We start from the raw sequence: 69,008 nt of genomic DNA on the forward strand, positions 1-69,008 counted from the left end.
ATAAACCATTCCATAAGAAAGTATTTGACTAAATTAAATCCAGCTGCTGACTCACAGTTACCCAAATTCCACTGATTTTATTAAAAATAATAGTAACTCTCTGTTGTAAGTATGTACTTCTTTCTTTGAATTTGGAAAACTTATAAATTTAGGGTTTAAGCCTAACCCTTTATCTGGTACAATGAAAAAATAGTCATAATCAGATATAATAAAGAGTTTGTGGGTTTCCCTGGGCTAATTATGCCATTATGTGACCAGGTGCTGAAAAATATCCCCCCTGAGGAAGTGTATTATCATTATGGAACAGGAGGCTTGGTCTGCATTAAAGTGTAACAATGACAGACTGGTGATCATCACACTAGACAGAATCCTACCAGGTGATGTTGATAACGTACTACCATCAAGGTAAAGAAGAACCCAAGTGAATGCATGCTTCACATATGAGACCAACACCTACGATTGAGCAAGTTTTAATTATTAAGGATAATTAAGACATTTTAAGGATAAAATATTTAGATAGTTACTTATAATAACATGAAAGCTGAAGAGAAATATTTAATAGACAGGATAGATAAGTTGCTTTGTTAATGTCTTCGTATATTATCTTGACCATTATAATTTTGATATTTATTCTAGTTAATATTACTTGTGCATGAAACTTAGAGTATTCACCTTTTAGTTTTGAAATTGTGTCGCTTAACTTCAAGGAATTTTAAATTAATTATCAGTTGTCTTGAATATGGGTTGAGCACTTCAAGAATCCTCTATTTTTGTCATAGTACATCAGATCCACGAATTTTATCATTTAAATGTAGAATAAACAGAAAATTTAAAGTGTCATAAAGTGATCAATATTACCAAAAAAAGCAATCTTAAAAAATAATCTTCAATGTTATTGAATATACTGATGGGAAAGAATTTACACAATCAAGTTTAATACAATTATATTCAAACTGACAATTCCTGAGCAATGACACAAAATCCAATTTCTTTCTGTCTTATATAGCCATAGGGGGCCCATTTAACCATACTGAAATAGATGTGCAAATGAGGAAGAAACATTCCTACCCAAATATTACGAGTTAGTTACTTTGGAAGTCCCCAAATATATCATTACATAAAAATGAACCTACAGCGTTTAGGACTTAGCAATCCCCAGTTTCCATACTTTAGATTTATATGATTATTAAATTATGGGGCACCTGGGTGGTTCAGTTGGTTGAGCATTGGCTCAGGTCATGATCTCAGTTTGTGAGTTCCAGCCCTGTGTCAGGCTCTGTGCTGACAGCTCAGACCTGGAGCCTGTTTCAGATTCTGTGTCTCCCTCTCTCTCTGCTCCTTCCCCACTCGTGATCTCTCTCTCTCTCTCTCTCTCTCTCTCTGTCTCAAATAAATAAACATTAAAAAATTTATATGATTATTAAATGAATACCTTCAAATATTACTAGTGAAAATGTGGATTAATTCAATTCTATTTCTATGCCTTAGGTTTTACCATTATAAAAAGTTCTTATGTGAAGATTAAAATGGTGCCATTATGAAACTAAAAGAGATTTATTAAATACTATATTTATAAGTAAATATAAAATTGACCAAATTGCAAACCTTATTTGTATAAAAATGATGAAATGCTGAAGAACATATTTAGTGCTTTGGGACAATTGCAGAAACATGTAATTAAGATGCATACAAGATGAAATAAAAACCTAATGCAGGATACAGCAATAGAGAAAATGGAGAATGGAGTTGGGAAAGAATTTGGAACTGGCCATCCAGAAATGAAATCCTGCTTCAAAAAAATAGCTAAGGAATTTTCATAAGCCTTCACTTGTATAACTGAACAACTAGTTATTCAATAACTGCAGTATATACTTAGTACTGAACTACAAGATTTTACCTACTTAGGAAAACCAGATGTTTGGCATGATACTACCTCTGGATTGATAAATAGTGTTGTAAAAAGAGTAATCATATTATAGAAAAAGGTGAAATTTGGCGACTAAAGATTGAAACTCCTGAAAACCAAACTAATAAAATTAATTTTACAAAGAAACATAAATTTCTTCTATATGTATGTGAATCTGATATGCTAGATGGGTGCCTAAACTTCAAATGAAGCAATGAAACATTGAAATCAACTTATTTGGCTGAAACAGTCTACGTGCTTATAACTGGGTAATGATTTATTTAAATTACCAATAATTCCAGAGATGCCTTGGTGGCTGAGTATGTTAAGCTTCCGACTTCAGCTCAGGTCATGATCTCCCAGTCCGTGTATTCAAGCCTCACATCAGGCTCTGTGCTGACAGCTCAGAGCCTGCAGCCTACTTCAGATTGTGTGTCTCCCTCTCTTTCTGTCCCTCCCCAACTCATATTCTGTCTGTCTCTCTCTCTCTAAAAAATAAACATCAAAAAACTAAATATATAAATATATATTTATATAAATATTATATAAATATATAAATATAATTCCTAATAGTTTCACACATTTGGGTTCCATGCTTGGCTTTTTTGGTGTCTTATAGCAAGATATACTTCTAAGAGTTAGATCTTTGTATTATAAGAGGTGAATGGCATACTTTGGTGACCGATTAATTCCACATAAGTCACTGGACTAGTAAAGATTCATCCTCAAGCAGGGTTTATTCATTAGTCAATCTGGATATTGGGGTGTTCTTATTGAATTACTGGTCTACTTAATGTAATCCTATGACAAAGTTTTTACTTATTACCTGAATTTGATGTGATTAATAGTGAAGAAAATTTTGACTCATTGGTATCCAGATCTATATTTGATACTTACCTGGGTGTCTATGTGACTAAAGCAATATATTTTTAAGCTTAAATGATATTCTAATAGTGGCATGCTGTTTTAAAGTCACTGACGAACTTTTAATAAAGGATCCTGTCAACAATGATAACGATGTGAAATTAAGTAATTTTCTATTTGTATTAAACCTAAAATTGATTCTACTAATGAGAAACATAGATGAATTTCAGCTCTTAAATATTATGTTAATGTCATATTTTCAGTATAGTAAGTTGTATGCTATGAATTATGGAAACTTCTTGGAAATGAGTACTATTCCCAGTGACCTAATACTTTTTTGTAAATACTGTTTCATGTGGCTTCAAGTGTGTCATTTTAGAAGAGTTCATGTGCAATGGACCATGCCAAATGATATTGTTATAACATCCTTTGAATTTATATATGTATATATATTAAATTACATATATATGTATATATATGTAATGATAAGTGGAATGCTGTGTTTTTCTGACACTATCTGAGTGGCTTTCCAAAAAAACCTGTATTGTGTAATTCATGTGTAAGGTGATCAGTAGTCTACAACCTCTGTAATAGGTCATTATTTTGAGTACTGACCAAATTGTATCATTAAGGAAAAGCTTTCAAGAACCATACTCCAAGAGAGACTTAGGTTTATGTGTTGATACCTGTCCTGTTCCTGTACACCTAAAATCATCATTGCAGAGAAAGAGCACAGTTTGGCCTTAAACTTGGGGGAATTAATATAAGTCAGGTGCCTAGCACTGAATATATCAAAACTCCTGTCTGAATCAGTACCACAATTGTCTGGTAAACATCTTCAGGTATGAGTGTATGTATGCATTTGGAATGTCATAGCTAGGGTCAAAAGTGAGAACTTATTGTCTTCAAGAGTGATGATGACTGAAAGTCATAATCAAGAGGATTATGATAAGGACAAACTCATCATAGGTGAAGGTGAAATTCTGGGATAGGATTGTTGGAACATGTTGGAACTCATTACTTTTCTCTAGGCATTTTATTTGGGGCTTGAGACAAGGAATTCTTGAAAGAAACTCATGTTACCCAATCCTGTCTATGCGCTCAAAAGTGAAAAATAAATGTTCCTTCTATAAACTTTGTTTCAGGGATTTATAATTCTTAAGAGCTGGGAACATTCAAGATTCAGTCCTTCCCTGTTTTTCTCTTAATGTGTCTTTGAGTAAGACATCTTACCAAGGGTTGAAACACTGCATTGATAGTATATTTCTGGTTTTCTTTGGTCACAGATATATGTCAAAAAGCAATTGACTGGAGAAGATGCTCTTCTAGGGCATACAAGTTTACACATTAGGTAACTTGGATAGAGATATGGATTTTTTCTGAATAAGTGACTGATAAATGCAATGTGATTTTATTACAAAATCTTTTGTTTGAACTTGAAATTTATATTGAAATTGAGAAAAAAATAGATCCACTGGTTCTCAGTACAATGTTTAATATTCTCATTCTACATACAAGATAAAATCAATCTCTGTAATTTTATGGGATTTTAACTGCTTTGGGTTACTTTGGAGTCATTGAAAATTTTTCTATATCTAAACTACTATTAAGTAGTTCTACTGGTTATAGGACTAAAATATGAAACTTAAAATTGTGTGTATTCATGAAGAAACACATATAAGAATTCCATATCCTGATATGATTCCATTATTACATACAATAAGGATATGCAACAAATGATGCTCAAAGTTCTAATTTACACTCTGAATTGGCTAGTGTCACCAAACCAGCATTATGAATTATTATTCTCAATTTAATGACTATATTACTTGAAGCACTCTCAGGAAGAAAACTACTTTTTTACTGAAAATTTATTGAAAGGATATGAGACTTTTTTGTGCTCTGGTTCTCACTCCATTTTGCAATTTTCTGTGGCCTAAATATACAAGTAAACATATGTACACTAATTATTGTATTTTCCTTGTTCTGCTTTTGTCAAAATTGTGACATTTAAGAGAACTAACAACATAATACAATGGCTTATTGGTCATGATCTGAAAACTCACTTATATAGTTCCAAAGAATTCATAAAATGGTCACAATTTCAATCATCCTGACCTTTTATTAAGTTTTCATGTGGCTGAAAGAGTATGATTTTATGTGAATTTATATGCAATGAACCATGGCAAATACTCTGACATGAACTCTTGACTAGATAGAATATTATTGGCCAATGGATATCTCCCATGTTCACAACCACCACATGAAAGTTTATCCCAAATTAAGAAACCTGTATATGTTGTCTTTTTTATGCTTGGTAAATGAAAGATGCATGAAATCTGTAAGAGGTCATTTTTGCAGATACGGTCATAAGACTTCCTTAACATAGAGCATGGATAAATCACAAGCCCGGGACAGATGTAACAATATGTTTTGCAATCTATCTTACAACTAACTACACAGATAATGACTTTGAAAAAGAGCACTGTTTGCTGCCACAGAATGAAGCTATGTGAGTCAGGTGTCCATGATGGTATATGACAAAAGTCATATCTATTTTGGCATCACAAATTACAAAATCTATATCTGATAAACATATACAGGTCAAAGCATATACATGGGTAGGTAATGCCATAGCTAGATCAAAGTTGAGAATTAATATTGTCTTGAAGAGAAATTATGACCTAAAAATCATGCTCAATAAAATTACAATGAAGCCCAATGTAGTCAATAATGCCAAAGCAAAACGTTGAAGTTCCATATTTCCCTTGTAGAGTAATGCGATTTGGTTCTTCAGGCAACCAGTCCCTTCAGGGAATCTCTTATATAGATTTCATGTCAACAACACATCCTCAAGTTTAAGCTATATTTGGTGAACTATATTTCATCACAAAAAACTGTTCTTCAGAGCATCCCTTAGTTATATTTTTATCATTGTGTTATTCAGTTAGAAATTTTGGAAAGAATTGTGCTGTTTCATTAAAATCTGAAGTGATTGAATATGTTTGGTCATAGATATAGGTGACACAGAAAATTGGATGATACAAAAAGCCTGACTTAAGGAGATAAATAAGTGACTCTTTTCAAAAATGTAAATACTGTAGAGGGTTGATTTATGCCTGGAAATCAGCCCATTGGAATAGTACCCCTGCAAACCTTTTAGTTATACCTAAAATGGATAAGATTCCAAATGGATGAAATATTTCCTCCACTACCCCTCCACCACAGAAACATTACCATCTGTCTGTGCACAGATTGAAAACTAACCGTAATACATTGATACACTGAAGAGATAATAACTTTTGGGATCTTCACTGCATACTCAAAAGAAAGTCCTAAAAGGAAGGATCATGGCCATGACATCCAAAGAGTGAAATGCAAGAATTAATCTGCCAATTGGTATTGGCTAAAAAAAAACTGTTAAGTATTCAGATAACTACATCGTGACCCCTGAGTATTATTAGGGCTTTAAAATTTCAATTTAAGGAATTGTGGGTTATTGGTGATGACAGTTTTTCCTAATTGGCCCTTTAATCCGTTTGATTTTGCCAAATGAAACACAAGCTTCACATTTGACATTCTTCTCAAGACACAAATCCTTTAGAAGCTGGCACCATAAAGGAAAAAGATTAAAAAAAATTAGGAAGAAAAATTTATCATATATATATATGATATTGAGATCTTTGAAGCTTTGTTCAAAGAAGAGAAATAAAGATATATATTACAAAGAAAAGCTTTTGCATTACTGATTGGAAGATCTTGATAACAACATGAAAGAGGAGTCTGAACAAAAAGAATATGTTATTCAGATCATGGCCTAAAAAGCCTTATGCAAGGGTTTGTCTCAGTGATGGGTATTGAGGACATTTTCAAGCCACTGGCTATCTGTCTCAATAAAACTAATTCTACATGATTTTACAGGGTCATTTTATGGGTGTTCATGGCCAATAGTCACGCCCAATTATCCACATACGAGTACTGCTGTCTAGACAAAAAAAGAGCTATAAACTTGATTTTATCAGACATGTCCTGAACTCTTTTCCAATCTAGAAACTTATTTACAAGGACTTCTCTTCGATGTTGAATCAATGGTGCTTAGCATTTTCATAAGCTAAATTTAAATGTATTTCTTAGAAATTAATTAATTAATTAATTAACAACTTTATTTTGTATTGATTCATTCATTATTTTATCCATTAATACTAGGTGAATCATGGAATTTCAGACTTAAGATAACAATCCCCTCAAGGCAATCCCTTGTGGTGTACAATGTCTATAAGATTCCATGTACCTCACACTTGCTCATATTTTAGGCTTTGTTTCATGATCCATGATCCATGATACAAAGGAGCCTTTATTTGGGATAATTCTATAGCTTTTTCCCTCCTTGCGTCTTCAGGTGAACGTTTTGTCAATGGTTAACTTAATTATATGAGGTGAGATGATGCCTTTGATGATAGATACAGGCCACAAAGAATATGGACAAAAGGAGAGGCTCACCTAAAGGCAATAAATGTTTGACTCATTTTGGAAAACTAAATAGTAGAGAGTTGATTTTCTTCCTGAGTGAAACCCTACAGGATAGAATCTCTAGAAAGCATAACTTTGTCATTTTCAAAGAAATAGGTAACGTGGCAGTGGAGGATATCATTCTTTCATGGCCACTGGGAAACATGGCACAAGTAAGTAGGTGTTCAGGTTGAAGAAAATATCTCAAATACACTTCAAAGATGATAACAGTTGGAGTATGCATTTGAATCTCAGAACACTTCCCCTAGAAAAGGTTCCAACCATGGTGTTCAGAGGGTAAGATGCAAAACTTTACCACACCCATGGATCTTGGTTGCAGGATACTGAAGAGGATTCAGATAGCTAACTTGTGACTCCATAGATTGATAAAACTTCCAATGACAATTTAACAAATTGTGGGTTATTGTTATTGCTAGCTGTTCATGATGAGAACTCTGACCAGCTAAGTTTCACCCAAGAGGGCACTAGTTTTCATACCATTTGAAGAATTTATTTGGGGAAAAGTTATGTCTTAAAGAATGGACAATCAAGAATACAAAAACTCTGTCAAAAATACTTTCATAGATATAAGTTAGAAAAATTCTTCAGAATCATTAAATCAACTCCTTCATGAGATCATGTTTCTTTTATAAAATAACTGGAACCGTACACCTGGATTATGAAGTGTAAGCATCACACTTTAAACAGTGTTAGCAGGGTATGGAAGACAATATAAACAAAACATACATGGCTTTTGAAACATGAACTGGAAGTTCTAGTGCAGGGATCTCCCTAGATGATAGGGAGCAAGTATCTTTTAAAGACTTCAGATGTAGGTTTTCCAGAAAACCAATTCCATATCAATTAATATCATCATTTCAAGAGTGTTCCTGAACAATATTAAATTACTGCTCCAAGAAAATCAAATATAAGCAAGAAAAATTAATGAGCCATAAAAGTAAAATTATGAAAAACATAGAGAGTTTACAAATAAAGAATTCAAAGTCTGGGCCTTTGAATGAGTGTAAATCTATATATATAAATGAAGACTATTTTCATATTTAACATTTATTTATTAATGAAGATACATATGGATTTGCTAAAGCATTATAATTATACATGAATTTATTGATTTAGTCTAAATACATTCATTTATTATGTAATTAATGAAAGTGTAAGAAATATAAAACAAAAATGGCACATATGGGAAGGTGGCTTTGACAACTGTTCTACTTCTTTCTACACAGAACACATCCTCAGATGAAGATTCCCCGCCCCCACATGCACATATGTCAGCTTGGCTCCAGGAATAGGCACAAACTCATGTGGCACCCGGGTTTCCTGCTTTCCAGAAACCGTCTCTGGTAAGCATGTTCAGGTGGGAGCACATGGACATGTGGGGAGTGCCTTGGTCAGGTCGATGATAAGAACTTATATTGTCTTTAAGACAGATGATGACCTAAAAATCATATGCAATAAAATCACACTGAGGCTCAGTAGAGAGCACAATCATGGGTAAGAATCCCAGGATGCCATGTAGCACTCAGAGAGTGATAGAATTTGAGGCTTGAGATTACCAATGCCCAGAGGTATCCCCCTGTGTCCATCCACTGTCAGTGGGATTCCACATTCCCAAGATATGCTCATGCTGTAGGCTTTGTATGCAAACACATAGTTCCTCCCAAGACACCTCATTTGGAGCTATTCCTTAGCACCATTGGTCTTCTTGTGTCTTTCAGCGGGATTTCATGACCAGGATCTCATCGTTGACTCCACCATGTGAGGTGAGTGAATGCATCTGACCAGAGACAGAGGCTGCAGAGGATATAGGGTGCATGGGGAGGCTCTCTTCAAGGCAATGCTTGACTTTTAGTCAGGATGGAGACATTCATAGCCATCACATTCTTTGTGACCATCAGCCCTACACAGTAGGAGGTCAAGAAAGTGAAACATTATCATTGCACCTGAAAGGGATCTTGATGTCCAGGGAGGACAATTCTCCTCCATTGGAACACAGGCCACATTAATTTGTATCAGTTTGTACTCAGCGTGAGGCCAATATTGCTAATGCACTTCAGGGACACTAAGTACTAGGTGGGCATTGAAGCCTCATGAAGCATCCAGCAGGGCAAGGGACCAGCCCAGGGCATTCAGAGACAGTGGTGCAGGAATATAACTGGGGGGGGGGGTCTCCTTAACTGGACATTAGATAGAATTCTAATAGCAGAAAGATGGCACCTGAGAAGTGCTTAATTCTTCCCCAGGTCTAGAGACATAGCTGTATAGACTAGGTCCTGTGTGGTGTTCCCCATCTGCTCACTGGTGGTGGCTTCTGGGCATAATGGGTCCACTGGTCTCTTACCAATTAATGTGGAGCAGTTCCTGCAGATGCCATCTATGTGGGTAGCCAGGACCCTGGGAAGCAAAACCACTCTAGCATGTATGTTACTACAAGTGAGGTTGAGAATTTTGAATAGGATGGTCATGACTCCCCCATGAGATCCCTTTCTATATGCACCCTTCCACCAAAGAGGAAGGGTGTGATTACAAACCATACCAGCATCTCTCCCTGAATCACATTCACCACCAAATCATGAAGAGAGAAGTTGGACTCAGCAGGGACATATAGACATTGCTCTTTGAAGACGTGGATTGTGATAGGATGCACAGCAGGGCACTCTATACCTCAGAAAGACATCTGTCAGGCAGGGTCTAGGGCAACACTTTGCCTGAATGGAGGACAGTGGGCAGCTTTTCAGAACTCCATGTACATGAATTCCTAAGAAAGCATTTCATGGTGCTTTATATCCTGGCTCCCTGTGTCCCCAGAAGCCCTGTGCCCAGGTCAGGCTTCAACATAGAGCTCATTCCTAGCAATAATTAATGCTGTGCTCTACATACCATGGCCCTCAAATTTGCATGCCACATTCAGGAAAGCAGTGTGCTGGGACTGCTCCTCAGTTGTACATAAATGATGTTCACCCCCCTGTGTGAAAACTCAGAATTTCATTTCTGTGGGTTCAGCTATATGGGTAGATATCCTTCTGCACTGTGCTGGATACTTCCTGTCTTCAATCATTGCATAATGGATTCATGTGTTGAGACATAGCATTCTGCAACTGGAACTAGCAGATGTGGACCAGAAGGGCAGAAGGAATGCATAAGGTGTTTTAAAAGCTGAAGTGTCTTTTGAACACAAACCACATACCTATATGAAGATGTCACAGCAAAATATATATGAGTTTGTCCCAGCTTCAAGAATAATCCTAAACTCAAGACATGCCACACATCCCACCCTCCAGAAACTATCTCTTGTAAGCATGTTCAGAATGGGGGACCCAGACAAGTGGTGACTGCCTCAGTTGTGTCAATTATGAGAACTCATAATGCCTAGAAAAGACATTATAACATAAAAGTCATCCTAAATAAGATTATGCTGAGGCCAAATGGAATGGAAAATCCTGTGGCAGGATCCAGGGGATTCATGTGGCCAATGGAGAGTGATGGATTTATGACTTGAGGTGACTGATCATTTGACTCCTGGGTTTGGCTCTTCAATGTCCTTAGGCAACCAAACGTCCAGACATGCTCATGATGTGGGGCTTTGTATGCTGAACCATAACTCCTTGGCCTTTTCATGCAATAGACAATTTAGATGGTGCCTTGCCCAAAGAAGATCAGAACTCCTCTTCCATACACACTCTTGCCAATAAAGTTCACATCTTTGGAAACCAGGAAGCATCTCTCCATAAGGCCCCACTGGACTGATGGTCAGGAAGAAATGAGTGGACACTGCAGAGGACATCTATATATCCTTGTTAGGAGATGGTGATGTTGATGCAATGCACACCAGGCCATTGAACATGCCAGGTATTTTCTGTGGGTCTCCATATGGAAGCATCTGGGGAGGAGTTTTGCCTGCCAGGTAACTGTTAGTCAGCTCCCCAGAGGTCCACTAAAATTCTTGCTGAGGAGGAATTATATTCCATGGTTCAATGGGCTTTGATTACCATGTCTTATACAGACCTGGCCAATCCCAGGATGCCAAGCCCACCCGTTCCTCAAAAGCCAAAGGCCAAGCCTACCAGCCATTGCTTATGATGCTGTATGCAACATGATCGAAAAAAACTGACCCATTCATTTGGAGAGAATGTGTAGCAAGAATGCTGCCTAGTGGTGCATGTGCAATGCTCAGACACATGTTGGGGCCTGTTTTCCCAAGATAACATATACACATACAGGCTGAGGGCTTTGGGTGCCAGGCTGCAGCACTCCCGCCACCCCTCAATCCTTGCTGGAATCATGAGTCAGGCCCCATGAATTCGAGTATCATGCACATGGCCCACCAGGTAAGGGCCAAAGGGGAAGGGTATTGTCATAGCTTCCCTACCTTTCTCGATACAGACCCCATGCCCAAAGATTCCACCTGGCATATGGTGGGAAATTGGCCCAATATGGGAATAGGCCCTGAGCCAGGTGCCCAAATGGCCGACCTGTGCTTCATAAACGATCTCTTGTAAGCAAGTTGAGCTGGCGGAAAGAAGACAGAGGCTCGTGGGGACTGCCTTGGTTGGGTCAATGATGAGAACTCATATGGTCTTGAACAGAGATGATGACATAAAAATCATGCTCAATAAGATTACACTGAGGCCCAATCGAAGAGACAATCATGGGGTGGGATCCAGGAGACCATGGGGCACTTGGAAATTGCAGGCAAATTGGGCTTGAGGTGACCAATCCCTCAAGGCTCCCAGTGTGGCTCTCACCAGGCTTGGGGGCTTGAATGTGACCAAATTGGGCTCGTGCAATCGTGATTTGTGTGCTCGTAACTAGTTACTCTGGATACACCTCATTTGCAGCCTTGGATTAGCTCCCTTGATGTCCGTGTGTCTTTCAGTGGAACATCATCGTGACATGGTCTCGAGGCAGCACCAATAAGAAGAGGTGAGTGCATCCCTGTGCTCATACACTGAGGCAAGGGATTGCGTGGTCCTCCAAGGGATCCTCTTTCCTGCCAGCCTGTAAGCTGTGTTCTCCACTGTAGGAAGGCTGTCAGGTTGATGTCAGAATCACTGAGGCCCTTGGAGGAATGCGAGGTGCGGCAGTGGGCATTGGAGCCCCCCACCCATGACCTCCTACAGGGAAAAGTTCCCACCAAAATTTCACGCAATGGGCGATGGAGGAAGATGCTGGGACTGGGGCTACCTGGCTGGACACTAGATAGCTTTGGCATAGTGCGTAGATGGTGTCCAAAAATTGCTGGAAACATGGACTGGACCTCGGGTGGCATTCGGGCTCCTGACTCCTAGATCTTCACCATTGGCCATGACTTATGGATTCATGTCCTTATGGGGCCTGTGGGAATTCCCCAAACTGGATGGCGCTTGGCCTGATGATAGCCTTTTGGTTGGTGCCATGAGCCAGGGCATGCTGGGGTTCTTGACTTGTGGCCAAATTCCCAATGAGGTTGAAGTCGCTGGGGAACCATGGTAGCCCCTCTCCTAGCAATAACCTTAAGTGCAAAGACAGGAAGGGATGAGGTGTCCAAATGGGAGACATGGAGGAGCGCTGGTTGGGGATGGTGATGGACACTGGCGGGATGCATGCCATGCCCCAGGACACCCAACTAATTTTTGTGTTGGGTCCCCCGGGCAGCATCTGTGACCTGTTCCAGGACACCATGCCTGCCCATCCGTGGCAAAGCCCAAGGCTGGCCCTGCCAGTGATGTCCCAGGATTCTGCATGCCCCAGGCCCACAAAGGGGTGTCCCAATTGCACTGTGAGGGGTCATGTGTGGCTGCCCATGTGCCTGATGCTGCAGCCTCCATGATCAGTTTCCTGTGGGGCTCTGATTTCCCTGGTGTCCAGTGGAGCCACTGGACTGAGGCTGAGGGACTTGGCGCCACACTGGAGCCTTCCTTCCTGCCATCCCAGGATTTTTGCTGGTGTCATGAATGCAGTCCACCACCACCCATTCTGAGCTCTCTCCCAATGGTAAAAGGTGAAGTACGATGGGGAAGTGCATTCTCATGGCTGAATTGCATCTTTCTGCACAGAGCCCATGACAGGACATAGAACCCACCTGGTTCAGGGAGGGTAGATTGGCCCAGCTTCAGGAATAGGTCGCAAGCCAGAAGAAAAATTGCCAACCTGCACTTCACAAACAATCTGTGTTAACCATGTTGAGCCGGAGGGCTGAAGACAGAGGCATGTAGGACTGCCTTAGTTGGGTCAATAATGAGAATTCATATGGTCATGAACAGAGATGATGACTTAAAAATTATGCTCAATAGGATTCTGCAGAAGCCCAATGGAGGCCATTGCACTGAGGTACGATCCTGGAGAATCCTGTGGCCCTGGATTACCACTGGACCCAGGGGCTCGAGGTGACAAATCCCTCCAGGTTACCGAGGGGGTTCTCCTTGGCCTATGGACCTCCACATGCCTAAGACCTGTTCTGGCCCTGGGGTGTTGTGTGTCCATCACTAGTGCTTCTCGACTCATCCCTGGGAACCCAACTAAGCTCCCTCAGCGTCCTTGTGTCTTTCAGTGGGACATCGCTTTGTGACCACTTTCTCGCCATTGACCTCACCATGGGAGGAGAGTGGATGCCTGTGTGAGTACCCGGAGACCCAGTGCACATGGGCATTTGGTGAAGCTGACCTCAGGGCAAGGCGAGCCATCTTGTGGGACTGGGGCTCAAACATCGCCCCAGAGAGGTGGCGTGTCCTTGAAACTCTACCCTGGACAGTAGGCTGTCTGGAAAAAACTGGTCACCTGCAATACCTGAAAGGGATGCCACAGTCCCCCGTGGGATCCTCTTAATTGACAGACCATAGGCTATGTTTTCCAGTGTGGGATGGCTCTCAGGTTAATGTCAGAATCACTGTCTCCCTGGGAGGCACCAGAGTTGCTGTGGTGGGCATTGCAGACAGCCAAGGCAACCGACTGTGGGGATTCTGCCGATTTTCCTCACAATGGGCATTGGAGGAAGGGGCCGGGCCCAGGGCTTCATGGCTGGACACTAGAACTTTTGGAATAAGGGGTAGAATGTATCTGGAAAATGCTGACAGCTTGCCCGGACCCAGAGTGTCACATAGGCTTCTGGCTCCAGGTTCTTCACCATTGGCCCAGTCCAATGGTCATGTGTCCTTAAGGGGCCCATGGGTCATCTCGCAGCTGGATGGGGCTTTGCCTGACAATGGCCCTTGGGTCGGTACCACGAGTCAGGGCAGGCTGAATATCTGGACTGGTGCCCCCGAGTCCCAGTGAGGTTGAAGTCGCTGGGGAAACGTGCTGGCCCCTCACCCTTCCCTCACTGTAATCTCAAAGACAGGAAGGGATGGGGTTTCCACATAGAAGTCATGGAGCAGCGCTGATGGAGACAGTGTTGGACGCTAGTGGGATGCCCATCAGGCCCTGATGCCCCAAGGGATGTTGCACTGTGTTTGCGTGGTAGCGTTGGTGGGCCCTTCTGGGGCCCCATGCCTGCCCATTCCTGGCAAAACTCAGGGCCACTCCATGAAAGGAAGGCCCAGGTTTCTGCCTGCCACCTACTCGCCAAGGTCTGTCCCAACCACGTTGCAGGAGGACCTGTGCCTGCTGTAGCAGCCTCCATGCTCAGATCCCTGTGGGGTTCTGAATTACCTTTTTTCCAGTGGAGCCACAGAGTCTGAGGGCCTTGTGGACACATTGCAGCCTTCTTTCCTGCCAGGCCAGGATTGCAGAATTGTGTCATGAATGCAATTCCAGCCCCGCACATTCTGAGATCCCTCCCATTGCCACAGGTGAGGTCTGAGGGGGAAGGCGTTTTGTCATTGCTGACCTGCCTCTCTCTGCACAGATCCCACACCCCAACCGAGATCCCACCTGGCACATGGAGGGGAATTTCGCCAATCATCTGGAACAGACCCTGAGCCAGGGGCTCTCATGGCCACCAAGGACATCACAATCCATTTCTGGTAAGCATGTTGAGCTGGTGGGTAGAAAGCAGAGGCGGGTGGGGACTGCCTTGGTTGGGTCAATGATGAGAACTCATAAGGTCTCGAAGACAGATGATGACCTACAAATTATGCTCAATAGGATTAAGCTGAGGCCCAATGGAGGGCACTGCACTGAGGCGGGATCCTGGGGAACCCTGTGGCCCTGGCATAGCACTGGCACCTGGGGCTCGAGGCAACTGATCCCTCGAGGTTCCTCAGTGCTGCACACCAAGGACTCTGAAACTCAGCACACCTAAGACGTGCTCCCGCCCTGGGGCATTGTGTGCCCATTACTAGTGCTTCCCAGGACTCATCCCTGGGAACCCAACTAAGCTCCCTCGGTGTCCTGGTGTCTTTCAGTGGGACGTCGTCTTGGCGACCAGGGTCTCACCATTGAGCCCACCATGGGAGGAAAGTGGATGCCTGTGTGAGTACCCGGAGACCCAGTGCCCTTTGGCGGATTGGCGAGGCTGCCCTCAGGGCAACTCCAGCCATCTTGTGGGACTGGGGCTTTGTCCTCACCCCAGAGGGCTGGTGTGTCCCTGAAAGTCTGCCCTGTGCTGTGGGCTGTCTGGAAAACACAGGTCACCAGCGACACCTGCAAGGGATGCCATGGTCCCCCATGGGATACTCTTACTTGACAGCCCATGGGCCACATTTCCCAGTGTGGGTGGTGCTCCAGTTGATGTCAGAATCACTAATGCCTTAGTAGGCATGCGAGGTGATGCGGTGGGCAATGCATACCGCCAATGTGACAACCTGCGGGTAAGTGATGCACCCAAATTTCACATTACGGGCTTTGGAGGAAGGGGCTGGGTCTGGGGCTACCTGGCTGGACACTAGACAGCTTTGGCATAAAGGTTAGACGGTATATGAAAAATGTTGGCAGCATGGCCCAGACACCAAGTAGCATGCGGGCTTCTGCCTCTGGATTGTTCAACATTGGCACCGTCTGGTAGTTGCGTGTCCTTATGGGGCCCATGAATCATCCCACAGCTGGATGGGGTTTTGCCTGACAATGGCCCTTTGGTTGGTGCCACAAGCCAAGGCACACTGGGGTTCTTGACTTGTGACCCCGTGTGCCAATGACTTTGTAGTCGCTGGGGAACCGTGCTTGTCCATCACCCTTACCTCACCATAATCTCAAAGACGGGAAGGGATGAGGTGTCCCCACAGGACCATGGAGCAGCGCTGATGGAGACAGTCTTGGATGCTAGTGGGATGCTGGACAAGGCCCTGATCCCCCAAGGGATCTTGTCATTGCATTTGCGTGGTAGCGTTCGTGGGACATTCCGGCACCTCATGCCCGCCCATTCCTGGCAAAACGCAGGGCCGGTCCCTGCCACCCAAGACCCAGGATTCTGCCTACCAAAGAACCACCAAGGTCTATCCCAATCACACTACGGGAGGACCTGTGTGTGTGGCCTGGTGCCTGCTGTGGAGGCCTCCATGCTCAGATTCCTGTTGGGCCCTGAATTCCCTTGTTTCCAGTGGAGCCACAGAGGCTGAAAGCTTTGTGGACACACTGCAGCCTTCCTTCACGACAGACCAGGATTTTTCTGGCATCATGAATGCAGACCCAGTGCCGCCCATTCTGATATCCCTCCCATTGCCACAAGGTGAGGTCTGATGGGGAAGGCGGTTGTCATTGCTGACTTGCCTCTCTCTGCGCAGATCACGCAGCCCAACCAAGAACCCACATGGCGCATGGAGGGGATTTTGGCCCACCTTTGGGAACAGGCCCCGAGCCAGGGGTCCTCATGGCCACCCTGCTCATCACAGACCCTCTCTAGTAAGCATGTTGAGCTGCAGTTAGAAGGCAGAGGCAGGAGGGGACTACCTTGGTTGGGTCAATGATGAGAACTCATATGGTCCCAAAGAAAAATGATGACCTAAAAATTATGCTCAATAGGATTATGCTAAGGCCCAGTGGAGGGCACTGCACTGAGGCGGGATCCTGGGACCCTGTGGCCCTGGCATAGCGATGGCACCTGGGGCTTGAGGCCACCGATATCTCGAGGCTCCCCGTGGGGCTCTCCTGGGTCACTGGGCCTCCACGCTCCTAAGACGTGCTCCCGCCCTGGGGCGTTGTATGCCCATTACTAGTGCTTCCCGGGACTCATCTCTGGGAACCCAACTAAGCTCCCTCCCTTTTTCAGGTGACTTTCAGTGGGACATTGTCTTGGTGATCATGGACTCGCCATTGAGCCCACCATGGGAGGAGAGTGGATGCCTGTGTGAGTACCTGGAGACCCAGTGACCTTGGGCCGATTGGCAAGGATGCCCTCTGGGCAACACCACCCATGTTGTGGGACCTGGGCTACGTCACTACAGCAGAAGGCTGACGTGTCCCTGAAAGTCTGCCTTGTGCAGTAGGCTGCCTAGAAAAAACTAGTCACCCAGACACCTAAAAGGGATGCCATGTTCCCCAGCGGGATCCTCTTCTTGAGGGACCATGGACCACATTTCCCAGTGTGGGAGGGTGCTCTGGTTGATGTCAGAATCACTAATGCATTAGTAGGCACGCGAGGTGTTGTGGTGGGCATTGCAGATGGCCAATGTGACCTCCTGCATGGAAGCGGTACACCCAAATTTCATGCAATGGGCTTTGGAGGAAGGGGATGGGTCTGGGGCTACCTGTCTGGACACTAAACAGCATTGGCATAACAGGTAGATTGTATCTGAAAAATGCGGCTAAGGGTCCCAGACCCCGAGTGGCATGCAGGCTCCTGTCTCTGGGATCTTCAACATTGGCACCGTCTGGTGTTTGCGTGTCCTTATGGGGTCTGTGGGTCGTTCCACAGCTGAATGGGGCTTTGCCTGATAATGGCCCTTTGGTTCGTGCTACTAGCCAGGGCACGTTTTGTTATTTGATTTGTGACCCCGACTCCCAGTGACTTTGAAGTCGATGGGGAACCAGGCTGGCCCCTCACCCTTCCCTCACCATAATCTCAAAGACAGGAAGGGTTGAGGTGTCCCCCCGAGAGCCATGGAGCAGCGCTGATGGAGACAGCTTTGGATGCTGGTGGGATACCCATCAGGGTCCTGATCCCCCAAGGGATTCTTTCTGCGTGGTAGCATCCTTGGGCCCTTCTGGCACCCCATGCCCGCCCATTCCTGGCAAAATGCAGGACCGGTCCCTGCCAGCCAAGGCCCGGGATTCTGCCTGCAACCGACCAGCCAAGGTCTGTCCCAATCCCACTGCGGGAGGACCTGTGTGTGTGGCCTGATGCCTGCTGTAGCAGCCTCCATGCTCAGATTCCTGTGGGGCCTGAATTCCCTTGTTTCCAGTTGAGTCACAGAGGCTGAGGGACTTGTGGACATGCTGCAGCCTTCCTTCCTGCTAGGCCAGGATTTTTGCTGGCATCATGAATGCAGTCCCAGTTCCACACATTCTGAGATCCCACCTAATGCCACAAGGTAAGGTCGGATGGGGAAGAGGTTTGTCATTGCTGAGCTACCTCTTTCTGTGCAGATCAGCACCCTGACCGAGATTGCACCTGGTGCACCAAGGGGAGTTTGGCTCAGCATCAGGAACAGGCCCCGAGCCAGGGACCATCATGGCCACCCTGCACATCACAAACCCTCTCTGGTAAGAATGTTGAGCTTGTGAATAGAAGGCAGAGATGGGTGGAGACTGCCTTGGTTGGGTCAATGATGAGAACTTATATGGTCTCGAAGACAGATGATGACTTAAAAATTATGCTCAACAGGATTACCCTGAGTCCCAGTGGAGGGCACAGCACTGAGGCGGCATCCTGGGGACCCTTGTGGCCCTGGCATAGCGCTGGCACCTGGGGCACATAGCAACCCACCCCTCGAGGCTCCCCAGTGGGGCTCTCCCGTGTCTCTGGGCCTCCGTGCGCCTAACACATGCTCCCGCCCTGGGGCGTTGTGTGCCCATTACTAGTGCTTCCTGGGACTCATCCCTGGGAACCCAACTAAGCTCCCTCGGTGTCCTGGTGTCTTTCAGTGGGACGTCGTCTTGGTGACCAGGGTCTCCCCATTGAGCCCGCCATGGGAGGAGAGTGGATGCTTGTGTGAGAACCCAGAGACCCAGTGCCCTTGGGCCGGTTGGCGAGGCTGCACTTAGGTCAACGCCAGCCATCTTGTGGTACTGGGGCTTCGTCCTCAACCCAGAGGACTGGTGTATCCCTGAATGTGTGCACTGTACACTAAGCTGTCTGGAAAAAAAAGGTCAACCACGATACCTGCAAGAGATGCCACGGTCCTCTGCATGATCCTCTTACTTGACGGTACATGGGCCACGTTTCCCAGTGTGGGAGGGCACTCTGGGTGATGTCAGAATCACTGATGCCTTAGTAGGCACGCAATGTGCTGTGGTGGGCATTGCAGACGGCCAATGTGACCGCCTTCATGGAAGCAGTGTGTCCAAATTTCATGCAATGGGCTTTGGAGGCAAGGGCTGGACCCAGGGTTACCTGGAAGGGCACTAGACAGCTTTGGCATAACGGGTAGATGGTATCTGAAAAATGCTGGCAGTGTGGCCCAGACCTGAGTGCCATCCAGTCTCCTGCCCCTGGGTTCTTCACCATTGGCACGGTCTGGTGGTCTCGTGTCCTTATGGGCCTCAGGGGTCGTCCCGCAGCTGGATGGGGCTTTGCCTGACAATGGCCCTTTGGTCGGTGCCACCAGTCAGAGCACGCTGTGGTTCTTGATTTTGACCCCGAGTCCCAGTGAGTTTGAAGGCACTGAAGAACTGTGCTGGCCCCTCACCCTTCCCTCACCGTAATCTCAATGACAGGAAAGGATGAGGTGTCCCCATGGGAGCCATGGAGCAGCGCTGATGGAGACAGAGTTGGATACTGATGGGATGTCCACCAGGGTCTGATCCCCAAAGAGATCTTGGCATTCCGTCTACGTGGTAGAGTTCGTGTGACCTTCCAGCGCCCCATGCCCACCCATTCCTGGCAAAACACAGGGCCATTCCCTGCCAGTCAATGACTGGGATGCTGTCTGCCATCGACCCACCAAGGTCTGTCCCAATCACACTGTGGCAGGACCTGTGCATGTGGCCTGGTGCCTGCTGTGGAGGCCTCCATGCTCATATTCCTGTTGGGCCCGAATTCCCTTGTTTCCAATGGATCCACAGAGGCTAAGGGCCTTGTGGACATGCTGCTGCCTTCCTTCCTGCCAGGCCAGGATTGCAGGATTATGTCATGAATGCAGTCTCAGCCCCACCCATTCTGAGATCCTTCCCATTGCCACAGGTGAGGTCTGATGGGGAAGGCATGTGTCATTGCTGAACTGCCTGTTTCTGTGCAGATCCCCCGCCCCAACCAAGATCCCACCTGGCACCAGGAGGGGAGTTTGGCCCATCTTCTGGAACAGACCCTGAGTCAGGAGCCCTCAGGCCACACTGTGAATCACAAACCCTCCCTGGTAAGCATGTTGAGCTGATGGGTAGAAGGCAGAGGCGGTAGGGGACTGCCTTGGTTGAGTAAATGATGAGAACTCATATGGTCTCGAAGACAGATGATGACCTAAAAATTATGTTCAATAGGATTATGCTGTGGCGCAATGGAGGCCACCTAACTGAGGTGGGATCCTGGGGACCCCTGTGGCCCTGGCATACTGCTGGCACATGGGGCTCAACTCGACCAATCCCTCAAGTCTCCCCAGTGGCGCTCTCCCCAGTCTCTGACCCTCCGTGCACTGAAGACATGCTCCTGCCCTGGGACATTGTGTGTCCATTACTAGTGCTTCCCAGAATTCATCCCTGGGAACCCAACTAAGATCCCTAGGTTTTGGGTGTCGTTCAGTGGGACGTCGTCTTGGTGACCAGGGACTTGCCACTGTGCCCACCATGGGAGGAGAGTGGATGCCTGTGTGAGTACCTGGAGACCCAGTGCCCTTGGGCCTGTTGGTGAGGATGCCCTCAGGGCAACTCCAGCCATCCTGACTCATCATTGCCCCAGAGGGCTGACGTCTCCCTGAACATCTGCCTTTTCCAGTAGACTGTCTGGAAAATACAGGTCACCCATGACACCAGCAAGGGAAGCCATGGTCCCCCACAGGATCCTCTTGATTGATGGCCCATGGGCCTGTTTTCCCAGTGTGGGAGGGCAGACTGGTTGATGTCAGAATCACTGATGCCTTAGTAGGCATGCGAGGTGCCGAGCTGGGCATTGCAGACGGCCACTGTGACTTCCTATGTGGAAGCGGTGTGACCAAATTTCACTCAATTGGCTATGGAGGAAGCGGCCAGGCCCGGAGCTCCCTGGCTGGACACAAGACAGCTTTGGTATAATGGGGAGACAGTGTCTGAAAAATTCTGGCAGTGTGGCCCAGACCTCAAGTGGCATGTGGGCTCCTGCCTCTGGATTGTTCACCACTGGCATCGTCTGGTGGTCATGAGTCATTATGGGGCCCGCGGGTCGTCCCGCAGCTGGATGGGGCTTTTCCTGACAATAGCCCTTTGGTCAGTGCCACGAACCAGGCAACCTGGTGTTCTTCACTTGTGATCCCGAGTCCCAGTGACTTAGAAGGGGCTGGGGAACTGTGCTGGACCCTCACCCTTCCCTCACCATAATTTCAAAGATGGGAAGTGATGAGGGGTCCCCACAGGAACCATGGAGCAGTGCTGATGGAGACAGTGTTGGGTGCTGGAGGGATGCCCATCAGCGCCCTGATGCCCCAAGGGGTCTTGGTGTTGCATGTGCATGGTAGCATTCGTGGGCCCTTCCTGGACCCCATGCCCACCCATTCATGGCAAAACGCAGGGCCAGTCCCTGCCAGCCAAGGCCTGGGATGGTGCCTGCTACCGACCAGTTAAGGTATGTCCCAATCACACTGCAAGAGGACCTGTGCATGTCCTGGTGCCTGTGTAGGCCTGGTGTGTAGGCCTGGTGCCTGCTGGGGGAGCCTCCATGCTCAGAATCATTTGGGGCTGAAATTCCCTTGTTTCCAGTGGAACCACAGAGGGTGAGGGCCTAGTGGACACACTGCAGCCTTCCTTCCTGCCAGGCCAGCATTGCAGGATTCCAACATGAATGCAGTCCCAGCCCCCCACATTCTGAGATCCCTCCCATTGCCACAAGGTGAGGTCTGATGGGGAGGGTGTGTGTCAATCCTGAGCTGCCTCTCTCTGCGCAGATCCTGCGCCCCAACCGAGATCCCACCTGGCACCTGGAGGGGAGTTTGGCCCATCTTCGGGAACAGGCCCTGAGCCAGGGGCCTCCATGGCCACCCTGTGCATCACAAACCCTCTCTGTTAAGCAGATTGACCTGGCAGGTAGAAGGCAGAGGCGAGTGGGGACTGCCTTGCTTGGGTCAATGATGAGAACTCATATGGTCTCAAAGACAGATGATGACCTAAAAATTATGCTCAACATGATTATGCTGAGGCCCACTGGAGGGCACCGAACTGAGGCGGGATGCTGGGGACCCCTGTGGCCATGGCGTAGTGCTGGCACCTGGGCTAGAGGCGACTGATCCCTCGAGGCTCCCCAGTGGGGTTCTCCCTGGTCTCTGGGCCTCCACATGCCTAAGACGTGCTACTGCCCTGGGGAGTTGTGTGCCCATTACTAGGGCTTCCCGGGACTCATTCCTGGGAACCCAACTAAGATCCCTCAGTGTCCTGGTGTCTTTCAGTGGGACGTCGTCTTTGTGACCAGGGTCTCGCCATTGAGCCCACCATGGGAGGAGAGTGGATGCCTGTGTGAGCACCCGGAGATCCAGTGACCTTGGGCCAATTGGCGAGGGAGCCCTCAGGGCAACGCCAGCCATCTTCTGGGACTGGGGCTTCGTCCTCACCCGGAGTGCTGGAATGTCTCTGAACATCTCCCCTGTGCACTAGGGTGTCTGGAAAAAAACAGATCACCCGCAACACCTGCAAGGGATGCCACGATCCCCCCCAAGATCCTATTACTTGATGGCCCATGGGCCACTTTTCCCAGTGTGGGAGGGTGCTCTGGTTGATATCAGAATCACTGATACCTAAGTAGGCACATGACGTGCTGCAGTGGGCATTGCAGACGGTCAATGTGACCTCCTGCCTGGGTGCAGTGTGCCCAAATTTCACACAATGGGCTTTGGAAGCAAGGGCCGGGCTCAGGGTTGCATGGATGGACAATAGACAGCTTTGACATAACGGGTAGATGATATTTGAAAAATGCTGGCAGCGTGGCCCAGACCCAAGTGGCATACGGGCTGCTGCCCCTGGGTTCTTCATGATTGGCACCCTCAGGTGTTCGCCTGTCCTTATGGAGCCTGTGGGTGGTCCTGCAGCTCGATGGTGTTTTGTCTGACTATGGCCCTTTGATCGGTGCAACGAGCCAAGGCATGCTGTGGTTCTTGACTTGTGACCCCAAATCCTACTGAGTTTGGAGGCACTGGGGAACCGTGTTGGGCCATCACCCTTCCCTCACCGTAATCTCAAAGATGGGAAGGGATGAGGTGTCCCCACAGGAGCCATGGAACAGTGCTGATGGAGAAAGTGTTGGATGCTGATGGGATGCCCGTCAGGGCCCTGTTCCTCCAAGGGATCTTGGCGTTGCATCTGCGTGGTAAGGTTCATGGGACATTCCAGGGCCCCATGCCCACCCATTCCTGGCAAAATTTAGGGCCGGTCCCTGCCAGCCAAGGCCCAGGATTCTGCCTGCCACCGACCTGCCAAGGTCTGTCCCAATCACGCTGCGGGAAGACCTGTGCATGTGGCCTGGTGCCTAATGTGGCAGTCTCCATGCTCAGACTCTTGTGGGGCTTGAATTCCTTTGTTTCCAGTGGTGCCACAGAGCCTGAGAGCCTTGTGGACATGCTTCAGCCTTCCTTCCCGCCAAGCCAGGATTGCAGGATTTCATCATGAATGCACTCCCAGCCCCGCAGATTCTGAGATCCCTCCCATTGCCACAAGGTGAGGTCTGATGGGAACGGTGTTTGTCATTGCTGAGCTGCCTCTCTCTGCGCAGATCCCACACCCCCACCAAGATCCCACCTGTCGCATGGAGGAGAGTTTGGCCCATCTTCAGGAACACACCCTGAGCCAGGGGCCATCATGGACACCCTGTGCATCACAAACCCTCTCTGGTAAGCATGTTGAGTTGGCGGGTAGAAGGCATAGGAGGGAGGGGACTGCCTTGTTTGGGTCAATGATGAGAACTCATATGGTCTCGAAGACAGATGATGACCTAAAAATTATGCTCAATAGGATTACACTGAGGCCCAGTGGAGGGCACCAAACTGAGGTGGGATCCTGGGAACTCCTGTGGTCCTGGCGAAGCTCTGGCAACTCGGGCTCGAGCCCACCGATCCCTCAAGGCTCCCCAGTGGGGCTCTCCCGTGTCTCTGGGCCTCTGCGCACCTAAGATCTGCTCCTGCCCTGGGGCGTTGTGTGCCCATTACTAGTGCTTCCTGGGACTCATCCCTGGAAACCAACTAAGCTCCCTCGGTGTCCTGGTGTCTTTCAGTGGGACGTCGTCTTGGTGACCAGGGTCTCGCCATTGAGACCACCATGGGAGGAGAGTGGATGCCTGTGTGAGTACCTGGAGATCCAGTGCCCTTGAGCCGATTGACGAGGGAGCCCTCAGTGCAATGCCAGCCATCTTCTGGGACTGGGGCTTCATCCTTGCCCCAGAGGGCTGGCATGTCCCTGAATGTCTGACCTGTGAACTTGGCTGTCTGGAAAAAACAGGTCACCCACAACACATGTAAGGGATGCCACAGTCCTCCGCAGGATCCCTTACTTGACGGCCCACGGGACACTTTTCCCAGTGTGGGAGAGCGCTCCAGTTGATGTCAGAATCACTGATGCCTTAGTAGACACTCGACCTGCTAGAGTGGGCATTGCAGATGGCCAATGTGGCCTCCTGCGTGGAAGTGGTGTGCCCAAATTTCACACAATGGGCTTTGAGGCAGGGGCCGGACTCGGGGGTACCTGGATAGACACTAGAGCTTTGGCATAACTGGTAGACAGTATCTGAAAAATGCTGGCAGCGTGGCCCAGACCCAAGTGGCATGCAGGCTCCTGCACCCAGGTTCTTCACCATTGACACCCTCTGGTGGTGGCATGTCCATATGGGGCCCGTGGGTGGTCCCGTAGCTAGATGGGGTTTTGTCTGACAATGGCCCTTTGGGTGATGCCACAATCAAAGGCACGCTGTGGTTCTTGACTTCTGACCCTGAGTCCTACTGAGTTTGAAGGCACTGGGGAACCGTGCAGGCCCCTCACCCTACCCACACCATGCTCTCAAAGATGGGAAGGGATGAGGTGTCCCCACAGGAGCCATGGAGCAGTGGTGATGGAGACAGTGTTGGATGCTGGTGGGCTGCCCGTCAGGGCCCTGTTCCCCAAAGGGATCTTGGTATTGCGTCTGTGTGGTAGCATTCATGGGCCCTTCTGGGGCCCCATGCCCACACATTCATGGGGAACACATGGCCGGGCCCTGCCAGCCAAGGCCTGGGTTTCTGCCTGCAACCGACCCACCAAGGGTCTGTCCCAATCACGCTGTGGGAAGACCTGTGCGTGTAACCTGGTGCCTGCTGTGGCAGCCTCGATTTCAGATGCCTGTGGGGCTTGAATTCCCTTGTTTCCAGTGGAGCCACAGATATTGAAGGCCTTGTGGACACGCTGCAGCCTTCCTTCTCGCCAGACCAGGATTGCAGGTTTGAGTCATGAATGCAGTCCCAGCCCCGCCCATTCTGAGATCCCTCCCATTGCCACAGGGAGGTCTGATGGGGAAGGCGTTTGTCATTGCTGAGCTGCCTCTCTCTGTGCACATCCCGGGCCCCAACTGAGATCCCACCTGGCACACTGAGAGGAGTTTGGCCTATCTTCAGGAACAGGCCCCTAGCCAGGGGCCCTAATGGCCACCCAGAGCATCACAAACACTCTCTGGTAAGCATGTTGAGCTCACGGGTAGAAGACAGCGGCGGGAGGGGACTGCTTCTGTTGGGTCAATGATGAGAACTCATATGGTCTGGAAGACAGATGATGACCTAAAGATTATGCTCAATAGGATTACCTGAGGCCCATTGGAGGGCACCTCACTGAGGCAGAATCCTGTGGACCCCTGTGGCTCTCGTGTAGTGCTGGTACCTGGGGCTCGAGGCGACCGATCACTCGAGGCTCCCCAGTGGGGTCTCCCCAGTCTCTGAGCCTCTGCACACGTAGGATGTGCTCCCACCCGGGAGTGTTGTGTGCCCATTACTAGTCCTTCCCGGTATTCATCCCTGGGAACCCAACTAAGCTCCCTCGGTGTCCTGATGTTTTTCAGTGGAATGTCATCTTGGTGACCAGGGTCACCATCTTGTGGGACTGGGGCTTCGTCCTCTCCCCAGAGGGTTGGCATGTCCCTGAACATCTCCCCTCTGCACTAGGCTGTCTGGAAAACACAGGACACCCTCGAAACCTGCAAGGGATGCCACGAACCCTGGGAGATCCTATTACTTGAAGGACCATGGGCCACGTTTCCCATCAACTCTGGTTGACGTCACAATCACTGATGCCTTAGCAGGCACGTGACGTGCTGCAGTGGGCATTGCTGACGGCCAATGTGACCTCCTGCCTGGAAGCGGTGCACCTAAATTTCACGCAATGGGCTTTGGAGGCAGGGACCAGACCTGGGATTACCAAAATGGACACTAGACAGCTTTGGTATAATGGGTAGATGGTATCTGAAAAAACCTGGCAGCATGGCCCGGACCCCAAGTGGCATGCCGGCTCCTGCCCCCAGTATCTTCACAATTGACACCGTCTGGTGGTCACGTGTCTTTGTGGGGCCCATGGGTCATTCCGCAGCTCGATGGGGTTTTGTCTGGCATTGGCCCTTTGGTTGGTGCCACATGCCAGGACACGCTGTGCTTCTTGACTTGTGACCCCGAGTCCCAGTGAGTGTGAAGGCACTAGGGAACTGTGCTGGCTCCTCACCCTTCCCTCACCATAATCTCAAAGACGAGTAGGGATGAGGTGCCCCCACAGGAGACATGGAGCAGTGGTGATGGAGACAGTGTTAGATGCTGGTGGGATGCCCATCAGGGCCCTGTTCCCCCAAGGGATCTTGGCATTGCGTCTGCGTGGTAGTGTTTGTGGGCCCTTCTGGGGCCTATGCCTGCCTATTCCTGGCAAAACACAGGGCAGGTCCCTGCCAGCAAAATCCCGGGATTGTGCCTGCCACAGACCCGCCAAGGTCTGTCCCAATCACACTGCAGGAAGACCTGTGCATATGTCCTGGTGCCTGCTGTGGCAGCCTCCATGCTCAGACTTCTGTGGATCTTGAATTCCCTTGTTTTCTGTGGAGCCACAGAGGCTGAGAACCTTGTGGACACACTGCAGCCTTCCTTCCTGCCAGGCCAGGATTGCAGGATTGCGTCATGAATGCACTCCCAGCCCCACGGATTCTGAGATCCCTCCCATTGCCACAAAGTGAGGTCTGATGGGGAAGGTGTTGGTCACTGCTGAGCTGCCTCTCTCTGCACAGATCCCAAGCCCCAACGAAGATCCCACCTGGTGCAAGGAGGGGAGTTTGGCCCATACTCAGGAAGTTGCCCCGAACCAAAGGGCACCCCCATGGCCACCCTACACATCACAAATGCTCTCTGGTAAGCATGTTGACCTGGCGGGTAGAAGGCACAGGTGGGTGGGGACTGCCTTGATTGGGTCAATGATGAGAACTCATATGGTCTCGAAGACAGATGATGATCTAAAAATTATGCTCAATAGGATTACACTGAGGCCCAGTGGAGGGCACCACACTGAGGCGGGATGCTGGGGACTGCTGTGGCCCTGGCAAAGCGCTGGCTCCTGGGGCTCAAGGCCACCGATCCCTCGAGGCTCTCCAGGGGGGCTCTCCCTGGTCTCTGGGGCTCTACGCACCTAAGACGTGCTCCTGCCCTAGGGCGTTGTGTGCCCATTACTAGTGCTTCCTGGGACTTATTTCTGGGAACCCAACTAAGATGCCATGGTGTCCTGGTGTCGTTCAGTGGGACGTTGCATTAGTGACCAGTATCTCACCATTGAGCCCACCATGGGAGGAGAATGGATGCCTGTGATACCCGAGACCAAATGCCCTTGGGCGATTGGCGAGGCATGTTCTAGGACTGGGACTTCAACCTCGTCCCAGAGAGCTGGCGTGTCCCTGAACGTCTGACCTGTGCACTAGGCTGTCTGGAAAAACAGGACACCCGTGACACCTGCAAGGAATGACACAGTCCCCCAAGGGATCTTACTTGACAGCCCATGGGCCACATTTCCCAGTGTGGGAGGGCACTCCGATTGATGTCAGAATCACTGATGCCTTAGTAGGCAAGCAACATGCTGCGGTGGGCATTGCAGATGGCCAATGTGACCACCTGCATGGAAGCAGTGAGCGCAAATTTCACGCAATGTGCTTCAGAGGCAGGGGCTGTGCCCGGGGTTACCTGGATGGACATTTGACAGCTTTGGCATAACGGGTAGACGGTACATGAAAAATGCTGGTAGCGTGGCCCAGACCCAAGTGGCATGCAGGCTCCTGCCTCTGGGTTCTTCACCGTTAGCCCCATCTGGTGGTCGCATGTCCTATGGGCCCCAGGGGTCGTCCCGCAGCTGTATGGGGCTTTGTCTGACAATGGCCCTTTGGTCGGTGCCATGAGGCTGGACACACTGGGGTTCTTGACTTGTGACCCCGAGTCCCAGTGAGTTTGAAGGCACTGGGGAACCGTGCTTGCCCCTCACCCTTCCCTCACCATAACATCAAAGACAGGAAGGGATGAGGTGTCCCCATGGGAGCCATGGAGCAGCGCTGATGGAGACACTGCTGGATGCTGGTGGGATGCCCATCAGGGACCTGTTCCCCTAAGGGATCTGGGCCTTGCATCTGCATGGTAGCGTTCATGGGCCCTTACGTGGCCCCAACCTGCCCATTCCTGGAAAAACGCAGTACCGGTCCCTGCTAGCCAAGGCCTGGGATTTTGTCTGCCAATGACCCGCCAAGGTCTGTCATATCACGCTGCAGGAAGACCTGTGCATGTGGCCTGGTGCCTGCTGTGGCAGCCTCCATGCTCAGAGACCTGCGGGGCTTGAATTCCCTTGTTTCCAGCGGAGCCACAGAGGCTGAGGGCCTTGTGGAAGCAGTGCAGACTTCCTTCCCGCCAGGCCAGGATTTTTCTGGCATCATGAATGCAGTCCCAGCCTCGTGCATTCTGAGATCCCTTCCATTGCCACAAGGTGAGGTCTGATGGGGAAGGCGTTTTGTCATTCCTCAGCTGCCTCTCTCTGCAAAGATCCCGCGCCCCCACTGAGATCCCACCTGGCACACGGAGGGAAGTTTGGCCCATCTTTGGGATCAACCCCAAGCCAGGGGCCCTCATGGCCATGCCACACATCACAACACCTCTCTGGTAAGGATGTTGAGCTAGAGGGTAGAAGGCAGAGGCGGGTGGGGACTGCCTTGGTTGGGTCAATGATGAGAACTCATATGATCCCAAAGACAGATGAAGACCTAAAAATTATGCTCAATAGGATTACACTGAGGTCCAGTGAAGGGCACTGCACTGAGGTGGGATCCTGGTGACCCCTGTGACCTGGCATAGCGCTGGCACCTGGGGATCGAGGCCACCGATCCCTCGAGATTCCCCAGTGAGATTCTCCCTGGCCTCTGTGCCTCTGTGTGCCTAAGACGTGCTCCTGCCCTAGGGCGTTGTGTGCCCATTACTAGTGCTTCCTGGGACTTATTTCTGGGAACCCAACTAAGATGCCATGGTGTCCTGGTGTCGTTCAGTGGGACGTTGCATTAGTGACCAGTATCTCACCATTGAGCCCACCATGGGAGGAGAATGGATGCCTGTGAGTACCCGAAGATTAGGGCCCTTGGGCCTATTGGTGAGGGAGCCCTCAGGGCAACACCAGCCATCTTTTGGACTTAGGCTTCGTCTTCGCCCCAGAGGGCTGCTGTATCCCTGAAGGTCTCTCCTGTGCACTAGGCTGTCTGAAAAACACAGGTCACCTGCAACACCTGCAAGGGAAGCCACAATCCCCTGTGAGATCCTCTTCCTTGTCAGCCCATGGGCCACGTTTCCCAGTTTGGGAGGGCACTCCGGTTGATGTCAGAATCACTGATGCCTTAGTAGGCACGCGACATGCTGCAGTGGGCATTGCAGACGGCCAAGGTGAACACCTGTGTGGAAGCGGTGTGCCCAAATTTCACGCAATGGCCTTTGGAGACGGTGGCCTGGCCCGGGTTACCTGGCTGGACACTAGACAGCTTTGGCATGGCAGGTAGATGGTACCTGAAAAATGTTGGCAGGGTGGCCCAGACTCTGAAGGCATGCGGGCTCCTGTCCCCAGGTTCTTCACAATTGGCACCGTCTGGTGGTCACGTGTCCTTATGGGACCCTTGGGTCGTCCCACAGCTTGATGGGGTTTTGTCTGACAAAGGCCCTTTGGCGGGTACACAAGCCAGGGCACAATGTGGTTCTTGACTTGTGACCCCAAGTCCCAGTGAGTTTGAAGGTGCTGGGAACCATGCTAGACCCTCACCCTTCTCTCACCATACTCTCAAAGACGGGAAGGGATGAGGTGTCCCCACAGGAGCCATGGAGCAGTGCTATGGACACCGTGTTGGATCCTGGTGGGATGCATGTCAGGGCCCTGATCCCACAAGGGATCTTGGTGTTATGTCTGTGTGGTAGCACTCGTGGGCCCTTCCGGGGCCCCATGCCCACCTATTCCTGGCAAAATTCAGGGCCGGTCCCTGCCAGCCAAGGCCGGGATTCTGCCTGCCACTGACCCACCAAGATCTGTCCCAATCATGCTGCGGGAGGACCTGTGCATATGGCCTGGTGCCTGCTGTGGCAGCCTCCATGCCAAGACGCCTGTGGGGCTTGAATTTCCTTGTTTCCTGTGGAGCCACAGAGGCTAAGGGCCTTGTGGACACACTGCAGCCTTCCTTCCCGCCAGGCCAGGATTGCAGGATTGCATCATGAATGCAGTTCCAGCCCTGCGCATTCTGAGATCCCTCCCATTGCCACAAGGTGACGTCTGATGGGAAAGGTGTTTGTCATTGCTGAGCTGCCTCTCTCTGTGCAGATCCTGCGCCCCGTTCGATATCCCACCTGGCGCATGGAGGGGAGTTTGGTCTATCTTCAGGAATTGGCCCCAAGCCAGGGGCCCTAATGGCCACCCTGCACATCACAATCCCTCTCTGGTAAGCATGTTGAGCGGGCAGGTAGAACACAGAGGCGTGTGGGGACTGCCTTGGTTGGGTCAATGATGAGAACTCATATGGTCTCGAAGACAGATGATGACCTAAAAATTATGCTCAATAGGATTACACTGAGGCCCAGTGGAGGGCACCACACTGAGCCGGGATCCTGGTGACCCCTGTGGCCTTGGCATAGCGCTGGCATCTGGGGCTCAATGCGACCAATCCCTTGAGTGTCCCTAGTGGGTCTCTCCCCGGTCTCTAGGTCTCCATGCACCTAAGACGTGCTCCTGCCCTGGGGCATTTGTGCCCATTAGTAGTGCTTCCCGGGACTCATCCCTGGGAACCCAACTCAGCTCCCTTGGTGTCCTGATGTCTTTCAGTGGGATGTCGTCTTGGTGACCAGGGTCATGCCATTGAGCCCACCATGGGAGGAGAGTAGATGTCTATGAGTACCCAAAGATCCAGTACCCTTGAGCCAATTGGTGAGGAAGCCCACAGGGAAATGCCAGCCATCTTGTGGGACTGGGGCTTCATCCTCACCCCAGAGGGCTGGAGTATCCCTGAACATCTCCATTGTGCACTGGGGTGTCTGCAAAAAAACAGGTCACCCACAACACCTGCAAGGGTGCCACGGTCACCCGCAGTATCCTCTTACTTGTCGGCCCATGGGCCATGTTTCCCAGTGTAGGAGGGCATTCCAGTTGATGTAAGAATGACTGATGCCTTAGTAGGCAAGCGACGTGCTGCCGTGGGCATTGCAGACAGCCAATGTGACCTCCTGCTTGGAAGTGGTGCGTCCAAATTTCATGCAATGGGCTTTGGAGGCAGGGGCTGGGCCCGGAGTTACCTGGATGGACACTAGACAGTTTTGGCATAATGGGTAGACGATGCCCAAAAAATTCAGGTAGTGTGGCCCAGACCCTGAGTGTCATGCGGGCTCCTGCCTCCGTGTTCTTCACCGTTGGCACCTTCTGGTGGTTGCATGTCCTTATGGGCCCAAGTCATCCCACAGCTGTATGGGGCTTTGTCTGACAATGGCCCTTTAGTCGGTGCCATGAGGCTGGGCATGCTGGGGTTCTTGACTTGTGACCCTGAGTCTCAGTGTGTTTGAGGGCGCTGGGGAACCGTGCTGGCCTCTCACCCTTCCCTCACCATAATCTCAAACACGGGAAGGGATGAGGTATCCCCACAGGAGCCATGGAGCAGCGGTGATGGAGACAGTGTTGGATGATGGTTGGGTGCCCGTCAGGGCCATGTTCCCCCAAGGGATCTTGGCGTTGTGTCTGCATGGTAGCATTCGTGGGCCCTTCTGGGGCCCCATGCCCGCCCATTCCTGGCAAAATGCAGGGCCGCCTCCCTGCCAGCCAAGGCCTGGGATTCTGCCTGCCACCGACCTGCCAAGGTCTGTCCCAATCATGCTGTGGGAAGACCTGTGTATGTGGCCTGGTGCATGATGTGGCAGCCTCCATGCTCAGACGCAAGTGGGTCTTGAATTTCCTTGTTTCCAGTGGAGCCACAGAGGCAGAGAGTCTTGTGGACATGCTGCAGCCTTCCTTCCCACCAGGCCAGGATTGCAGGATTGTGTCATGAATGCAGTCCCAGTCCCACACATTCTGAGATCCCTCCCACTGCCACAGGTGAGGTCTGATGGGGAAGGTGTTTGTCATTGCTTACCTGCCTCACTCTGCGCAGATCACGCACCCTGACTGAGATCCCACCTGGCACACGGAGGGCAGTTTGGCCCATCTTCGGGAACAGGCCCCAAGCCACGGGCCCTCAAGGCCACCCTGCGCATCACAACCCCTCTCTGGTAAGCATGTTGAGCGGGCAGGTAGAACACAGAGGCGTGTGGGGACTGCCTTGGTTGGGTCAATGATGAGAACTCATATGGTCTCGAAGACAGATGATGACCTAAAAATTATGCTCAATAGGATTACACTGAGGCCCAGTGGGGGGCGCCAAACAGAGGCGGTATCCTAGGGACCCCTGTGGCCCTGGCGTAACACTGACACCTGGGGCTCGAGACCACTGATCCCTCGAGGCTCCCCATTGGGACTCTTCCCAGTCTCTGGGCCTCCTTGTGTCTAAGACGTGCTCCCGCCCTGGGGCGTTGTGTGCCCATTACTAGTGCTTCCCGGGACTCATCCCTGGGAACCCAACTAAGCTCCCTTGGTGTCCCGGTGTCTTTCAGTGGGACGTCGTCTTGGTGACCAGGGTCTCGCCATTGGGTCCTCCATGGTAGGAGAGTGGATGCCTGTGTGAGTACCCAGAGATATAGTGTCCTTGGGCAGATTGTCGAAGTAGCCCTCAGGACAACGCCAGCCATCTTGTGGGACTGGGGCTTCCTCCTCACCCCAGAGGGCAGGCGTGTCCTTGAACATCTCCCCTGTGCACTAGGGTATCTGGAAAAAAAGGTCACCCGCGACACCTGCAAGAGATGCCATGAACCCCCGCGAGATCCTCATACTTGACTGCCCATGGGCCCCTTTCCTAGTGTGGGTGGGAACTCCGATTGATGTCAGAATCACTGATGCCTTAGTAGGCATGCGACGTGCTGCGGTGGGCATTGCAGATGGCCAATGTGATCTCCTGCCTGAAAGCGATGCACCCAACTCTCATACAATGGCCTTTGGAGACAGGAACTGGACCCGGGGTTACCTGGATGGACACTAGACAGCTTTGGCATAACGGGTAGACGGTATCTGAAAAATGCTGGCAGGGTAGTCCCGACTCCGAGTGGCATGTGGGCTCCTGCGTCCAGGTTCTTCACCATTGTCACTGCCTGGTAGTCACGTGTCCTTATGGGCCCCAGGGGTTGTCCTGCAGCTGTATGGGGCTTTGTCTGACAATGGCCCTTTGAACGGTGCCACAAGCCAGGGCACGTGGGGTTCTTGACTTGTGACACCAGGACCCAGTGAGTTTGAAGGCCCTGGGGAACTGTGCTTGCCCCTCACCATTCCCTCACCATAATCTCAAAGACGGGAAAGGATGAGGTGTCCCCACCGGAACCATGGTGCAGTGGTGATGGAGACAGTGTTCGATGCTGGTGGGATACCCGTCAGGGCCTTGTTCCCCCAAGGGATCTTGCTATTGCGTCTGCGTGGTAGCGTTTGTGGGCCCTTCTGAGGCCCCATGCACGCCCATTCCTGGCAAAACTCAGGGCTGGTCCCTGCTACCCAAGGCCTGGATTCTGCCTGCCACCAACCTGCCAAGGTCTGTCCCAATCACGCTGCAGGAAGACATGTGCTTGTGGCCTGGTGCCTGCTGTGGCAGCCTCCATGCTCAGATGCCTATGGTGCTTGAATTCCCTTGTTTCCAGTAGAGCCTCAGAGGCTAAGGGCCTTGTGGATATGCTGCTGCCTTCCTTCCCACCAGGCCAGGAATGCAGGATTGTGTCATGAATGCACTCCCAGCCCCAGGGATTCTGAGATCCCTCCCATTGCCACAAGGTGAGGTCAGAAGGGGAAGGAGTTTTGTCATTGCTGAGCTGCCTCTCTCCACGCAGATACCGCGCCCCCACCAAGATCCCACCTGGTGCATGGAGGGACATTTGGCCCACCGTCGGGAACAAGCCTCAAGCCAGGGGCCCCCATGGCCATGCCACACATCAAAAAACTTCTCTGGTAAGCATGTTTAGCTGGCATGTAGAAGGCAGAGGTGGGTGGGGACTGCCTTGGTTGGGTCAATGATGAGAACTCATATGGTCTCGAAGACAGATGATGACCTAAAAATTATGCTCAATAGGATTATGCTGAGGACCAGTGGAAGGCATGGCACTGAGGCGGAATCCTGGGGACCCCTTCCGGCCTTGCAGAGCACTGGCACCTGGGGCTTGAGGCGACAGATCCCTCAAGCCTCCCCAGTGGGGCTCTCCCCGGTTTCTGGGCCTCTGCACGCATAAGACATGCTCCCACCCTGGGGAGCTGCGTGCCCATTACTAGTACTTCCCAGGACTCATCCCTGGGAACCTAAACTCCCTTGGTGTCCTGGTGTCTTTCAGTGGGATGTCATCTTGGTAACCATGGTCTTGCTATTGAGCTGACCAAGGGAGGAGAGTGGATGCCTGTGTCAGACCCCAGAGATCCACTGACCTTTGGCCTACAGGTGAGGCAGCCTTCAGGGAAACTCCAGCCATCTTGTGGGACTGGGGCTTCGTCCTCGCCCCAGAGGGCAGGTGTGTCCCTGAAAGTCTGACCTGTACACTTGGTTGTCTGGAAAAAACAGGTCACCCGCGACACTTGTAAGGGATGCCATGGTCCCCCACGGGATCCTCTTACTTGACGGACCATGGGACACGTTTCCCAGTGTGGGAGGGCACTCCAGTTGATGTCAGAATCACTGATGCCTTAGTAGGCACACAACATGCTGCAGTGGGCATTGCAGACGAACAGTGTGACCACCTGCATGGAAGCGGTGCTCCCAAATTTCACAAATGGAATTTGGAGGCAGGGGCCTGGCGGGGGTTACCTGGATGGAGACTAGACAGCTTTGGCACAATGGGTAGACGGTATCCAGAAAATGCTGGCAACATGGCCCAGACCCCGAGTTGTATACAGGCTCCTGCCGCCAGGTTCTTCACCATTGGCACCGTCTGGTTCTCGTGTGTCCTTATGGGCCCCCGGGGTCGTCCCACAGCTGTATGGGGTTTTGTCTGACAATGGCCCTTTGGTTGGTGCCACGAGCCAGGGCAGGCCTGGGTTCTTGACTTGTAACCCTGAGACCTAGTGAGTTTGAAAGCACTGGGGAACCGTGCTGGCCCCTCACCATTCCCTCACCGTAATCTCAAAGATGGTAAGGGATTAGGTGTCCCCACCAGAACCATGGTGCTGTGCTGATGGAGACAGTGTTGGATACTGGTGGGATGCCCATCAGGGCCCTGTTCACCCAAGGGATCTTGGCATTGCGTCTGTGTGGTAGCATTCATGGGCCCTTCCAGGGCCCTATGCCTGCCCATTCCTGCCAAAACACAGGGCCGGTCCCTGCCAGCCAAGGCCCAGGATTCTGCCTGCCACCGACCCGCAAATGTCTGTCCCAATAACACTGCAGGAAGACCTGTGCATGTGGCCTGGTCCTGCTGTGGCAGCCTCCATGCCTGAGCATTCCTGGGGGGCTTGAGTTCCCTTGTTTCCAGCTGAGCCACAGAGGCTGAGGGCCTTGTGGACCAGCTGCAGTCTTCCTTCCAACCAGGCCAGGATTGCAGGATTGTGTCATGAATTCAGTCCCAGCCCTGCGAATTCTGAGATCCCTCCCATTGCCACAAGGTGACGTCTGATGGGAAGGCGTTTTGTCACTGCTGAGCTGCCTCTCTCTGTGCAAATCCCATGCAGCGACCGAGATCCCACCTGGAGCATGGATGGGAATTTGGCCCATCTTTGGGAGAAGGCCCTGAGCCAGGGGCCCCCATGGCCACCCTGTGCATAACAAACCCTCACTGGTAAGCATGTTGAGCTGGAGGGTAGAAGGCAGAGGCGGGTGGGGACTGCCTTGGTTGGGTCAATGATGAGAACTCATATGGTCTCAAAGACAGATGATGACCTAAAAATTATGCTCAATAAGATTACACTGAGGCCCAGTGGAGGGCACTGCACAGAGGTGGGATCCTGAGGACCTCTGTGGCCCTAGCATAGAGCTGGATCCTGGTGTTCGAAGCAACTGATCCCTCGAGGCTCCCTATTGGGGCTTTCCCTGGTCTGGGCCTCTGAGCGCCTAAGGTGTGCTCCCACCCTGGGCCATTGTGTGCCCATTACTAGTGCTTCCCGGGATTCATCCCTGGGAAAACAACTAAGCTCCTTCAGTGTCCTGGTGTCTTTCAGTGAGACGTCGTCTTGATGGCCAGGGTCTCACCATTGAGCCCACCATGGGAGGATAATGGATGCTTGTGTGAGTATCCAAAGATCCAGTGCCCTTGGGCCGATTGGCGAGAGTGCCCTCAGGGCAACGCCAGCCATCTTGTGGGACTGGGGCTTCTCCTCACACCAGAGGGCTGTTGTGTCCCTGAACGTCTCCTCTGTACACTAGGCTGTCTGGAAAAAATAGGTCATCTGCGACACCAGTAAGGGATGCCACGGTCCCCCATGGGATACTCTTACTTGACTGACCATGGGCCACGTTTCCCAGTGTGAGAGGGCGCTCTGGTAGATGTCAGAATCACTGATGCCTTACTAGCCATGCGACGTGCTGCCCACACTGATGCCTTACTAGGCACGCGACGTGCTGCCGTGGGCATTGCAGACAGCCAATGTGACCTCCTGCATGTAAGCGGTGAAATTTCACGCAATGGGCTTTAGAGGCAGGTACCAGATCCTGGGTTACCTGAGTGGACAATAGACAGCTGTGGCATAAGGGGTAGACGGTATCTGAAAGATGCTTGCAGCGTGGTCCAGACCCGGAGTGGCATGCGGGCTCCTGCCCCCGGGTTCTTCACTGTTGGCTCCATCTGGTGGTCGTGTGTTCTTATGGGGCCCGTGGGTCGTCCCGCAGATCAATGGGGTTTTGTCTGACTATGGCCCTTTGGTCGGTGCCAAGAGCCAGGGCACACTGCGGTTCTTCACTTGTGACCCCACATCTGAGTGAGTTTGAAGGCACTGGGGAACCGTGCTGGCCCCTCACCCTTCCCTCATCGTATTCTCAAAGATGGGAAGGGATGGTGTCCCCACTGGAGCCATGGAGCAGCACTGGCGGAGACAGTGTTGGATGCTGGTGGGATGCCTGTCAGGACCCTGTTCCCCCAAGGGAATTTGGCATTGCATCTGCATGGTAGCATTCATGGGTCCATCCGAGGACCCTGCCCACCCTTTCCTGGCAAAACACAGGGCCAGTCCCTGCCAGTCAATGTCCAGGATTCTGCCTGCTACTGCCCCGCCAACATCTGTCACAATAAGGATGTGGGAGGACCTGTGCATATGGCCTGGTGCCTGCTGTGGCAGCCTCCATGCTCAGATTCCTGTGAGACTTGAATTCCCTTGTTTCCAGTGGAACCACAGAGGCTGAGGGCCTTGTGGACACGCTGCAGCCTTCCTTCCTGTCAGGCCAGGATTGCAGGATTGCCTCATGAATGCACTCCCAGCGCTGTGCATTCTGAGATCCTTGCCACTGCCACAAGGCAAGGTCTGATGGGGAAGGCATTTGTCATTGCTGAGCTGCCTCTCTCCTCGCAGATCCCGTGCACCCACCGAGATCCCACCTGGCGCACGGAGGGGAGTTTGGCCCATCTTCAGGAACATGCCTCAAAGCTAGGGGCCCCCATGGCCATGCAGCATATCATAAAACATCCTTGGTAAGCATGTTGAGCTAGAGGGTAGAAGGCAGAGGCGGGTGGGGACTGCCTTGGTTGGGTCAATGATGAGAACTCATATGGTCTCGAAGACAGATGATGACCTAAATATTATGCTCAATAGGATTATGCTGAGGCCCAGTGGAGGTCACTGCACTGAGGCGGGATCCTGAGAACTCCTGTGGCCCCGGAATAGCGCTGGCACCTGGAGCTCGAGTCGCCGATCCCTTGAGGCTCCCCAGTGGGGTTCTCTCCGGTCTGGGCCTCCACATTACTTAGATGTGCTCCCGCCCTGGGGCGTTGTGTGCCTATTATTAGTGCTTCCCAGGACTCATCCCTGGGAACCCAACTAAGCTCCCTTGGTGTCCTGGTGTCTTTCAGTGGGAAGTCGTCTTAGTGACCAGGGTCTCGCCATTGAGGCCACCATGGGAGGAAAGTGGATGCCTGTGTGAGTACCCAGAGACCCAGTGTCCTTGGTCCAATTGGTGAGGCAGCACTCAGGGCAACACCAGAAATCTTGCAGGACTGGGGCTTCGTCCTCACCCCAGAAGGCTGACGTGTCACTGATCGTCTTCCCTGTGCCTTAGGTTGTCTGGAAACAACATGTCACCCGCGACACCTGCAAGGGATGCCACCGTCCCCCACAGGATCCTCTACTTGACGGCCCATGGCCTCATTTCCCAGTCTGGAGGGCACTCCAGTTTTTGTCAGAATCACTGATGCCTTACTAGGCACACGAGATGCTGTGGTGGGAATTGCACACCCTCAATGTGACCTCTTGCGTGGAAGCAGTGCAACCAAATTTCACAAAATGGGTTTTGGAGGCAGGGGCCAGGTATGGTGATAAACCTGAATGGACAATACACAACTTTGGAATAACGGGTAGATGCTATCTGAAAAATGCTGGCAGCATGGCCCAACCCCGAGTGGCATGCGGGTTCCTGCCTCTTGGTTCTTCACCATTGGCACCGTCTGGTGGTCGTGTGTCCTTATGGGCCCCAGGGGTCATCCCGCAGCTGTATGGGGCCTTCTCTGACAATGGTCCTTTGGTCGGTGCCTCAGGCCAGGGCACGCTGGGGTTCTCTACCTGTGACCCTGAGTCCCAGTGAGTTTGAAGACGCCTGAAAACCATGCTGGCCCCTCACCATTCCCTCACCATAAACTCAAAGATGGGAAGGGATGAGGTGTCCCCATGGGAGCCATGGAACAGCGTTGATGGAGACAGTGTTGGATGCAGGTGGGATGCCCATCAGGGCTCTGATCCCCCAAGGGATGTTGGCATTGCCTCTGCGTGGTAGCATTCGTGGGCCCTTCTGTGGACCCATGACAACCAATTCCTGGCAAAACGCAAGGCTGGTTCCTGCCAGCCCAGTCCGGGGATTCTGCCTGCCACCAACCCGCCAAGGTCTGTCCCAATCACGCTGTGGGAGGACCTGTGCATGTGGCCTAGTGCCTGCTGTGGCAGCCTCCATGCTCAGGCTCCTGTGGGGCTTGATTTCCCTTGTTTTCAGTGGAGCCACAGAGGCTGAGGGCCTTGTGGATATGCTGCAGCCTACCTTCTCGCCAGGCCAGGATTACAGGATTATGTCATGAATGCAGTCCCAGACCCATGCATTCTGAGGTCCCTTCCATGGCAAAAGGTGAGGTCTGATGGGGAAGGCGTTTGTCATTGCTTACCTGCCTCACTCTGAGCAGATCACGCACCCCGACGGAGATCCCACCTGGCACACGGAGGGGAATTTGGCCCATCTTCGGAACAGGCCCAGAGCCAGGGCCCCCATGGCCTCCCTGCACATCACAAACCCTCTCTGATAAGCATGTTGAGCTGGCAGGTAGAAGGCAGAGGTGGGTGGGGACAGCCTTGGTTGGGTCAATGATGAGAACTCATATGGTCTCAAAGACAGATGATGACCTAAAAATTATGCTCAATAGGATTACACTGAGGCCCAGTGGAAGGATTACACTGAGGCGGGATCCTGGGGACCCCTGTGGCACTTGCGGAGAATGGCACCTGGGGCTCGAGGCGACCGATCCCTTGAGGCTCCCTTGTGGGTTCTCCCCAGTATCTAGGCCTCCACGCGTGAAAGTCGTGCTCCCACACTGGGGTGCTGTGTGCCCATTACTAGTACTTCCTGGGACTCATCCCTGAGAACTCAACTAAGCTCCCTTGGTGTCCTGGTGTCTTTTAGTGGACGTTGTCTGGGTGACCGTGGTCTTTCTATTGAGCCCACCATGGGACCTGAACGAATGCCTGTGTGAGAACCCGGACACCCAGTGACCTTTGGCCAATAGGTGAGGCAGCCTTCAGGGCAACACCAGCTATCTTGTGGGACTGGGGCTTCGTCCTCACCCCACAGGGCTGGTGTGTCCCTGAAAGTCTGACCTGTGTACTTGGCTGTGTGAAAAAACAGGTCACCCACGACACCGGTGAGGGAGGCCATGGTCCCCCACGGGATCCTCTTACTTGACGGACCATGGGACACATTTCCCAGTGTGGGAGGGCACTCCAGTTGATGTCAGAATCACTGATGCATTAGTAGGCACACAACGTGCTGCGGTGGGCATTGCAGGTGACCAATGTGACCACCTGCTTGAAAGCAGTGCACCCAAATTTCACGAAATGGGCTTTGGAGGCAAGGGCTGGGCCCGGGATTACCTGGAAGGACAATAGACAGCTTTGGCATTATGGGTAGACGGTATCTGAAAGATGCTCTTAGCATGGTCAAGACCCCGAGTGGCATGCGGGCTCCTGCCCCTGGGTTCTTCACCATTGACACCATCTGGTGGTCGTGTGTCCTTTATGGGCCCTAGGGGCCACCCCACCGCTGAATGGGGTTTTGTCTGACAATGGCCCTTTGGTCAGTGCCACAAGGCAGGGCATGGTGGGGTTCTTGATGTGACCCGGAGACCCAGTGATTTTGAAGGTGCTGGGGAACCATGCTGGTGCCTCACCCTTCCCTCAATGTAATTTCAAAGATGGGAAAGGATGAGGTGTCCCCACAGAAGCCATGGAGCAGCGCTGATGGAGACAATGTTGGATGCTGGTGGGATGCCCATCAGGGATCTTGGTGTTGCGTCTGTGTGGTAGGGTTCATGGTTCCTTCCTTGTCTCCATGCCTGCCCATCCTGACAAAACGCAGGGCCGGTCCATGCCAGCCAAAATCCGGGATTCTGCCTGCCACCGACCCACCAAGGTCTGTCCCAATCACGCTGCAGGAGGACATATGAGTGTGGCCTGGTGACTGCTGTTGCAGCTTCCAAGCTCAGACTCCTCTGGGGCCCTGAATTCCCTTGTTTCTAGTTGAGCCACAGAGGCTGAGGGCTTTGTGGACACACTGCAGCCTTCCTTTCCTCCAGGCCAGGATTGCAGGATTGTGTCATGAATGCAGTTCCAGCCCCACACATTCTGAGATCCCTCCCATTGCCACAAGGTGAGGTCTCACGGGGAAGGTGTTTGTCATTGCTGAGCTGCCTCTCTCCTCGCAGATCCTGTGCCCCGACTGAGATCCCACCTGGCGCACGGAGGGGAGTTTGGCCCATCATTGGGAACAAACCTCAAGCCAGGGGCCCCCATGTCCACCCTGCACATCACAAAACCTCTCTGGTAAGCATGTTGAGCTAGAGGGTAGAAGGCAGAGGTGGGAGGGGATTACCTTGGTTGAGTCAATGATGAGAACTCACATGGTCTCGAAGACAGATGATGACCTAAAAATTATGCTCATTAGGATTATGCTGAGTCCCAGTGGAGGGCACCGCACTGAGGCAGGATCCTGGGGACCCCTGTGACCCTGGCATAGCGCTGGATCCTGGGGCCCATGGCGACTGATCCCTCGGGGTTCCCCAGTGGTGCTCTCCCTGGTCTGGGCCTCCGAGCACCTAAGATGTGCTCCCACCTTGGGGCATTGTGTGCCCATTACTAGTGCTTCCCGAGACTCATCCCTGGGAAAACAAGTAAGCTCCTTCGGTGTCCTGGTTTCTTTCAGTGGGATGTCGTCTTGGTGACCAGGGTCTCGCCATGGAACCCACTGTGGGAGGAGAATGGGTGCCTGTGTGAGTACCCAGGATCCAGTGCCCTTGGGCCAATTGGCGAGGGAACACTCAGGGAAAAGCCAGCCATCTTGTGGGACTGGGGCTTCCTCCTGGCACCAGAGGGCTGGCGTGTCCCTGAACATCTCCACTGTGCACTAGGCTGTCTGGAAAAATACATCACCCGCGACACCTGTAAGGGATGTCATGGTTCCCTGCGGGATCCTCTTACTTGACGGACCACGGGCCATGTTTCCCAGTGTGGGAGGGTGCTCTGGTTGATGTCAGAATCACTGATGCCTTAGTAGGCACGCGACGTGCTGCGGTGGGCATTGCAGACAGCCACTGTGACCTCCTGCATGGAAGCGGTGTGCCGAAATTTCATGCAATGGGCTTTAGAGGCAGGAGCCGAACCCGGGGTTACTTGAGTGGCACTAGACAGCTTTGGCATAACGGGTAGATGGAATCTGAAAGATGCTCTCAGCATGGTCAAGACCCCGAGTGGCATGCGGGCTCCTGCCCCCGGGTTCTTTACCATTGGCACCGTCTGTTGGTTGTGTGTCCTTATGGGTTCTGTGGGTCGTCCCACAGATCGATGGTGTTTTGTCTGACTATGGCCCTTTGGTCGGTGCTACAAGCCAGGGTACGCTGCGGTTTTTCACTTGTGACCCCATGTCCAAGTGAGTTTGAAGACGCTGGGGAACCGTGCTGGCCCCTCACCTTTCCCTCACCATAATCTCAAAGACGTGAAGGGATGAGGTGCCCCCATGGGAGCCATGCAGCAGCACTGATGTAGACAGTGTTGGATGCTGGTGGGATGCCTGTCAGGGCCCTGTTCCCCCAAGGGGTCTTGGTGTTGCGTCTGTGTGGTAGTGTTTGTGGGATCTTCCGGGGCCCCATGTCTGCCCATTCCTGGAAAAATGCAGGGCCAGTCCCTGCCAGCCAAGGCCCAGGATTCTGCCTGCTACCGACCCGCAAATATCTGTCCCAATCATGCTGCGGGAAGACCTGTGATTGTGTCCTGGTGCCTGCTGTGGCAGCCTCCATGCTCAGATTCCTGTGGGGCTTGAATTCCCTTATTTCCAGTGGAGCCACAGAGACCTAAGGCCTTGTGGATATGCTGCAGCCTTCTTTCCTGCCAGGCCAGGATTGCACGATTGCATCATGAATGCAGTCCCAGCCCTGTGCATTCTGAGATCCCTCCCATTGCCTCAAGGTGAGGTCTGATGGGGAAGGCATTTGTCATTGCTGAGCTGCTTCTCTACGCAGATCCTGCGCCCTGAGATCCCACCTGGTGCACGGAGGGAAGTTTAACCTGTCTTTTGGAAATGGCCCCGAGCCATGGGCCCTCATGGCCACCCTGCCCATCACAAACCCTCTCTAGTAAGCATGATGAGCTGTGGTTAGAAGGCAGAGGCATTTGGGGACTGCCTTGGTTGGGTCAATGATGAGAACTCATATGGCCTCGAAGACAGATAATGACCTAAAAATTATGCTCAATAGGATTACACTAAGGCCCACTGGAGGGCACCCCACTTAGGCGGGATCCTGGGGACCCCTGTGGCCATGACGTAGCACTGGCAATTGGGGCTTGAGGCTACCGATCCCTCGAGGCTCCCCAGTGGGGCTTTCCCTGGTCTCTGGGCTTCCATACGCTGAAGACGTGCTACCATCCTGGGGCATTGTGTGCCAATTACCAGTGCTTCCCGGGACTCATCCCTGGGGACCCAACTAAGCTCCCTCGGTGTCCTGGTGTCTTTCAGTGGAACGCCATCTTGGTGAGCAGGGTCTCGCCATTAAGGCCACCATGGGATTAGAGTGGATGCCTGTGTGAGCACCTGGAGACCCAGTGCCCTTGGGCCGATTGGCGAGGCCACCCTGAGGGCTATACCAGCCAACTTGTGGGACTGGGGCTTTGTCCTTGCCCCAGAGGGTTGGCGTGTCCCTGAATTTCTGCCCTGTGCACTAAGCTGTCTGGAGAAAACAGGTCACCCGCGATACCTGCAAAGGATGCCACGGTCCCTGTGGGATCCTCTTACTTGAAGGCCCATGGGCCTCATTTCCCAGGGTGCTCCGGTTGATGTCAGAATCACTGATATCTTAGTAGGCACGTGTGGTTCTGCCGTGGGCATTGCAGTCTGCCAAAGCAACCTCCTGCATGGAAGTGGTGCACCCAAATTTCACACAATGGGCTTTGGAGGAAGGGGCCAGGCCCGGGGCTATCAGGCTGGACACTAGACTGCTTTGGCATAACAGGTAGATGGTATCTGAAAAATGTGTGCATCGTGGCCTGGAACCTGAGTGGCATGTGCGCTCCTGGCACCGGGTTCTTCACCATTGACCCCCCCGGTGGTCACGTGTCCATAAGGGGCTCGTCAGTTGTCCTGTAGCTGGATGGGAATTGCCTGACAGTGGTCCTTTGGTTGGTGCCATGAGCAAGGGCACGCTGGGGTTCTTAACGTGTGACCCCAAGTATCAGTGAGTTTGAAGTCACTGGGGAAGCGTGCTGGCCCCTCACCTTTCTCTCACTGTAATCTCAAAGGCGGGAAGGGATGAGGTGTCCCCATGGGAGCCTTGGAGCAGCAATGGTTGGTGATGTTGTTTGATGCTGGTGGGAAGCCCTTCAGGGCCCTGATCCCCCAAGGGATCTTGGCGTTGCATCTGCGTGGTAGCATTCGTGGGCCCTTCTGGGCCCCATGCCTGCCCATTGCTGGCAAAATGCAGGGCCAGTCCCTGCCAGCCAAGTCCCGGGATTGTTCCTGATAGCCCACCAAGCTGTTTCCCAATCACTTTGTGGGAGGACCTGTGCATGGGGCCTGTTGCCTGGTGTTGCAATCTCCATGCTCAGACTCCTGTGAGGCCCTGAATTCCCGGTGTCCCGTGGAACCACAGAGGCTGACAGCCTTGGGGACACGCTACAACCTTCCTTCCCGCCAGGCCAGGATTTTTGCTGGCATCATGAATGCCGTCCCAATCCTGGGCATTCTAGGATCCCTCTCATTGCCACAAAAGAGGTCTGATAGGAAGGCACTTGTCATTGCTGAGCTGCCTTTCTCTGTGCAGATCCCACCCCACGACCGAGATCTCACCTGGTGCATGGAGGGGAGTGTGGCCAATCTTCGGAAACAGGCCCCAAGCCAAGGGCCCCTATGGCCACCCTGCATATCACAAACCCTCTCTGGTAAGCATGTTGAGCTGGCGGGTAGAAGGCAGAGGCTGGTAGGGACTGCCTTGGTTGGGGCAATGATGAGGACTCATATGGTCTCGAAGATAGTTGATGACCTAATACTTATGCTCAATAGGATTATGCTGAGGCCCAGTGGAGGGCACCGCACTGAGGCGGGATCCTGTTGACCCCTGAGGCCCTGGTGTAGCACTGGCCCCTGGGGCTCGAGGGGACAGATCCCTTGAGGCTCCCAGTGGGGCTTTCCCCTGTCTCTGGGCCTCCACATGCCTAAAATGTGCTCCTGCCCTGGGGCATTTTGCCCATCACTACTACTTCCCGGGACGCATCTGTGGAAAGCAAACTAAGCTCCCTTGGTGTCCTGGTGTCTTTCAGTGGGACGTCACCTTGGTGACCAGGGTCTCGCCATTGAGCTCACAATGGGAGGAGAGTGGATGTCTGTGTGAGTACCCGGAGACCCAGTGCCCTTTGGACAATTTGCGAGGGAGCCTCAGGGCAACGCCAACCATCTTGTGGGACCAGGACTTCATCCTCACCCCAGAGGGCTGGCGTGTCCCTGAATGTCTGACCTGTGCATTAGGCTGTCTGCAAAAAACAGGTCACCCACAACACCTGCAAGGGAGGCCACAGTTCCTTGCGGGATCCTCTTACTTGACGGCCCATGGGCCACGTTTCCCAGTGTGGGAGGGTGCTCCAATTGACGTCAGAATCACTGATGCCTTAGTACGTACGCGACGTGCTGTGGTGGGCATTGCAGATGGCCAATGTGACCTCCTGTGTAGATGCAGTGAGCCCAGATTTCTGAGACCTCCAAAGCAATAGTCTTTGGAGGAAGGGGCCTGGCCCAGGGCTACCTTGCTGGACACTAGACAGCTTTGGCATAATGGGTAGACGGTATCTGAAAAATGTTGGCAGCATGGTCCAGACCCCGAGTGGCATGCAGGCTCCTGCCTCCGGGTTCTTCACCATTGGCACTGTCTGGTGGTCGCATGTTCTTATGGGGCTCATGGGTCATCCTGTAACTGGATGGGGCTTTGCCTGACAATGGGCCCTTTATGTCAGTGCTATGAGCCAGGTCACGCTGGGGTTCTTGACTTGTGCCCCAAGTCCCACGGAGTTTGATGTCGCTGGGGAACTGTGCTGGCCCCTCACCCTTCCCTCATCGTAATCTCAAAGATTGTAAGGTATGAGGTGCCCCCAAGGGATCCATGGAGCAGCGCTGCTTAGAAATGGTGGTGGATGCTAGTGGGATGCCTGTCAGGGCCTTGATCTTCCAAGGGATCTTGGCATTGCATCCACGTGGTAGTGTTCGTGGGCCCTTCCATGACCCCATGCCCACCCCTTCCTGTCAAAATACAGAGCCAGTCCCTTTGGGCCAAGGCCCGGGATTCTGCCTGTCACCGGCCCGCCAAGGTGTGTCCCATTCACATTGCAGGAGGACCTGTGCATGGGGCCTGGTGCCTGCTTTTGCAGCCTCCATGCTCAGTCCACTGTGGGGCCCTGAATTCCCATGTGTCCAGCGGAGCCACAGAGGCTAAGGACCTTGGGACACGCTGCCGCCTTCCTTCCCACCAAGCCAGGATTTTTCCTGGTGTGATGAATGCAGTCCCAGCCCTGCGCGTTCAGAGATCCCTCCCTCTGCCACAAGGTGAGGTCTGATGGGGAAGGCGTTCGTCATTGCTGAGCTGCCTCTCTCTGCGCAGATCCTGCACCCTGACTGAGCTCTCACCTGGCACACGAGGGGAGTTTGGCCCATCTTTGGGAACAGGCCTCAAGCCAGGGGCCCTCATGTCCACCCAGTGCATCACAAACCCTCTCTGGTAAGCATGTTAAGCTGGCGGGTAAAGGTCAGAGGCAGGTGGGGACTGCCTTGGTTGGGTCAATGATGAGAACTCATATGGTCTCAAAGACAGATGATGACCTAACAATTATGCTCAATAGGATTATGCTGAGGCCCACTGGAGGGCACCCCACTTAGGCAGGATCCTGGGGACCCCTGTGGCCCTGGCGTAGCGCTGGAACCTGGGGCTCGAGGTGACTGATTCCTCGAGGCTCCCCAGTGGGGCTCTCCCCGGTCTGGGCCTCCGTATTACTAAGACGTGCTCCCACCCTGGGGCATTGTGTGCCCATTATTAGTGCTTCCCGGGACTCATCCCTGGGAACCCAACTAAGCCCCTTCGGTGTCCTGGTGTCTTTCAGTGGGAAGTCATCTTGGTGATTAGGGTCTCGCCATTGAGCCCACCATGGGAGGAGAGTGGATGCCTGTGTGAGTACCCAGAGACCCAGTGCCCTTCTGCCAATTCACGAGGCTGCCCTCAGGGCAATGCCAGCCATCTTGTGGGACTGGGGCTCTGTCATCATCCCAGAGAGTGTGTCCCTGAATGTCTGCCCTGTGCAGTAGGCTGTCTGGAAAAAACAGGTCACCCATGACACCTGCAAGGGATGCCACAGTCCCCTGCAGGATCCTCTTACTTGACGGCCTATGGGCCACGTTTTCCAGTGTGGGATGGCACTCTGGTGGATGGCAGAATCACTGAGGCGTTAGAAGGCACTGCGAGGTGCTATGGTGTTCATTGCTGATGGCCAGCGTGATCTCCTGCATTGAAGCAGTCCGCCCAAATATCATGCAGTGGGAGTTGGAGGAAGGGGCCCTGGCTGGGGCTACTTGGCTGGACACTAGACAGCTTTGGCATAACGGGTGGATGGTATTAGAAAAATGCCTGCAGCTTGGTCCGGACCCCGAGTGGCATGGGGCTCTTGGCCCCAGGGTCTTCACCTTGGCCCCATCTTCTGAATTTCTATCCTTGTGAGGCCCTTAGGACTTCCCCCACTCTGGTGGGGCTTTGCATGACAGCCGCACTTCAATGGGTGCCTCGAGACATGTCAATATCAGGTTGTTGTCTTGTGCATTTAATTCCCAATTATGTTGACATTGCTTGGGAACCGTGGTAGCCCCTTTCCCTGCACTAACCCTAAGCTCAAATACCGGAAGAGATTAGGTGTCCCAATGGGATACATGGAGCAGCGCTGTTTGGGGAAGGTGGTGGAGGGTTGTGGAATGCACGCCAGGCCCCTGAGCACCCAAGGAATCTATTTCTTGGGTCCCTGGGGTAGTGGCCATGGCCCTTTCCAGGACACTATGCTTGCCCATTCCTGGCAAAGCCCATGGCCAGTCTCTGCAATCCAATGCCTGGTATTAATGCCTGCCAACAGCCCACCAAGTGGTGTCCCAATCATGCTTAGGAGTAGACCTGTGTGGCTGGCCTTGTGCCTGATGTTGCAGACTCTATGCTCAGACTCCTGTGTGGCCCTGATTTCCCTGGTGTCCAGTGGAACCACAGAGGCTGAGGGCCTTGGCCCCACTCTGCACCTTTCCCTACTGCCATTCCACGGTTTTGTCTGGCGTCATGGATGCAGTCCCAGCCCCACGGATTCTGAGCTTGTCTGATTGCCACAAGGTGAGGTCTGATGGGGAAGGGGGTTGTCATTCTTGAGCTGCCACTCTCTGCACAGATCCTGTGCCCGGACTGAAATCCCACCTGGCACATGGAGGGAAGTTTTTCCAGCATCTGGAATAGGCCTGGAACTAGGGGTCCAAATGACCAATCCACACTTCACAAACCCTCTCTGGTAAGCATGTGGATTTGAAGGAGTGAAGACAGAGTCATGTGGGAACTGCCTTGGTTGGGCCAATGATTAGAACTCATATGGTCTCAAAGAGAGATGATGATCTAAGAATTACACTCAGTAGGATTATGCTGAGGTCCAATGTAGTGCACCGACCTGAGGCAGTATTCTGGCAACCCTGTGGCCCTGTCGAAGCCCTGGAACTTGGGGCTGGAGGCAACAGATCCCTCGAGGCTCCCCAGGGCAGCTCTCCCTGATCTATGGGCCTCTACTTGCCCAGTCAGCCTCCCACCATGGTGCCGCATCCTGGGACACCTCCCTGGAAGCCCAACTAAGTTCCGTCAGTGTCCTAGGGTCTTTCAGTGGGACGTTGTCATGTGGCCAGGGTCTCACCATTGCCCCAACCATGGGAGGAGAGTGGATGCCTGTGTGAGTAGCAAGAGGGCAAGTGCACTTGGGCCAATTGGGGAGCCTGGCCACAGGGCAATGCCAGCCATCTGTGGACTGGGGCTCCATCATCGCCCCAAAAGGCTGGTGTGTCCCTGATCATCTGCCCTATGCAGTGGGCTGTCAGGAAAGGATAGGTCACCTGTGCTCTACAAGTGATTCCATGGTGCCCAGTGGGATCCTCTTTCTTGCTGGCTCATGGGCTGAATTCTCCAGTGTGGGAGGGCACTCAGGGCATTTTCAGAAACACTGAGGCCCTTGGAGGAGGCGTGGTGCTGCACTCAGCATTGGAACCCCCCTCAACCTCCCTCAGGTTAGAGTTTCCATTCAAATTTCCCACAATGGGCATTGGAGGAAGAGGGCAGACCCGGGACTACTTAGTTGGATACTAGACAGCTTTGTAATAGCAGATAGATAGTCCCTGAGGCATGCCCGCAGCTTGGCTGTGACCCCTAGTGTCCTGCTTGGCTGCTGACTCACAAGTCCTCTTGATGGGCCCACTCTTAGTGGACACGTGGCCTCATGGGGCCATGTAGTGTCCCCCAGACTGATTGGGGATTTGCCTGCCAATGGCCTTTTGGCCGGTGTCCCAGGACAGGACAGGGTTCTTGTCTTGTGCACCCTCCTGTGCTAAACCTAAGCACAAAGACAGAAAGGGACGAGTTGTCCCCATGGGAGACATGGGACAGCGCTGTTTGGGGATGGATGTGGATGCTGGTGGGATGCATGCCTAGCCCCTGAGCACCCCAGGAATCTTTGCAGAGGTCCACCAGTGCAGCATCCATGTCCTGTTCCAGGCCACCATGCCTGCCCATTCCTGGCAAAGCCCAAGGCCATGCCTTGCCAGCCATGGCTGGGATTCTGCATGCCACCAGATCAACAAGTGGTGTGCCAATCACACGGTGGGGGAACCTGTACGGCTGGCCTGTTGCCTGCTGTTGCAGCCTCTATGCTCAGCTCCTTATAGGGGCCCTGCTTTCCCTGGTGTACACTGTACCTGGCACCGGGCTGGACACATCCTTCCAGCCATCCCTGGATTTTTGCTGGCATCCTGAATGCGGAAATGGCCCCACACATTCAGGGCTCAGTCCCATGGCCACAAGGTGAGGTCCGATGAAGAAGAGTGTTGTCATGCCTGAGCTGCCTCTCTCTGCACAGAGGCCATGCCCAGACTGAGATCCCACCTGTTGCATAGTGTACAGTTTGGCCCCACTTCAGAAATAGGCCCCAAGCCAGGAGTCTAAATGGCCATCCTGCGCTTCACCCAACATCTCTGGTAAGCATGTTGAGCCTATGGGGCGAAGGCACAGGTGTGTGGGGACTGCCTGGGTTGGGTCAATGATGAGAACTCATATGGACTCAAAGAGAGATGATGACCTAAAAATTATGCTAAATAGGATTACACTGAGGCCAAATGGAGAGCAACGTCCTGAGGTGGGACCTGTGGACCCTTGTGGCCCTGGCATAGTGCTGGCACCTGGGGCTCGAGGCTTCTGATCCCTTGTGGCTTCCCAGTGTGGCTCTCACTGGTCTATCAGCCTCCATGTGCCTAAAACTGCTCCCACTCTTGCACTTTGTCTGGCCATCCTTAGTGCATCCCAGGAGCCCACACTCAGAGGCCTGGCTAAGCTCCCTCAGTGTCCTTGTGTATTTCAGTGGGACATCATCTTTGTGATCAAGGTTTCCCCATTGACCCCACCATGTGAAGTAAGTGGATGCCTATGCAAGCAGACAGGGGCCCCAGGGCACATGGGCCCTATGGGGAGGCTGGCCTCAGGGCAATGCAAGCCAGCCTGTGGGACTGGGGCCCCATCACCCCTCAGAGGGCTGGCATGCCCTGAAAGTCTGCCCTGTGCAGTGGGCTGTTGGGAAATAATAGGTCTCCTGTGACTCCTGCAAGTGTTTCCACGGCCCCAGAGGGATCCTCTTTCTTGTCTGGCCATGGTCCACTTTCTGCAGTGTGGGAGGGAGCTCAGGTTGATATCAGAATCGCCCAGGCCCTTGGAGGCACGCAAGGTGCTGTAGTGGGCATTGGGGCCCCCCGTGACCTCCCACGGGAAAGAGTTCCCACCCATATTTCCCGAAATGGGCATTGGAGGAAGAAGCCGGGCCAGGGGCTAGATGGCTGGATCCTGGACAGCTTTGGCATAGCGGGTAGTGACAGTCCCTGAGGACTGCTGGGAGCTTGGCCGGGACCCCAGTTGGCAACGTGGGACTCCTGGCTCCCAGATCTTCATTATGGGCCCATTCCTGGTGGACACATGTCCTTATGGGGCTCCTGGGTCTTCCTCAACTGGATGGAGCTTTGCCTGACAATTGCCGTTCGGTGGTGCCCTCAGGCAGGGCACGCCAACATTCTTGTCTTGTGCATGCTCTTCCCAATGAGGTTTAAGTCACTTGGGAATCATGCTAACCCCTCTCCCTGCACTAATCCTAAGTGCATAGATCGGAAGGAACGAGTTGTCCCATGGAAGACATGAAGCAGTGATGTTTTGGGATGGAGGTGGACACTGGTGGGAGGTACGCCAGGGCCCTGATAACCCCAGGAATCTTTGTGTGCATCCTCTGGGTGCAGCATCCATGGCCCGTTCTAGGCCACCATGCCTGCCCATTTCAGGCAAAGCCCAGGGCCAGGCCCTGTCAGACATGGCCCGGGAATCTGCATGCCACTGGCTCACCGAGGGGTGTCCCAATCACACGGTGGGTGGACCCGTGTGGCTGGCCTGCTGACTTCCAGTGCAGCCTCCATGCTCAGCTCCCTGTGGGGGCCCTGCCTTCCCTGGTGTCCAGTGGAACCACACAGGCTGAGGGCCTTAGTGCCACACTGGAGACTTCCTTCCTGCCATCGCTGGATTTTTGCTGGTGTCAATTATGGTGTCATGTCCTCATGCATTCGGGGCTTGTGCCCATGTCCACAAGGTGAAGTCCATTGGGAAAGTCATTCTCATGGTTGAGCTGCCTCTCTCTGCACAGAGCCCTTGCCCAGACCAAGATCCTGCTGGGCACATGGAGGGCTAATTTGACCCAGCTTGGGGAATAGGCCCTAAGCCATATGCCCAAATAGTCACCCTGCTCTTTGAAACCATCTCTGGTATGCATGTTGAGCTGGCAGGAGAAGGATGCAGGTGGGAGGGGACTGCTTGGTTTTGTCAATGATGAGAACTCATATGGTCTCGAAGAGAGATGATGACCTAAATATCATGCACAATGGGATTATGCTGAGGCTCACTGGAGGCCACCATCCTGAGGATTCTGCCTCAGGATCCCACCCCTGTAGCCCTGGAAAAGTGCTGTCACATGAGGCTCCAGACGACTGATCCCTTGAGGCTCCCCAGTGTGGCTCTCCCTGGTCTATGGGCCTTCATGTGACTAAGACGGGCTCCCACTCTGGGGCTTTGTGTGCCCATCCATATTGTGTCCCAGAATGCCTCACTTGGATCCTTGGATAAGCTCCCTAGGTGTCCTTGTGTCTTTCAGTGGGATGATTTCTTTGTGGCCAGGGTCTTGCCATTGCCCCCATCATGTGAAGTGTGTGGATTACAGTATGAGTACATGGAATTCCCAAGGGATGTGGCAATTCCCTGATGGGGAGGCTTGCCTCAGGGCAACACCAGCCAGTGTGTGGTACCTGGGCCCCATCATTGACACAGAGGCCTGGCATGTCCCTGAATATCACACCTGTGCCATGTGCTTTCCTGACACCATATGTAATCTGTGTCTCCTGCAATGATTCCAAGTTCCCTGGGAAGCTCCTCTTTCTCAGGGGCCTATGGTCTCCCTTCACTGGTTTAGCATGTTTTTCATCTTGATGTCAGAATTGCTAAGGTTTTGGGAGGGACGCAAGGTCCTGCCGTGGGCTTTGGAGCCTATGGCAAACTCCTGAAGGAAAGGGCTCCCACCCACATTTTCTAGAATGGGCACAGGGGGAGGGTGGCAGGAACAGGACTTTCAGCTGGATGACTTTAGAACACTCTGGGATAGTGGGGAGACCTTCCCTGAAGAGTGCTTGCTGCTCTCAGGGACCCCGAATGTAGGTATTCCCTCTTGGCTCCCAGGTCTTCCCAATCAGCCCTCTTATGTTGGATGCATTGCCTTATGGGTCCAGGCATCTTCCCATACCTGGAATGGGCTTGCCTGCCATCGCCCCTTGGGATGGTGCTTCAACCCAGGGCATGCTTGTTTTTCTGTTACCAATGATGTTGACATGGTTTTATAACTATGCTGGACTCTCCCTTTTCTAGCCCAATGTGCAAAAATAGGAAAGGACGAGATGTTCCTACAGAGGACTCATAGCAGCACTCTTTGGGAATGGATGTGGATGCTGGTGGGATGCACACCAGTCCCATGAGCACCCCAGGAATCTTTCCATAGGTCTCTGAGCAGCTGCATTCAGAGCAGGGATTTACCTGCCAGGTGGCCGTTGTGTAGCTCCTCAGGTCTCCATATACATTTTCTGCCAAGGAGGTATTCGTTTCCAGTGATCAATGAGCTTGGACACCCATGTCTTCAACAGCCCTGGGTCCATCCCTGGCTTCCATCTCTGCCCACTCTTCCTGAAGCCAAGGGCAGGGCCCTACCAGCGATGGTCCATGATTCTGCCTGCCACATTTTCTCCAAGTGTTGTCTCACTCACTTGGTGACCTGTGTTGCAGGCCTGCCTCTTGGTGGCTCTTTTCCCATTCTCATCTCCCTGTGGGGGCCTAGGTTTCCTTTGTGTCAGGTGGACACGTATGCACTGAAGACCTTGCATGCTGCTCTGGAGCCTTCCTGCCATCCCTCAAGTCTTGCTTATGTCATAGGTGGAGTCATGGTGCTACAACTTCAGGGCTCATGCCCATTGCCCAGAAGGTCAGGAGCAATGGGGAAGGCCATTGTCAAATCTGTGTTACACTCTGTCCACAGATCCCCTGCCCAAATGAAGATCCCACCTGGCCCACATAATCAGTTGGCCCAGCTTCTGGAATATGCCCACACTAAGGTGCCACCCCAGCCATCTCACATTCAAGACACCCTCTTTGGTAAGCATGTTGTGCATGGGGTTGGGAAGCACAGGTGCGTGGGGACTGCCTTGGTTAGGTCAATGATGAGAACTCATATGGTCTCAAAGAGAGATGATGACATAAAAATCTTGCTCAATAGGATTATGCTGAGGACCAATGGAGGGGACCATTGTGGGGTGGAGTCTTGGGGACCTATTTAGCCATCTGGTTTCGGCCCTTGGGCTTGAATTTAATAAAACCTCAATGGTTCCACCTGTGTCTCTCCTCTCTTTGTGGGTCTCCACGTGCCCTGGAAGGCTCTTGTCCTTGGGCTTTTTGTTTCCTTCCCAAATTCCCCTCCTGATGCCTCATGTGAGTCTGTTGTTTAGCTCCTTGGTGTCCTTGTGTCTTTCAGTGGGATGTCATCTTGGCCAGGGTTTCACCATTTCCCCCACCATGCCAGGTGAAAGATGCCACTGCTTGTAGTGGAGGCCCTAGAGGACATGGTGTGGATTTTGAGGCCTGTCTCATGGCAATGCTGGCCTGTGTATTGAACTGGGGCCTGTTATGGCCACAGAGGTCCGTCCTTTCTGTGAACATCAGCCCTGTGCAATTGGCTGTCAGTAAAGCAACAGATCATCTTGGCATCTGGAAAGTATGTAAATGACAATGGATGGCCCTCTTCCTCTCTGGTCCAAGGAACAGTTTTACTGGTGTGAGAGAATGCCCAACTGGAGGCTCAAACCACTGCAGTATTTGGAGGTATGCTAGGTGCTTGGGTCTTCAATTTGGCTTATTTTTGTGGTTTTTACTTGGATATCTCTAAACTGGGGTGGATGAGGAAGCTAGCTTTAGGGCAGCACATATCTTTAATGACATTGTTTAAAGGAGAATGTGGAAGCATGGTTCGAGTGTGGGACTTCTTACCTGGATGATTTTAGACAACATTGTGAAAACATAAGTGTAGTTCTTTAGGAGTGCTTATCGTTTCCTCTGGAACACAGATGCTGTGTTTTGGAAGCACACAATGCTTTTCTTCATTTGAAACACTTTTAGATATATCAAATAATTCTATTTAACCAAAAAAATCTTTCAGAGTAAAACTTTCAGAGTAAATCTTTCAGATTTATCTCCACACTAGAGGTTGTGAAGAAGCCAGTTTGAGAAAGGTAGAATATATGGAGTCATCATTGATGGAAAAACATTGACAATTGCTGTCAAGGGGAAGGAGCCCTGGTTATGGAGAAATTCAAGAGAGAATGGTGCACATATGGGAACACATATACAAACACATCACTGAAGCCATTGGTTGAGAAAACAAGAGCAGCTGATTTTGTGCAGTTTTGTAACAAGTGGGGCTTGAAGACTGGAGTTTTAACCTTTGCAAGCTTGCGTTGTGACTCTGCCCTATTTCTAGACAGAAGGCTTTCAAATAATCCCAGGGTATTCATCAGGATCTCAGGATCTCCTGGGACACACAATAAGATTATTTGCTTTCTTGGAGCATGCCATGAGAGGCAAGGTTTATAGAGAGGGCTCTCCAGGGACAAAGGATCCAGGGGACACATTTTTGTTTCCCACCCTTAGGCGTAAGTGCAGAGCTACCTGCCAAGGGCAGCTTGGCTCCAACATTGGCTGCCTAGTGTGCTTACTCCAAGTCCTATGCCCCTGTGCCCTTATGAGACTATACTTCTTGGTAATATTTCCTGTTTCAGTGCAGTGATTCCCTCCCCCAGAAGACCATCACAGGTCCCTGCCCACACCTTGTGTCTAAATCCTGGAGTTTTAAAAGTCAGCAGGCATGGCTGGGATTGAATATGGAGAGCACTGTGCTGCTTCTGGAGAGAAGGCAGACAAACAACCCACAGTCAGATAACATGAAAACAGTGACTGAAAAAATACCTGATACACACAAGTTGGAGATTATTTACTTTTCTTAGAATTCCTCCCTGAGAACTGCAAGAATGGAGACCCTTTTCCAGGTACATGGGAGCTGGCTGGTGCCATTTCCCTTCCCTGCCCCTTAGCATAAACATAGTACCACCTTCTGTAAATAACACGGCACCAACACTAACTGCCTAACCTGCTTACACCAGGTCACCCACCCATGTGGTATTCCAGTACTGCACTTATAGGTAAAATTTGCCTCAGTCCCAGCATGGTGGGTCTCTTATTCAGAAGACCAGCATAAACCTCTGTCCACATTACGTTTACTGACTACAGAGTTCTGTGTGTTCTGTTCTAGTGGAGATAGCATCAGGTCTTATTTAACATGCAAAACAGAGCACACCTAGGGAAAACTCACCACACTCTGTTCATGGTCCAAACACTGCCCACTCCAGCCAAGGAGAGCCTCTGCAGCTGACTGGTCTGAAGGATAGAGAAGTCAAATGACAGCAGCAGAGTGCATACAGCATACATCAGAGACTCTCCTTGAAGTGCCAGGCCCTGGACAGTATGTGACCTCTTATTCATAAAGCCATTACATTAATGAGCAGGACTTAATAGGATTTCCTAACACAGAGAAGAAGACAGAGACTTAGGCAAAATGCCAAGACAGAGGAATTCATCCCATAAGATAAAACAAGAGAAGGTGACAGCCAGAGATGTAATCAAAACAGATATAAGAAATATGTCTGATGGTGAATTTAAAGCAACAACCATGGGGATACTCACTGGTCTTGAGAAAAGCATATGAGACATCAGGGAGACCCTTACTACAGATATAAAGAATTAAAAACCAAAAATGAAAAATGTGATAACTGACATTCAAAACTGACTAAATATAATGACCACAAGGATGGAAGAAGCAGAGGAATGGATAAGTGATAAAGAAGACAATATAATGAAAAATAATAAAGCTGAAAAAAAAAGAGAGAGAAAGAATGATTATGGAACACAAGAGTAGACTTAGTCAACTCAGTGACTCCATCAAACACAATAACATTTGTGTTATAGGAGTCTCAGAAGAAAAAGAAAGATAAAGAGGGCATAAAATTTATTTGAGAAAATAATAGCTGGAAACATTCCTAATCTGAGGAACAAAAGAAAATCCAAATCCACGAGGCTCAGAGAACTCTTATTAAAATCAACAAAAGCAGGCCAACCTTAAGAAATATTATAATTAAATTTGCAAATTATAGTGATAAAGAAAAGTCTTAAAAGTGGCAAAACTTAAGAAGTTCCTGGATGAGGAGTTAAGATGGTGGAATAGTAAGGAAACCCTGGGATTTTCTCATCTGTTGAACAAAATTAGATCAACATCAAACCATTTTGAATACCTTGGGAATTGATCTGAAGATTAACAGAGCAATATGCAAAATTTGTGGGAGGGAACACAGCAGGTATATGGTGCAGAGAGGTGAATTGGAGGAGAGAAGAGCTGTGGTGGCACAGAGGGAAAAGAGTCATTTTCGTGGAGAAAAGAAAGACAGAGGGGAGGGAGAACAGCACATCATATTTGTGCATGAATGCATTCCCCCTGAAAGCAGATAGAGAGAAAACACACACAGGGGACTGCACAAGAAAAATGTTCCCCCAAAAAATTGAAGGGGGAAAAAGGAAAAGTTTCAATACCACCAGGTCTTTATAAATAGCAAAGCAGATACTGAAGTTTCAGAGGTCAGCTCCTGGTAGTGCTCTGGTGAGGAATCAGGGAGGACCCCTGAAGCAGACAGCATGGTCTGAATAACCCCTGGTCACATGGGGAGAAGTGGTTCCCCTGATTGGAGTGAATCTGGTAGAGGTGATATGACCTCTCTGTAATAAAAAGACCCAAATATCCTCATCAAGCACGACCTTCACATTTATAGGAACAAAGATGCCAGCTGAAGTCATCAAACCCTGGTGGTGGTTGTGTGTTGCAATTTACCGTAAACTCTGAGCCACTGCCACTACACAGTTGTGTGACTTTCTTAGGACAAGCCATCCCTGGCCACAGCATGGTGAGACCCTTCCCCAGAAGATCACTGCTGGTCCGAACCATGGGGGGTGGGGAGTAGTATGAAGCATGGAGCTTTGAAACACAGCTGCACCTAAGATAAAACTCTGGATAGAGGCACCACCTTGTAGGCAGACAGCTCAGACACAGACAGGAGGTAGGTGGGGAGCTGATGGAAGTGAGAGACCCAGGAGGGGTGACTGTCAACGTGCAAACTTTCCACTCTGGAGACTAGAGTCCATTTTCACCAGTAGTCCACCAACGCTGATTGACCTTAGGGAGCTAACCAGCTCCACCAAGTGGAGAATGAGTCATTACACTAAACCCTGCCTGCCTTTGCCCTCCAGGCACATCTCCACTAGAATCAGAGCAGCAGACCCCTCACCCAAAAGACCAGCACAAATCCCTTCCATGAACTTCTACTAAACATAGACTGCTGCAAAGTTTCAGCTCTAGGGGAAACTGGATCTAGCTTCATTTCAGTTTTTTTGTTGTTCATGTGTTCATTTTATTGTTGCTTCTATTTCAATTTTTTCTTGTTGTTTATTTTTCTTTTGTTTCTTGGATACAGAAAAGAGCAAATTTTACTTTATTTATTTATTATTTTATTTTTTAATTTTTTTAATTTTTAATTTTTCTCTCTTCCTCTTTTCTCTTTTTTTCTATTAAGTGTCTCTTAACAAGCAGACCAAAACACACCTAAGATCTATCTTACTTTATTTGATTTAAACATTTTTTATTTCATTCTACTATTATTATTTATTTTCTTCCTCCAAATTGACAAGATGGAAGGTTCACCTCCAAAGAAAGAACAGGAAGATATGATGGCCAGGGATTTAGTCAATGCAGATATAACATGTCTGAACTAGAATTTAAAATAATAATTATATTGGGGCACCACGGTGGCTCAGCCAGTTGAGTGTCTGACTTGGGCTCAGGTCATGAACTTGCTGATCATGGGTTCAAACCCCATATTGGGCTCTGTGATAACAGCTCAGAGCCTGTAGCCTGCTCCATATCCTGTGTTTCTTTCTCTCTCTTTTGCTCCCCACTTGCACTCTCTCTCTCTCATAAAAATAAATAAGGATTAAAATAATAATAATAAAATGAAATAAAATAATGATTATAAGGATATTAGCTGGCTTGAAAAAAGCTAGAAGACACCAGAGAATCCCTTTCTGCAGAGATAAAAGAAATAAAATCTAGTCAGGCCAAAATTAAAAATGTTATAGCCGAGATGAAAACCTAAATGAAGGCTGTAAAAAATGAGACTGGGTAAGGGAGAGGAGCAAATTAGTGGTACAGAAGATAAAATTACGGAAAATAATGAAGCTGAAAACAAGAAGGAAACAAACATCAGAGATCATGAGGGCATACTTAGGGAACTCAATGATCTATTACAAAGTAATAACATTCATATTATAGGGATCCCAGAAGTTGAAGACAGAAAAAAAAGGGCAGAAGGTTTACGTGAGCAAATTGTAGCTGAAAACTTCCTTAATCTGTGGGAAGGACACAACATCAAAATCCAAGAAACAGAGAACCCACATTAAATTCAACAAAAGATGGCCATTGCCAACATATATCATAGTCAAATTCACAAAATACACGAATAAGGAAAGGATCTTGAAAGCAGCAAGGGAAAAGAGTCCTTAACCTACAAGGGAAGATACATCAAATTCATAGCAGATCAGTCCACAGAAACTTAGAAGACCATGAGTCAGGATATAATAAATGTGCTGAATGGGAAAGTTACACAAGCAAGAATACTCTATCTAGAAATGCTGTCATTCAAAATAGGAGATATAGTTTCCCATACAAACAAAACTTAAAGTGGTTTGTGACCACTACACCATCTGTAACAAGAAATTTTAAGAACTCTTTGAGTAGAAGAAAAAAAGTCTAAAATCAACAAAGACTAGAAAGGATGGGGCGCCTGGGTGGCGCAGTCGGTTAAGCGTCCGACTTCAGCCAGGTCACGATCTCGCGGTCCGTGAGTTCGAGCCCCGCGTCAGGCTCTGGGCTGACGGCTCAGAGCCTGGAGCCTGTTTCCGATTCTGTGTCTCCCTCTCTCTCTCTGCCCCTCCCCCGTTCATGCTCTGTCTCTCTCTGTCCCAAAAATAAATAAACGTTGAAAAAAAATTTAAAAAAAAAAACAAAGACTAGAAAGGAACAGAGATATCACCAGAAATGCCAACTGGACATGTAACACAATGGCACTAAATTCATATCTTTCAATAATCAGTCTGAAAGTAACAGGACTGAAGAAGATTATATATATATTATATATATATATATATATATATTATATAAATATATATATGAAATATATATAAACATATATAATATAAATATATATAAACATATATTATATAAATATATATATATATATATATATATATATACATACACATATATGAAAAGACGGCAGTCCAAAACCTTTGGGATGAATCAAAGGCATTCCTAAGAGGGAAGTATATTGCAATTCAGGCCTTCCTCAAGAGGAAAGAAAGGTCCCAAACACACAACCTAACCTTACATCTACAGTATCTAGGAAAGGAAGAGCAAATAAAGCCTAAAGCCAGCAGAAGAAGCGAAATAATAAATATTCAAGTAGAAATAACTGATATAGAAGCAGAAAAACCAGTAGAAAATATTAACAAAACTAAGAACTGGTTCTTTGAAAGAATTAACAAAATTGATAACCCCCTAGCCAGACTTATCAAAAATAAAAGAGAAAGGACCCAAAAATCATGAATGAAAGAGGACAGATCACAAACAACACCACAGAAATACAATTATAAGAAAATATGATGAAAAATTATATGCCAACAAACTGAGAAATCTGGAGGAAATGGAGAAGTTACTAGAAACTCAAAAACTACATAAACACCCACACACTTCCAAAACTCAAACAGGAAGAAATAGAAAGCTTGAACAGACCCATAACCAGCCAAGAAATTGAATCAGTTATCAAAAATCTCCCAACAAATAAGAGTCCAGGACCAGATAGCTTCCCTGGGGAATTCTACCAGAAATTTAAAGCAGAGATAATACCTATCCTTCTCAAGCTGTTCCAATAAATAGAAAGGGAAGGAAAACGTCCTGACTCATTCTATGAAGCCAGCATTACTTTGATTCCTACACCAGACAGAGACTCAGCAAAAAAAGAGAACTACAGGCCAATATCCCTGATGAATATGGATGCAAAAATTCTCAATAGGATACTAGCAAATCGAATTCAACAGCATATAAAAGAATTATTCACCATGATCAAGTAGGATTCATTCCTGGGCTGCAGGCCTGGTTCAACATTCGCAAATCAATGTGATACATCACATTAATACAAGAAAAGAAAAGAACCATATAATCCTGTCAATCGATGCAGAAAAAAGCATTTGACAAAATTCAGCATACTTTCTTGATAAAAACCCTCGAGAAAGTCAGGATAGAAGGAACATACTTAAACATCATAAAAGCCATTTTTGAAATGCCCACAGCTAATATCATCCTCAATGGGGAAAAACTGAGAGCTTTCTCTCTGAGATCAGGAACATGACAGGTGTGTCCACTCTCACCGCTGTTGTTTAACACAGTGTTGGAAATTCTAGCATCAGCAATCAGACAACAAAAGGAAATCAAAGGCATCAAAATTGGCAAAGATGAAGTCAAGCTTTCGCTTTTTGCAGATGACATGATATTATACATGGAAAATCTGATAGACTCCACCAAAAGTCTGCTAGAACTGATACATGAATTCAGCAAAGTCGCAGGATACAAAATCAATGTACAGAAATCAGTTGCATTCTTATACACTAATAACGAAGCAAAGGAAAGACAAATAAAGAAACTGATCCCATTCACAATTGCACCAAGAAGCATAAAATACCTAGCAATAAACGTAACCAAACATGTACAAGATCTGTATGCTGAAAACTATAGAAAGCTTATGAAGCAAATTGAAGAAGATACAAAGAAATGGAAAAACATTCCATGCTCATGGATTGGAAGAATAAATATTGTTAAAATGTCAATACTACCCAAAGCTATCTACACATTCAATGCAATCCCAATCAAAATTGCACCAGTATTCTTCTTGAAGCTAGAACAAGCAATCCTAAAATTTGTATGGAACCACAAAAGGCCCTGAATAGCCAAAGTAATTTTGAAAAAGAAGACCAAAGCGGGAGGCATCACAATCCCAGACTTTAGCCTCTACTACAAAGCTGTAATCATCAAGACAGCATGGTATTGACACAAAAACAGACACATAGACCAATGGAATAGAATAGAAACCCCAGGACTAGACCCACAAAAGTATGGCAAACTCATCTTTGACAAAGCAGGAAAGAACATCTAATGGAAAAAAGACAGTCTCTTTAACAAATGGTGCTGGGAGAACTGGACAGCAACATGCAGAAGGATGAAACTAGACCACTTTCTTACACCATTCACAAAAACAAACTCAAAATCAATGAAGGACCTGAATGTGAGACAGGAAACCATCAAAACCCTAGAGGAGAAAGCAGGGAAAAATCTCTCGGACCTCAGCCACAGCAATTTCTTACTTGAAACATCCCTAAAGGCAAGGTAATTAAAAGCAAAAATAAACTATTGGGACTTTATGAAGATAAAAAGCTTCTGCACTGCAAAGGAAACAATCAACAAAACTAAAAGGCAACCAACGGAATGGGAAAAGATATTTGCAAATGACATATCAGACAAAGGGCTAGTATCCAAAATCTATAAAGAGCTCACCAAACTCCACACCCAGAAAACAAAGAATCCAGTGAAGAAATGGGCAGAAAACATGAATAGACACTTCTCTAAAGAAGACATCCAGATGGCCAACAGGCACATGCAAAGATGCTCAATGTCGTTCCTCATCAGGGAAATACAAATCAAAACCACACTCAGATATCATCGCCTCACGCCAGTCAGAGTAGCTAAAATGAACAAAACAGGAGACTATAGATGCTGGAGAGGATGTGGAGAAATGGGAACCCTCTTGCACTGTTGGTGGGAATGCAACTGGTGCAGCCACTCTGGAAAACAGTGTGGAGGTTCCTCAAAAAATTAAAAAGAGACCTACCCTATGACCCAGTAGTAGCACTGCTAGGAATTTATCCAAGGGATACAGGAGTACTAATGCTTAGGGGCACTTGAACCCCAATGTTTATAGCAAAACTCTCAACAATAGCCAAATTATGGAAAGCACCTAAATGTCCATCAACTGACAAATGGATAAAGAAATTGTGGTTTATATACACAATGGAATACTACGTGGCAATGAGAAAGAATGAACTATGGCCTTTTGTAGCAACGTGGATGGAACTGGAGAGTGTTATGCTAAGTGAAATAAGTCATACAGAGAATTACAGACTCCATATGTTTTCAGTCCTGTGTAGATCCTGAGAAACTTAACAGAAGACCATGGGGGAGGGGAAGGAAAAAAAATGGTTAGAGATGGAGGGAGCCAAAACATGAGACTCCTAAAAACTGAGAACGAACTGAGGGATGATGGGGGGTGGGAGGGGAGGGTGGGTGATGGGTACTGAGGAGGGCACTTGTTCGGATGAGCACTGGGTGTTGTATGGAAATCAATTTCACAATAAATTTCATATTAAAAAAAAAAGAAACTCACAAACTACAAAAACTGAAACAGGAAGAAATAGAAAATTTGAACAGACTCATAACCTGCAAAGAAATTGAATCAATAATAAAAAATTTCCCAACAACCAAGCATCCTGGGGCAGATGGTTTCTCAAGGGAATTATACTAGACATTTAAAAAAGAGTTAATACCTATTCTTCTCAAACCGTTCCAAAAAATGGAAATAGAAAGAAAACCTCCAAACTTATTCTATGAAGCCATATTACCTTGATTCCAAAACCAAAGACCCCACTAAATATGAGACTTACAGGCCAATATCCCTGATGACCCCTGGATGCAAAAATTCTCAAGAAGATACTAGCAAATGTAATTCAACAGTACATTAAAAATATTATTCACCATTATCAAGTGGGATTTATTCCTGGGCTGCATGACAGTTTCAATATTCACAAATCTGTCAATGTGATACATCACATTAATAAAAGAAGAGATAACAAGTATTTGATCCTGTCAATAAATGAAGAAAAAGCATTTGACAAAATACAGCATCCATTCTTGATAAAAACCCTCAAATAAGGATAGATGTAACATATCTCAACATCATAAAAGCCATCTATGAAAGACCCATAGCTAATATGATCCTCAATGTGGAAAAAAAGAGTCTTTCTCCTATGGTCAGAAACAAGACGAGGATGCCCACTCTTACTGTCACAGATCAGGAATCCTAAGTTCTTTCTTATCTGACAAGAGAGAAAATGCAGAAATAAAAATGAGAGAGTCTAATGTCTGGGAGGAGACAAGAGCCCCAGACAGGGATTTCGTCCCCATATTTACCGAGCTTTCAAGATCCTACATACATGGTGAATGTGCAGAAGAAAACAATCAGGTAGTAGTCATTAACTCGTATGTATAAGAAGCAAAGGGTCTGGGGGGCAAGTGGCCTTTGAAGTTGTGATCAAAGCATAATACTACACTGGTTCCAGATGGAAAGTAGTTTCCTGTAGGTGATACAACTAATTAGCTGTTTTCTTTAAATTTTAAAATTGATGGAGCATGCAGCTTTAAGTATAGCAAGTTACTCATTTTGCTATCTAACCTTGGGTGCTTTCACCCTGCCGCACTTTCTGCTCTATGCCTTGCTCTATTTAATGACAAAACTTGGGCGCTTTTGCCCTGTGGCAGCTTTTCACCCTAAGCCTTTTTAACCCATTTATGTAAGTGTAAGGAATTCTTGAACCTATTTCCCACGTCTTACCATTAGTATTTAACATAGTCCTGGAAGTCTTAGCCTCAGCAATCAGACAAGAAGAAATAAAAATCATCCAAATCAGCAAGAAAAAGTCAAACTTTCACTATTTGCAGGCGATATGATAAACTATGTAGAAAACCTGAAAGATCCCACTAAAAACTGGGTAGAAATAATACATGAATTCAGCAAAGTCACAGGGTATAAAATCAATGTACAGGGGCGCCTGGGTGGCTCAGTCAGTTGAGCATCTGACTTCTGCTCAGGTCATGACCTCACAGCTTGTGAGTTCGAGCCCTGCATCAGGCTCTGTGCTGACAGCTCACAACCTGGAGCCTGCTTCAGAATTCTGTGTCTCCTTCTCTCTCTCTCTCTGCCCCTCCTCCACTCACTCTCTTTCTCTCAAAAAAAATAAACATTAAAAAAATTAAAATCAATGTACAGAAATCTGTTGAATTTCTATACACCAATAATGAAGCAGCAGAAAAAGAAAACAAGGAATCGATCCCATTTACAATCACACCAAGAACACTAAGATACCTAGGAATAAACTTAACTAAAGAGGTAAAAGACCTGTACTCTGAAAACAAAAGAACACTTATGAAAGAAATTGAAGATGACACAAAGAAATGGAAAAGCATTCCATGCTTATGGATTAGACAAACAAACATTTTTAAAATGTCTATACTGCTCAAAGCACGGTATACATTTAATTCAATTCCAATAAAAACACCACTGGTATTTTTTGCAGAGATAGAAAAAAACAGTCCTAAAGTTTGTATGGAACCACAAAAGACCCTCAATAGCAAAAGCAATCCTGAAAAATAAAAATGAAACTGGAGGCATCACGATTCCAGTTTTCAATCTGTACTACAAAGCTGTAGTCATATAGACAGTATATTACTGGCACAAAAATAGACACATAGTTCAATGCAACAGAATAAAAAACTGATAAATGGACCCACAAGTATATGATCAACTAATATTATCACAGGAAAGAATATCATATGGAAAGAATAGTCTCTTCAACAAATGGTGCTGGGAAAACTGGATGGCGACATGCAGAAGAATGAAACTGGACCACTTTCTTTCACCATACAAAAAATAAATTCCAAATGGATGAGAGGCCTAAATGTGAGACAGAAAACCATAAAAATCCCAGAAGAGAACATAGGCAGAAACCTTTTGACCTTGGCTGCAGCAACCTCTTACTAGACATGTCGTCGCCATGGGAAAGGGAAACAAAGGCAATCATGAAATATCATCAAGATAAAAAGCCTCTGCACAGTGAAAGAAACAATCGACAAATTAAAAGGCAGTCTACCCAATGAGAGAAAATATTTACAAATGACAAAACTGATTAAGGGTTAGTATCAAAAATCTATATCAAATTCAACAACCAAAAAACAAGTAACCCAGTTAAGAATTGAGTAGAAGACATGAATAGATACTTTTCCAAAGAAGACATCCAGATGGCCAACAGACACATGAAAAGATGCTCAACATCACTTGTCATCAGGGAAATACAAATCAAAACCACAATGAGATAGCACCTTACACGTAAGAATGGCTAAAATTAACAACACAAGAAACAACAGGTGTTGGTGAAGATATGGAGAAAGCACAACCTTCTTGCACTGTGGTGGGAATGCAAACTGGTGTAGCTATTCTAGAGAACAGTATGGAGGTTCCTCAAAAAACTAAAAATAGAACTGTACAATCCAGCAATTGCGCTATTAGATATTCACTGAAAGGATACAAATTATAGATTCAAAGGGGTACATGAAGCCCAATATTAATAACAGTGGAATTGATAATTTCGCATACAGTGGAATATTACTAAGCCATCAAAAAGAACGTAATCTTGCCTTTTGCAGTGATGTGGATTGAGCTAAAATGTATTTGCTGAGCATAAGTCAGTGGAAGATAAATACCGTATGATTTCACTCATATGTGGAAGTTAAGAAATGAAATAGATGAATCCATGAGAAATATGGGAAGGGCAGAGAAGGAAACAAACCACAGAAGACTAATGATAGAGAACAAACTGAGGGTTGATGGAGGGAGGTGGGTGGGTGATGGGCTAGATGGGTAGTGGATACTGAGGAAGGCACGTGTTGTGATGAGCACTGGGTGTTGAATGTAAGTTATGAATCATTGAATTCTATTCCTGAAACCACTATTGTGCTGTATGTTAAACAACTAAAAATTTAAAAATATATATCGTACATGTGTTAATCAGATATATTTATTATATCTATTTCTTATTTTCAGTTATTTGCTATTAATATTTGATGCTCTTGCAAATAATAGTGCATTAAACCTAATTCAGATGTTGGAAAATCAGCAATATCAGGAAAATTACAAAAATATCCTTCTTGTAGGATGTTTTCTGTGACTTCTGAAAGGAAATGTGTATTGTACATTAGTAAGGAGAACTGGATTTTGTGTTTAAAAATCCATATGTTTGGAAACACTTCCAGATTAATGAGGGCAAGTCATGGAATACATTTGGCTTGTGTGTGTTGTGTACTGAAATAAAGTTGCTCCTAGTGAAATAAAACAGAATGGTGTGGGGACAATGATACTATGCTTTCAATATGAACATGTATCTTCTCTGGCCAGGGACTATAGACCTATCAAATGAAAGTAGTATCACATTGTATACTGTTTTCAGGTCTTAACATAACTTAATAATATTTTAAGTGATATAATCCAACTTCACAGATAACTTTTGATTCTGGTTCTATCTTATTGAATAAATATATCAGAATTGAAAACTCACCCACTGCAATATCACTTTATGTATCACTCTAAACAGAAGGATTCTGGGAAGCTTCTGGAATTGCCATTAAAACCAGATATACTAAAGTCAAGTTAAATGTCTACCTGTGCTGTTTTTCACTGTAAGGCAAATGCAAGTGTTAACTTGTTAAAAACATTAATGTGGTGTGAGGAAATTTTATTGGTTGGTACTTGTCCTGTCTGGATCATTAATAAGCATAAGTACTTGGGGTTGCTGAGGTCCAGCTGAGTGGTCTTCTAATAAGACAAGTAACAATTTTAGTATTGTTCAATTGATGAGGTCATCAATAGTCTTCAGAATACCCCTTATAATACCCTCTCATAATACTCCTAAATAATCTCATAATACTCCTACTATGTGCTTTTAGTTTTTCACATCACAGGGCATTTTTAACATCACAATGTATTTTTAGTCTATATTGGGTGTAATACAGCTTTAGAATTTCCCATTTTAGAGAAACTGCT

The 69,008-nt window shown here is 49.2% G+C and overlaps 29 non-coding genes across 29 annotated transcripts; all 29 read left to right on the forward strand.

Annotated features, from left to right (window-relative positions):
• The first annotated feature begins 3,650 nt into the window (after positions 1–3,650).
• On the forward strand, positions 3,651–3,727 carry LOC115517425. The gene has a single exon (XR_003969875.1). It is a non-coding gene; the product is annotated as a small nucleolar RNA SNORD115 (small nucleolar RNA).
• Positions 3,728–5,409: 1,682 nt separating this feature from the next.
• Positions 5,410–5,490, forward strand: LOC115517422. The gene has a single exon (XR_003969872.1). It is a non-coding gene; the product is annotated as a small nucleolar RNA SNORD115 (small nucleolar RNA).
• A 3,203-nt stretch (positions 5,491–8,693) lies between these two features.
• LOC115517421 lies at positions 8,694–8,774 on the forward strand. The gene has a single exon (XR_003969871.1). It is a non-coding gene; the product is annotated as a small nucleolar RNA SNORD115 (small nucleolar RNA).
• A 1,869-nt stretch (positions 8,775–10,643) lies between these two features.
• LOC115517423 lies at positions 10,644–10,723 on the forward strand. Its single transcript, XR_003969873.1, has one exon. It is a non-coding gene; the product is annotated as a small nucleolar RNA SNORD115 (small nucleolar RNA).
• A 1,128-nt stretch (positions 10,724–11,851) lies between these two features.
• On the forward strand, positions 11,852–11,932 carry LOC115517393. Its single transcript, XR_003969844.1, has one exon. It is a non-coding gene; the product is annotated as a small nucleolar RNA SNORD115 (small nucleolar RNA).
• Positions 11,933–13,507: 1,575 nt separating this feature from the next.
• Positions 13,508–13,588, forward strand: LOC115517407. The gene has a single exon (XR_003969857.1). It is a non-coding gene; the product is annotated as a small nucleolar RNA SNORD115 (small nucleolar RNA).
• A 1,708-nt stretch (positions 13,589–15,296) lies between these two features.
• LOC115517409 lies at positions 15,297–15,377 on the forward strand. The gene has a single exon (XR_003969859.1). It is a non-coding gene; the product is annotated as a small nucleolar RNA SNORD115 (small nucleolar RNA).
• A 1,731-nt stretch (positions 15,378–17,108) lies between these two features.
• LOC115517410 lies at positions 17,109–17,189 on the forward strand. Its single transcript, XR_003969860.1, has one exon. It is a non-coding gene; the product is annotated as a small nucleolar RNA SNORD115 (small nucleolar RNA).
• A 1,720-nt stretch (positions 17,190–18,909) lies between these two features.
• LOC115517404 lies at positions 18,910–18,990 on the forward strand. The gene has a single exon (XR_003969854.1). It is a non-coding gene; the product is annotated as a small nucleolar RNA SNORD115 (small nucleolar RNA).
• Positions 18,991–20,720: 1,730 nt separating this feature from the next.
• LOC115517419 lies at positions 20,721–20,801 on the forward strand. Its single transcript, XR_003969869.1, has one exon. It is a non-coding gene; the product is annotated as a small nucleolar RNA SNORD115 (small nucleolar RNA).
• A 1,750-nt stretch (positions 20,802–22,551) lies between these two features.
• Positions 22,552–22,632, forward strand: LOC115517405. Its single transcript, XR_003969855.1, has one exon. It is a non-coding gene; the product is annotated as a small nucleolar RNA SNORD115 (small nucleolar RNA).
• A 1,733-nt stretch (positions 22,633–24,365) lies between these two features.
• LOC115517394 lies at positions 24,366–24,446 on the forward strand. Its single transcript, XR_003969845.1, has one exon. It is a non-coding gene; the product is annotated as a small nucleolar RNA SNORD115 (small nucleolar RNA).
• Positions 24,447–26,172: 1,726 nt separating this feature from the next.
• On the forward strand, positions 26,173–26,252 carry LOC115517414. Its single transcript, XR_003969864.1, has one exon. It is a non-coding gene; the product is annotated as a small nucleolar RNA SNORD115 (small nucleolar RNA).
• A 1,623-nt stretch (positions 26,253–27,875) lies between these two features.
• On the forward strand, positions 27,876–27,956 carry LOC115517399. Its single transcript, XR_003969849.1, has one exon. It is a non-coding gene; the product is annotated as a small nucleolar RNA SNORD115 (small nucleolar RNA).
• A 1,698-nt stretch (positions 27,957–29,654) lies between these two features.
• Positions 29,655–29,735, forward strand: LOC115517408. The gene has a single exon (XR_003969858.1). It is a non-coding gene; the product is annotated as a small nucleolar RNA SNORD115 (small nucleolar RNA).
• A 1,724-nt stretch (positions 29,736–31,459) lies between these two features.
• On the forward strand, positions 31,460–31,540 carry LOC115517395. The gene has a single exon (XR_003969846.1). It is a non-coding gene; the product is annotated as a small nucleolar RNA SNORD115 (small nucleolar RNA).
• A 1,729-nt stretch (positions 31,541–33,269) lies between these two features.
• LOC115517397 lies at positions 33,270–33,350 on the forward strand. Its single transcript, XR_003969847.1, has one exon. It is a non-coding gene; the product is annotated as a small nucleolar RNA SNORD115 (small nucleolar RNA).
• A 1,732-nt stretch (positions 33,351–35,082) lies between these two features.
• On the forward strand, positions 35,083–35,163 carry LOC115517406. The gene has a single exon (XR_003969856.1). It is a non-coding gene; the product is annotated as a small nucleolar RNA SNORD115 (small nucleolar RNA).
• A 1,730-nt stretch (positions 35,164–36,893) lies between these two features.
• Positions 36,894–36,974, forward strand: LOC115517400. Its single transcript, XR_003969850.1, has one exon. It is a non-coding gene; the product is annotated as a small nucleolar RNA SNORD115 (small nucleolar RNA).
• Positions 36,975–38,735: 1,761 nt separating this feature from the next.
• On the forward strand, positions 38,736–38,816 carry LOC115517401. The gene has a single exon (XR_003969851.1). It is a non-coding gene; the product is annotated as a small nucleolar RNA SNORD115 (small nucleolar RNA).
• A 1,727-nt stretch (positions 38,817–40,543) lies between these two features.
• On the forward strand, positions 40,544–40,624 carry LOC115517398. Its single transcript, XR_003969848.1, has one exon. It is a non-coding gene; the product is annotated as a small nucleolar RNA SNORD115 (small nucleolar RNA).
• A 1,712-nt stretch (positions 40,625–42,336) lies between these two features.
• Positions 42,337–42,417, forward strand: LOC115517416. The gene has a single exon (XR_003969866.1). It is a non-coding gene; the product is annotated as a small nucleolar RNA SNORD115 (small nucleolar RNA).
• Positions 42,418–44,140: 1,723 nt separating this feature from the next.
• Positions 44,141–44,221, forward strand: LOC115517411. The gene has a single exon (XR_003969861.1). It is a non-coding gene; the product is annotated as a small nucleolar RNA SNORD115 (small nucleolar RNA).
• A 1,718-nt stretch (positions 44,222–45,939) lies between these two features.
• On the forward strand, positions 45,940–46,020 carry LOC115517417. Its single transcript, XR_003969867.1, has one exon. It is a non-coding gene; the product is annotated as a small nucleolar RNA SNORD115 (small nucleolar RNA).
• A 1,742-nt stretch (positions 46,021–47,762) lies between these two features.
• LOC115517403 lies at positions 47,763–47,843 on the forward strand. The gene has a single exon (XR_003969853.1). It is a non-coding gene; the product is annotated as a small nucleolar RNA SNORD115 (small nucleolar RNA).
• A 1,729-nt stretch (positions 47,844–49,572) lies between these two features.
• Positions 49,573–49,653, forward strand: LOC115517420. The gene has a single exon (XR_003969870.1). It is a non-coding gene; the product is annotated as a small nucleolar RNA SNORD115 (small nucleolar RNA).
• A 1,639-nt stretch (positions 49,654–51,292) lies between these two features.
• On the forward strand, positions 51,293–51,373 carry LOC115517412. Its single transcript, XR_003969862.1, has one exon. It is a non-coding gene; the product is annotated as a small nucleolar RNA SNORD115 (small nucleolar RNA).
• Positions 51,374–53,106: 1,733 nt separating this feature from the next.
• On the forward strand, positions 53,107–53,187 carry LOC115517418. Its single transcript, XR_003969868.1, has one exon. It is a non-coding gene; the product is annotated as a small nucleolar RNA SNORD115 (small nucleolar RNA).
• Positions 53,188–55,035: 1,848 nt separating this feature from the next.
• Positions 55,036–55,115, forward strand: LOC115517415. The gene has a single exon (XR_003969865.1). It is a non-coding gene; the product is annotated as a small nucleolar RNA SNORD115 (small nucleolar RNA).
• Positions 55,116–69,008: the final 13,893 nt, after the last annotated feature.

The sequence above is a fragment of the Lynx canadensis genome, chromosome B3 (assembly GCF_007474595.2).
Source record: "Lynx canadensis isolate LIC74 chromosome B3, mLynCan4.pri.v2, whole genome shotgun sequence".
Taxonomy (NCBI): domain Eukaryota; kingdom Metazoa; phylum Chordata; class Mammalia; order Carnivora; family Felidae; genus Lynx; species Lynx canadensis.